The sequence below is a fragment of the Miscanthus floridulus genome, chromosome 15 (genome assembly GCF_019320115.1).
Source record: "Miscanthus floridulus cultivar M001 chromosome 15, ASM1932011v1, whole genome shotgun sequence".
NCBI lineage: Eukaryota > Viridiplantae > Streptophyta > Magnoliopsida > Poales > Poaceae > Miscanthus > Miscanthus floridulus.
In genome coordinates this window covers 64,444,321-64,505,268 of record NC_089594.1, presented here as the reverse complement: position 1 = coordinate 64,505,268, position 60,948 = coordinate 64,444,321, and the positions used below count along the sequence as shown (strand labels likewise).

The following is a 60,948-nucleotide window of genomic DNA, read 5'->3' as shown; positions in this document are numbered from 1 at the left end:
ACTGTGGATTATCGCTCGCGTGCATTTTTTCGCAATGCAACTTGAGTTGAGTGAGGACATGTGCACCCTACTTCGGCTTAATTTGGGTCCAGCATGTCGATTTAGAGCCTTTTTTGGCGGGGCTCTTGAAATAGAGAGACTCTACTCTAGCTCTAGCAGGACCTACACCAACCGCACATTCTTAAAATAGTGTTTTGTTCATTGATCAGTAACGTAAACGTAGGCGGTAAACACAGAGTGGATTGTTTATAGGGAAAATGAGGATGGCATGGTTGATTTGTCCCCAAGTTGCGTTTCCTTCACTGCCCTGCTATATATAGTAGATCCGCATTCACACTTACTGCCACAACCCACGGCCCACGGCCCACGGGCTGAAGCTCGCCGCTAGATCTGGACCAGCCGTCCTTGCTCGCGAGATTGGCTCCCTTCGCCAGCCAAATGGTCGGTTCGCAGGGCCAGGAAGCCAATTGTAGTCACCAGGTGTGTGTGTGTGATTATAAGACAATGCTTGAGGTTGACTAGACTTTGTGATTCTGCAAATAAAACCCAAGAATGTGGTGCCTCCCGCTACCGTACATCCAACTTTGTGTTAACTATCATCATCATCATTTCAATCTCAACTTCCGAATCCACTTGTTCATCTGGAGTAGGTTTCAACTTTGGCATCCATACCACGGTTACCCATACCAGAAATTACAGCTAATTTCGTAGGCAAGCAGCAGCTCAAAGTTGTTAAATACAACAAAATATATTATAAGATACTGCCATTATATATAAGCAGGCTATCTCTGCAGCAATCAATCAAATTGACACCAATTCACGGCTCTCTAATTCATATCATCTGATTCTTTACATGTATAAGGCCTATCCCGATTTGCAGAATAGTTTTATACAAAAAAAACAACAACAAAAGAATTGGCACAGCAGCAGTTAGAAGGGTGTAATTAAGAAGATGGTATAGGGCAACGACTACAGATCTCAGTTACAACAGCAAAAAAATCATATCAATCCTCTGACTCCAGATACGAGTACTTCATTAGGCAATCTAACTAATTACAGGGAGTGTGTGTCAGGCGATGGAAGCTGTATGTTGGAGCAGGAAAAAACCCTGACCTATTCAGGACCAGGAATGGCTACTTGTGAGGACATGCTGTGTGCGGTTGTGTCGGTAGTGTCTTCTTCTTTCTCGACCTGCCGCCGCCGCTTCCAAACTCGTCATTCCACTCAGAAATTTGGGCCATGGTTTCTGAATCAGATGGAAAGCTAGCACACACCTACAGTGAAAAGCTCAACTGATTATCATGTGCTTATAACATGTGCTAAGGGAAAAGGTAATCTTAACAGCAGAAGTGCCCATAGCATGCCAGAAATAGGTAGGAATTAATTATTCCTTCACCTGTCCAAGCGCAAATTTCAAGTCATCCATTCCAAGTGGGCGAATGTCCTCCCTTCCATACAACGGAGGCTCAGGCCAACCTTCAGCTATTGACAGACTCTTCTCCTGTATCAAACAAATGATATTTTAGCGCTACCAAGAGAGAGATGGTGTGAGATGCATCAAAACGGCTAAACCATAGATGGAGGTTCTGCGCACACCTTCTTTTCCTTCTCAATAATTTCACGAATGGGACGATGTGTCACAGTTACACAGAGATTCTGCAGGGAAGGGATCATTATGATAAGTTTGCAATCCCTTCTCATTTCTGAAGAGTCTTAAGGCATAGCAACATACCTTCAAGTCACTTTCCTGAATATCCATCAGCCATTTTGGCAATTGATTCAAGATCCACATCTGGTTCTAATGTTTCTTTGGATAGTATTACTTTCAAAATCTTTTCTCTATTTGACTTGTCAGGAAGGCTCACCATTAATCTGCCAATAAGACTTGGTGCAAAGAGTTAAGGAATGGATACAAAATCAGTCTAGTTCAGGGGATCATAAAAGCTTACCTGCGAGGAAACCTTCGAATAACAGCATCATCAAGGTCAAATGGCCTATTTGTGGCTCCAAGAACGATTACGCGTTCTTGCTCTTTAGTATGCAAACCATCCCACTGTATCATAAATTCATTTTTCATCTTGCGCGTTGCCTCATGCTCCCTTGGTCCTCCCCTTATTCCTAGCAAACTGTCAACCTGTTATTAAAGGAAAAGACACAGTTGTGAGTGCAAAACACAGAATAAAACAATGGACAACCCATTTGCTTGCACACCTCATCAACAAATATTACTGCAGGAGATAAGTTTACTAGCTAGAGAAAAAATGGCCTTGACGTATTTCTCTTGATCTCCAACCCACTGAACAAAAAAAAAAAAATTGTCATCAGATTTAATGGAACATCTTCTGAACAAAAAAATAGCACCAGAACCGAGTTTCTGCACCCCTCCCCCCCCCCCCCCCCCCCCCCTCCAATGCGAATACCAACTGTTTCTGTTGAATAGTACCTTTGAGGTAATGCTTGACATTGATACATTGATAAAGTTTGCACCTGCCTCAGTTGCTACTGCTTTTGCAAGCAATGTTTTACCTGTTCCAGGAGGTCCAAAGAGCAGTATTCCCTTCACAGGCTGCCAGAAAGAAATGCATTGGTAGTACTTCCAAATGTAACTGATAGTTAGTAGGCAAATATGTCGGGCCACTTTGCTCTTTTAAAATTAGGCGAGCACCTTCGTTAGCTGCCCTTTGCTGTACAATTCAGATCTTTGCAGAGGGAGCATTATCAATTCCCTCAGTGTATCTTTCAAATTGTCCAGGGCTCCAATGTTCGCAAAGGTAACTCCAGTGTCATTTGGTGAGATAATATTTGATAGAAGATTTTTCTCAAATTCATTCTCTGTGACCACATCCTGAAAAAACGACTTGCATGAATTTGAGTATCAGGGACTTGTAACCAGATATATATAGAGATGGAGGGGTCACCATTAGTGCATTCTTTGATCTCTTAGCTCCACTCTGTGCAATCTGTAACATACTGAATCCATGCTTGAGCCTGTATCCACAATGCTACTTAGCATTCCACAGAAGGATCAATTGATGTTTATATTAGCTTCGTATTTTTACCTTTCGATTGGAAGTACCCATTTGCCATCATTTGGGGGTTCACTGTCATGAAGGTGATAACTAATAGCATATCCAACAATCTTTTCCAAATCTGAAGTAAATCAAAACAATATATATTTTTTTACAATAGTGTTATTATTGAAATGAAAAGGATGAAAGAATTGGTCCATGAGAAGGTAGAAACACCTTACTTTCATTAGTTAGTAATTGATCTTTGATAGGTAATTCTTGAAGATCATTGCATTCAATTTCATTGCATTCAATTCCTCTGCTGATCAGAAACTACAATGACGAAACATTGTAAGAGACATAACATTTGTTCGGGGGGTTCACACTTCAGATCAGGGATGGAATGAACAGCTGAAGATGTGGCCATAAAAGGTATTGGCCTATCAGGGACTAGCATTCTAGCAAGTATTGCTTCAAATTTCAAGGCCATTTCCATGATGATATTATAGAAGAAAGCTAATAAGGAAATAAATTTCAAGTGCATATAACATTAAAAAAGGAATATACAACTCGAATAAAGTATGAAGTATCAATGTATCATAAAATTCTATTTCAGAATCACTTAAGTGTGATGGTACACATAGTTTACATTCCAATAAAATGTTCCAGCCAAATGTTTAAGCGTATACCTTAATTGCAGCTTACCTTACGAATATTAAGAATATTGGCTTTAGCTCTAAGGGTTTCAGTATCACAATCTAGTTGTTTCTTGAAATCAGATAGCTGTGCTTCATTCTGCCCAAAAAACGTATATAAAAATCTCCAGGTTAAACAAAGTACCATCAACATGCACAATGTGTAACATAAGTGCCTAAGGATGACAATACCTGGGGAAGTTTAATGCAAATTTTATTAGGGAAAAGATTATTTAGATGCTCCATTGACTTGGTAGGACATTTGCTTCTGTCTTTCAAGGAATCCATTGGCTTGGTAGGAAAGTTGCTTGGGAAGGTTTCCTGCATTTTTTAAACATGCATTAAAAAAAGGATCAAACATAATTGATATTGTACCACTAAATGCAGAAAAAAACTACAGCAGGCTTAAAAATATTAACTGTTGCATGTCAAGAAATTTTATAGACCCACAGAAAAATAATATGCAAACGGATGAAAATGTTACCATAATAATATCAAGCAGTGCCTGGATGTCTCTAGGAAGCCCCGGAACTCCAGGATGAGACTACAAAACAGTACAGAGCACACTGTTACTGTTAACATTTTTCATAGAAATAGGGAAAGCATGGAAATATAACTTCCCACCGACTTGTTACTTCAATGATAATTCAAGGACAAATAACCTTTCAGGGACAGCCTACATGTAAGCATTTTGTCCAACTCTAACCCAAACATGCTTCATCCTTTATGTCTTGACAACTTCTAATCCAAATTTCATTTTATTCCCTAATAGGTGCACAGGTATACCTGATCCTTGAGGTTCTCTGCATGAATCTGAGACCCAATTATCAGAACACCAGCAGGAAGTTCACTTAGTGATGCATGCGATTCTCTACATTCGGTGAATGATTTCTCTACATCCTTGAGTAACACAATCAAACTACTGCTTTTGCTTTCTTCTGAAATGACCTGAAAGGCATTGAAAACCAAAACCATGTTGTTACAGGCAGTAATATGGAAAAAAAAGTGTAGTGAGGATGATCGCCTATAACAGCCATTACCTCAATTAACTTTCCTAAAGCAATGCTATCAACTCCTCCACCAGAAGAGTCTGGCCGAAGTTCCGAAGCTGAAGAAATGTTGAAAACTTATCTCACATAAGATTACCACAATATACATTGCTTAAGAAGTTCAGAGTTCAATTAAAGAAAGAGTTAAATGTTAATATAGAAAAATAAAGAAACGGGCAACAAAAACCTTCTTCGAAAGTGTGTCTGTTGGATGTCCCCACAATATCATCTCCTGAACTAGAAGGTGCAACATCCCTCCGGACATCCTTTATGGACTCTCCAAACTTAGAAGACGTCTGCTAGAATATTATCTCTTAATCAATAATATGTATGTTTCTGCTTACATATTGAGGAGTTGAAAACTTGAAAAGTTTGGTAAAATTTTGAACTGTGTATATCAGTAAAGGGAGCTCATGTAGAACTTACACCACACAGCATAAGAGAATCAAGTATCAGAAGTCTAGCATCAAAACGCTTTGAAAGTGCCTTTATCAATCTTTCCTGGTAAATTTCAGACCCTAGAAGCAAGTTTTTGCCAAATAGTTAGAGACATACAGAAAAGCAAACACCAAGAAATTGCCAGCTAGGCATAACAATGTGTGTAACACAGCTCCGTGACATTATTTTGTCACAACAAAATAAAAAATTCATAAAAATTACCTGGTGGGCCAGATAACAGAATTCGCTGGTCTAAAGGTGAAAGTTTTGGTAAGAATTTCCTAGACTTCTTTTTCATGTGTATGAATGCAGATGATAAGAGTATCTCCTTTGTGCTCTCACTGCACGAAACGAGCACAGATTAATAAAAAAAGGTGGTATTTAGGACCAAGCCACCAAAACTATAGCAAAGGATAGATTGCTTTGGCCCAATTATTTTGGCAAAATACTGAAATCTGATGAACAAACAGAAAAAGAAAAAGTTCAGAGAAAAACTGGAAGATAACAGAGCTCTTAATGAAAATACACAAGACTGTATAATCTAGAACTAGCATATTACCTGAGATAATATGGGAAATTATCAAAGGTTACTTCAATATCCTTTGGGCTCAGAATCTCTTGTTTCAGTCCATCCTTAAAAGCTTGCCATCCGCTCGGAGGCAAAGAAGCTGATGGACTAGACCTGATGCAATCGCTCTGATTTTCAAGAGCTTCAAAATTCACCCAGTCAAGTCAACCTCAATTAAAGTTGGTCCTACAATATCCAAACTGATCATACGTAATTAATTGTAATCTTACCAGATCCGACTACCCTCTGGTTATTCTCTCCAGCCGATCCAGCAGTAACTTCATTACCCCTTAGAGGATGCTGAAAAATCTGCCAGCATGTTATGGATCACTCAAGATAGGAAGTCAAACTAACAAATCTGACTCATTGTATCATTGCTGAAGTACCTATTAGCATCCAAATCAATAGAGAATGGACAGAAGAATGAAATGGACATGTATGGTGTATGAACAAAATTTGATAATGTATGGATACATAGGCATGCTTGCCACATTGACCGAAAACAACTTCATCCCCTCCTATGAGGGGAACTTTGGAGTCTCTTCCAGTTTTTCTTTTATTTATTGCAACCTCACCATTTTTTCCCGTGACCTGTAACTCACATGAACCTCCTTGCTGGAAAATGAAAAAAAAAGACCAAGTTTATGCAAGAAGTCAACAAACATAACAAATAACTGCATTCTAACAAAGGAGAAGCATAAAGGACCTCAAGACGCCGCAATATGCATAGTTCTTGACTAACAGTTTGGTCATCCAACCATATGTCACTGTTTTTATCGTTACCAACAGAAATTTGGTTGCCAAAGATAGGAACATGGGGGGTCTGCAATCACAGATGGTTGATATTCAACATCAGTTAATATCAAATGAGCAATATGGCCTGATTAATTAAGGTAAATTAAAAAAACAAATGCACAAGTTACAAATAGACTGAGGAATGTTTTCAGCTGATTGATCACAAAATAAAAGAGGTAACTCAAAATTTATGAACCATGACGACAAAATTACAGGTTCTCACACATTTGAGATGCAGAAAGATCCCATGAAGATTAAATACAGACTTTCTTGCAGTCACCACACCGAGAAGAATATTTCAGACGTTCACCTACGTTTGACCTTCTACGAGTATGTTATAATAAAATCAGAAATGGTGGTTTAATAACTCCATTAGAACATGTCCTTGTCCTAAAAACCATTATGATCCCTACGAAAGAGAAACGACAACGGTACAACTTTCGGAATAATCCTAATACTCCAATCAAGGAATTCCTCCGGACCAAGAAACCACTGATAACTAACGGATTCCAAGAACATTCAAGAAACTGCACAGAATGTGGACACTGTTCTGCACCAGCAACCAGAAGTGCAGAACACGTGGACTTGATGCAAGGCGCTAAAAGTAAAAGCTAGAACCCAAAGACCACAAACAAACAAATTGCACAAATGCCGTACAGGTTCCCGAACCGATGCACAGAATGCATGTAGGCTCCGAAATGGCACAACGCAGACGACCAAACGGCAAGAACCGTGAAGAAGCCGCTTCAGATCAAGAATCCAGGGAAGAACCACCAGGAAGACCCGAAGAGCACAATACGGAATGTTGGCTGGCGCCCAAGTAAATGTCGAGAGTCAAACTGTCAAACCCAACACACGCACGCACCTGCGAGCACTGCGAAAGCAGCTTCGCCCACGGTTTGGGGCCCGAGCGCGTCCCCGCCGCCGGCGCCGCCCCAGCTTCGGGCGCGGAGGCCTCCGACGCCTTCTCCGCCTGCGATTCCAGTCCACGTCAGCTCCATCCAACCAATACCGTATTCCCGCTTTGCGCTTTGTGGAGGAGGAGGAGGAGCTCGAGTTCACCTTGCCGCGCTTGGTCGGCGAGAGCAGCAGGGAGGACGATGCCGCCGGGCGCTTCGCGCCGCGGCCGCGCTTCCCTCCACCTCTCCCTCCGCTGCGAGTCGTCACCATGGCGGCCGGCCGGCGACGAGGGCGGGGGGTTCGTTTCGCTTTCCGGCTTTCCGCAAAAGGCAAGGGAACGGAATGGAAGCCGAAGCCGAAGCAGAAGCCTCCGTATATGAAGCCTCCGTTCTGTTTTTTTTTTTTTATTATGGGGGGAAAATGGAAAGATGGCGGAGCCTGTGGGGTTTTAATTTTATTGAGAGGTGTTGGCCCACCTGTCAGCTTCATATACGTCGCAAGCTTTCGCTTTCTTTAGAGGGGATACCGGATACGGATTGGATTCTCTGTTCGTGTTTGTGAGTTTGTGACCCTTTTGTGGTAGTTCTTTTTTTTTGAAACTTTTGTGGTAGTCTGCTACCAGTGTACTTCCCATTATTTATCACAAGTCCGGCGTTTGACCAATTTGAATCTTTTGGTCATGTGCACACTTAACACTTTTTTTTTTGAAGGGAGATGCTTGCGCCCGGACTTGCAGCGTTTTCGGACACAGCTCCCCATCAGCCAACTGTTAAGCGATTCCACCAACTGTGCACTGGTGTCACGGCCCACCAACGGAAGTCCAATCTCAGGTTGTCCAAAGCGGTATCCCCGCCCTACCCGCGTAACAGAGAAGGGGAGAGCGTGTGCTCGCATCCGCGCAGCCATCCCCCGGCAGTAGGAGAGGAGGGAGATGCAACATTCGATTTACTTTCGAAACTTACAGATGCAACACTTGCAACATACGTATGAAAACAGATAAAACATTTAAAACATGCGTTTGAAACATTTGCAAAAACACTTAAAAACGAAACCATTGTAAACATATGCAACGTCTAGATAAAACACTTGCAACATATATGTGAAACATATGCAACATCCAGATAAAATATTGTTGCAACGTACGTCTGAAAAAAAACAGATGAAACATTGAGAACAAACATTGCATCATACGTGTACAAACATTGCAACATATGAAAATATCCCGATCTACTTTTGCAACATCCATATAAAACACTTGCAACATATCTTAAAATATCTACAACACTTGAAATAGACACTTTCAACACGCACTTTCAAGTGCAACGTCTACTTGCTGCTTATAAAATGGAGACTTGCCGGCATGTGGAGTTCATCGGTGTCAGCCGCGCCATCGCCACCATCGACTAGCACCACCATCAACTCTCTCCTTTTTCCCAAGTGAACCGTGCTCACACTTGAAACTTAACCATATGACTTTATGAGATCTAGCTAATTTTAAAGAAGTATTGGCAAGTAAACAGCATGTTAGTGCAACATCAATGTTTTTTTTCCCTATTATGTTCTTAACTCTTCTAATTATGATTTTACCCTTATTATTTAACTTTATCATTTTGTCTCTAATTTTTTTCCAAAACAAAGGCGGACTTCATCCATGTTAATGTTAGTTTAGCTAAAACGACTAGTTTTTCTATGTGAACTTTTCCGAAGTTTTTTGGTACCCTGTAGTTTTGGCATCAAATATTTGAACAACATTTCTAAAGAATTTTTGCACTAAAATTTATAAATATTCCAATTCTAAGCAAAGTTTAATAAGTTTCACATGCTTAATCAACCACCAGCAGGAGTTAGTATATGGTAGGGGTTAGTATCGTGTTTTAATTTTTTTTTTCTTTTTTTTCTTTAATTCAATTATTCGACCTTCGAGTTAACAATGTCTAGAACATGGATGAATATTGCTTTAGATTCAAAAAACAATAATAAAATCATAAAGTTAAGAAATGAACACCAATCTTTTCTTTGGTCACCCCTTACAGTCATCTGTGATTTAAACTAGTATTCACATTAATAAGCCCCATGATAAGGTTTACTCACTCCATTCTCTTTTAAATGGCACAACTTAACATGACATGTTCTCCCAAATTACACTTTTACCATCTATTTATTTTTATTATTTATACTTATAAGCTTATGATAATTGGATAGTACATTTAATTACAAATCTAACTATATCAAGTTTATGTTATAATAATTTAAAATTGTTATTCAAACTATCGGTCAAAGATCTCGAAGTTTGAATCTTTATATACGTCGTGCGTATGTACCTTATAAAAGAGAACATAGGTAGTAATAAAACACGGATCACATAGGCTAGTAATAATGTTGCAGTCAATCAACTTTTCATGTCACAAATCGGACAAAACGTTGTTTTTTTTTTAGAGAACCAGTTTCTGTTTGGTAGGGATTGTATTATCTCCGGAGATTTTTTTTTTAAAAAACTACAGGGCCTCAATGGGCTTGGATTCCTTAGAATATATTTTGAATTGAAGCAGATCCGCTGTGGTAATTTACTGCCGCTTCTGCTCCAGAGGGGTGGGCGGGGGATTGGGGTCTGTTCGGTTAGTATTAAAGCTGACTGATAAGCTGGCTGAAGTTGTTTTGTTATGAGAGAAAAATACTGTATATTCTAGCTAATAAGCCGGCTGATAAGTTCAAGCCGAACTGGTGGGATGAACAGATCAACACCCATGTTATTTATTTCTAACATGTCATCCTTGATGGGTAATTAACCGAAGCAAGAAATCCTAGCACCCAACAAAAAGCCTGGTGCCTCCAGATTCGAGGGAAAGGAGTTCTTTCTAACAAACTTAGTCCATCACGCACGTCCTTGCACGCGTAGTATATTAGGATGATTATCATATATAGATGTAGAATTTTTGTTGGCAAAAAATTTGTTTCTCTTTATGGAACATACACACATACAAAAACTACAGAAATTGGCTCGAGCTTTTCCATGTAATAGATAAACTTAGGTTAAGTTTCCCTCGTGTAGACATGAATCAATGAAGAGCCGCTTGAAGGACAACTGTAAGAACATTAACTCATCATCCATCATTAATATTGTGCTAAACTGTTGTACAACTGAAAAGGTACCTAAATGGAAAAAGGAAGTTTCAACTTTTGCCAATGCTAAACATATGAGTACATTAATGCTGGATGGCTTCGCAGATGTCTTTTAAAAATATGCAGCACCTTTGGCACGGTGTTAGTGTCGGTGCAAGATCTATAGGTGCATGGTTTGTTCCATGGTGGCCGCCGAGAGTCTCCATGAGCGTGTCGTTTTCCTTGGTTGCCAGGTAGAGGCATCCGGCTGTGCGTGCTGTGGTGGTCGCCGGCGTCGGCCGCTAGGGTTGTTGGCCGTACTGCCGTGACGATGCTCGTGACCGGCAAGGTCATTGGCGCGGATCAGCTAGTGGGTCACGTGCGGTCTCTTGCTTCTCCTCGAAGACCTCACGTGGACACATATGCTACCGTGTCTAAGGGGGTGTTTGGATCCAGCTATTAAAATTTAGGATGTGTGTCAGGAGCCTAGTTAATTGGACTGGACCAGACCGACGACTTAGGGGGAGCTTAGTTTATCTATTATATTTGGTTTTTATGTGTGATACACTATTATGCATTCGTGTGTTTACTTTTATGCATCAAACTATATTTATGTGAGCGATATCTACGTGATCGTGATATGTGACTTGTGTGCTCTCTACTTTGAATCATTTATATGTCATATCACTTGTGTTATGCTCATTTGCTTTGCTTCCGCGTTTTACTCCGATGCAAATGAGCTTTATCATTTGTACTCTTCCTTATTTCATATCTTTTGAGTACATCATGTTGGCTTGGGTCATATAAGCTTGCCTAACAATTTTGTTCTTATTGTCAAAAGCTTATATGAACCAAGCATGTTAAAAACCTCATCTCTTTAACATACTCGAGGTGGTATTGTCATCAATCACAAAAAATGGGGAGATTGAAAGTATCTAGGCCCCTAGTTGGGTTTCGGTGATTAATGACAATACGTGATTATTGTGACTAACGTGTGTTTTGCAGAGGCAATTAAGTTAGGTCACGATAATGGAGATCGATCGGGCTATCATGGTGGTCATGCCCCTACGATGGAAATCATTTTGGTTTTCAAAGGATGGACGACAAGGTTAAGGATAGACTAGTTCTAAGTGTCGTTTGGTGTTGAGGAGGCACTTAGAGTAGTTTAGGACTTTGTTTTTCCTTTGTCCGTACTATTAAGGGGGATATGGATGGGTAGCTTGACCTAGGTGAGTCTAGTGAGTTAGGTGTGGTGCACACTTGCTAAATCTAGCACTAGGTAGCTTCTAAAAAGCCCTTAGATCCATTGGAGCAAACTTTATTCATGTATGATCGAGAGTTGGAAGGGAATGGAGGGTCAAATGCTGATCGGACGCTGGTTTCGGAGTGACCGGACGCTGGCGCAAAGTCCGATCAGTTCAATTGATCAAGGTGAAATCGCCTGAACGCGACCGAACGCTGAGAGGTGAGTGATCGGACGCTGGGTGCCAGCTTTCGATCGACTCTAGTAAGGTTCCAGAGAGGGAAAATCGTGACCGGACGCGTTCGGTCAGTGCTGACCAGCGTCCGATCACATCTTAAACACTGGAGTTCGGGGAGAACTGACCGGAGCGTCCGGTCAACATGACCAGAGCGTCCGATCACCCCGCAGAGGCACATAACGGTTCGTTTTTCAACCAAGGTTATAAATATTTCCTCCATTCGTGTGAGGGGGTACTTTTGCTCATTCCAACAGCTGAGAAACACCTTTGAGAGTGCCAAGAAGAGTAAGGTCCTAGTGAGGTGATTGAGATTTGAGAATCCCAAAGAGAGCCCTCGTTAGTGAAAGCAAGAGTAGCAAAGTGTGCAACCACCCTTCTCATTAGGCTTGTCGTGATCAAGTGAGTTCTGGCTTATTACTCTTGGTGATCGCCATCACCTAGACGGCTTGGTGGTGATTGGGAGCTTGGTGATCATTCGGTGGAGCTTGTGGATGACCCAACTCAAGTTGTGAGCGGTTGTGGGTGATTCACCGCGACGGAGTGTCGAAGAATCAACCCGTAGAGTGCACTTGATCCTTGCGCGGATCAAGGGGGAGCTACACCCTTGCGCGGGTGCTCCAACGAGAACTAGTGGGGAGTGGCGACTCTCCGATACCTCGGTAAAACATCGCCGTGTGGGAATGGGGATGGGAGCGGAACGCGCCGCGGCGGCCCGTGGGATCCAGCGGGTCGCACGGGGGGTGGGGGCTATGGTTGCGACTTTCCGTTTTTAGAGCGACTTGCGCGCGGACGGGAGGCGGGGATCGCAGGGGGAGAAGCGAGGCGACCCCAAACAAACGTCGCACCAAAAAATTATCTTAGTTTTATTTTTTTTAGTCATAGGAGATTGATTGAACTGGGGATTATCGTTCGCGTGCATTTTTTTCGCAATGCAACTTGAGTTGAGTGAGGACATGTGCTCCCTACTCGGCTTAATTTGGGTCCAGCATGTCGATTTAGAGCCTTTTTTGGCAGGGCTCTTGAAATAGAGAGACTCGACTCTAGCTCTAGCAGGACCTACACCAACCGCACATTCTCAAAATAGTGTTTTGTTCATTGATTGGTAACGTAAACGTAGACGGTAAACACAGAGTGAATTTGTTTATAGGGGAAATGAAGATTTGTCGCCAAGTTGGTGTTTCCTTCGCTGCCCTGCTATATATAGTAGATCCACATTCACACTTACTGCCACGGGCTGAGCTCGCCGCTAGATCTGGACCAGCCGTCCTTGCTCGCGAGATTGGCTCCCTTCGTCAGCCGAATGGTCGGTTCGCAGGGCCAGGAAGCCAATTGTAGTCACCAGGTGTGTGTGATTATAAGACAATGCTTGAGGTTGACTAGACTTTGCGATTCTGTAAATAAAACCCAAGAATGTGGTGCCTCCTGCTACCGTACATCCAACTTTGTGTTAACTATCATCATTTCAATCTCACCTTCCGAATCCATAGCTTAGTGCCTGTTTAGTTCCCAAAATTTTGCAAAATTTTTCAAGATTCCCCGTCACATCGAATCTTTGGATGCATGCATGAAGCGTTAAATATAAATAAAAAATAAAACTAATTACACAGTTTAGACGAAATTCACGAGACGAATCTTTTAAGCCTAATTAGACTATGATTGGACACCAATTGCCAAATAACAACGAAAGTACTACAGTACCATTTCCCAAAAAAAATCACCAACTAAACAAGGCCTCAGCTACAGATGCTCTTGTTCATCTGGAGCAGGTTTCAACTTTGGCATCCATACCGCGGTTACCCATTATCAGAAATTACAGCTAATTTCGTAGGCAAGCAGCAGCTCAGAGTTGTTAAGTACAACAAAATATATTATAAGATATTGCCATTATATATAACCAGGCTATCTCTGCAGCAATCAATCAAATTGACACCAATTCACGGCTATCTCTAATTCATATTATCTTTTCTTTACATGTAAGGCCTATCCCGAATTGCAGAATAGTTTTATACAAAGAAAAAAAAAAGAATTTGCAGAATAGTTAAAAGGGTGTAAGAAGATGGTATGGGGCAACGACTACAGATCTCAGTTACAACAGCAAAAAAATCATATCAATCCTCTGACTCCAGATACGAGTACTTCATTAGGCAATCTAACTAATTACAGGGGAGTGTGTCAGGCGATGGCAGCTGTATGTTGGAGCAGGAAAAAACCCTGACCTATTCAGGATCAGGAATGGCTACTTGTGAGGACATGCCTGTTTGGCAAGTATAAAGCAACTGTACAGATGCTGCTGTTTCTCTATATTCAAGTTCAGCTACATGAAGTATGTGGACTGTTGTGTCGGTAGAGTCTTCTTCTTTCTCGACCCGCTGCCGCTTCCAAACTCATCATTCCACTCAGAAATTTGGGCCATGGTTTTTGAATCAGATGGAAAGCTAGCACACACCTACAGTGAAAAGCACAACTGATTATCATGTGCTTATAACATGTGCTAAGGGAAAAGGTAATCTTAACAGCAGAAGTGCCCATAGCATGCCAGAAATAGGTAGGAATTAACTATTCCTTCACCTGTCCAAGCGCAAATTTCAAGTCATCCATTCCAAGTGGGCGAATGTCCTTCTTTCCATACAACGGAGGCTCAGGTCTACCTTCAGCTATTGCCAGACTCTTCTCCTGTATCAAACAAATGATATTTTAGCGCTACCAAGAGACAGAGATGGTGTGAGATGCATCAAAGCGGCTAAACCATAGATGGAGGTTCTGGGCACACCTTCTTTTCCTTCTCAATAATTTCACGAATGGGACGATGTGCCGCAGTTACACAGAGATTCTGCAGGGAAGGGATCATTATGATAAGTTTGCAATCCCTTCACATTTCTGAAGAGTCTTAAGGCACAGCAACATACCTTCAAGTCACTTCCTGAATATCCATCAGCCATTTTGGCAATTGATTCAAGATCCACATCTGGTTCTAATGTTTCTTTGGATAGTATTACTTTCAAAATCTTTTCTCTATTTGACTTGTCAGGAAGGCTCACCATTAATCTGCCAGTAAGACATGGTGCAAAGAGTTAAGGAATGGATACAAAATCAGTCTAGTTCAGGGGATCATAAAAGCTTACCTGCGAGGAAACCTTCGAATAACAGCATCATCAAGGTCAAATGGCCTATTTGTGGCTCCAAGAACGATTACGCGTTCTTGCTCTTTAGTATGCAAACCATCCCAATGTATCATAAATTCATTTTTCATCTTGCGCGTTGCCTCATGCTCCCTTGGTCCTCCCCTTATTCCTAGCAAACTGTCAACCTGTTATTAAAGGAAAAGACACAGTTGTGAGTGCAAAACACAGAATAAAACAATGGACAACCCATTTGCTTGCACACCTCATCAACAAATATTACTGCAGGAGATAGTTTACTAGCTAGAGAAAAAATGGCCTTGACGTATTTCTCTTGATCTCCAACCCACTGAACAAAAAAAATAAAATTGTCATCAGATTTAACGGAACATCTTCTGACCAAAAAATAGCACCCAGAACCGAGTTTCTGCACCCCCCCCCCCCCCCCCCTCCAATGCGAATACCAACTGTTTCTGTTGAATAGTACCTTTGAGGTAATGCTTGACATTGATACATTGATAAAGTTTGCACCTGCCTCAGTTGCTACTGCTTTTGCAAGCAATGTTTTACCTGTTCCAGGAGGTCCAAAGAGCAGTATTCCCCTCACAGGCTGCCAGAAAGAAATGCATTGGTAGTACTTCCAAATGTAACTGATAGTTAGTAGGCAAATATGTCGGGCCACTTTGCTCTTTTAAAATTAGGCGAGCACCTTCGTTAGCTGCCCTTTGCTGTACAATTCAGATCTTTGCAGAGGGAGCATTATCAATTCCCTCAGTGTATCTTTCAAATTGTCCAGGGCTCCAATGTTCGCAAAGGTAACTCCAGTGTCATTAGGTGAGATAATATTTGATAGAAGATTTTTCTCAAATTTATTCTCTGTGACCACATCCTGAAAAAACGACTTGCATGAATTTGAGTATCAGGGACTTGTAACCAGATATATATAGAGATGGAGGGGTCACCATTAGTGCATTCTTTGATCTCTTAGCTCCACTCTGTGCAATCTGTAACATACTGAATCCATGCTTGAGCCTGTATCCACAATGCTACTTAGCATTCCACAGAAGGATCAATTGATGTTTATATTAGCATCGTATTTTTACCTTTCGATTGGAAGTACCCATTTGCCATCATTTGGGGGTTCACTGTCATGAAGGTGATAACTAATAGCATATCCAACAATCTTTTCCAAATCTGAAGTAAATCAAAACAATATATATTTTTTTACAATAGTGTTATTATTGAAATGAAAAGGATGAAAGAATTGGTCCATGAGAAGGTAGAAACACCTTACTTTCATTAGTTAGTAATTGATCTTTGATAGGTAATTCTTGAAGATCATTGCATTCAATTTCATTGCATTCAATTCCGCTGCTGATCAGAAACTACAATGACGAAACATTGTAAGAGACATAACATTTGTTCGGGAGGTTCACACTTCAGATCAGGGTGGAATGAACAGCTGAAGATGTGGCCATAAAAGGTATTGACCTATCAGGGACTAGCATTCTAGCAAGTATTGCTTCAAATTTCAAGGCCATTTCCATGATGATATTATAGAAGAAAGCTAATAAGGAAATAAATTTCAAGTGCATATAACATTAAAAAAGGAATATACAACTCGAATAAAGTATGAAGTATCAATGTATCATAAAATTCTATTTCAGAATCACTTAAGTGTGATGGTACACATAGTTTACATTCCAATAAAATGTTCCAGCCAAATGTTTAAGCGTATACCTTAATTGCAGCTTACCTTACGAATATTAAGAATATTGGCTTTAGCTCTAAGGGTTTCAGTATCACAATCTAGTTGTTTCTTGAAATCAGATAGCTGTGCTTCATTCTGCCCAAAAAACGTATATAAAAATCTCCAGGTTAAACAAAGTACCATCAACATGCACAATGTGTAACATAAGTGCCTAAGGATGACAATACCTGGGGAAGTTTAATGCAAATTTTATTAGGGAAAAGATTATTTAGATGCTCCATTGACTTGGTAGGACATTTGCTTCTGTCTTTCAAGGAATCCATTGGCTTGGTAGGAAATTTGCTTGGGAAGGTTTCCTGCATTTTTTAAACATGCATTAAAAAACGGATCAAACATAATTGATATTGTACCACTAAATGCAAAAAAAAACTATAGCAGGCTTAAAAATATTAACTGTTGCATGTCAAGAAATTTTATAGACCCACAGAAAAATAATATGCAAACGGATGAAAATGTTACCATAATAATATCAAGCAGTGTCTGGATGTCACTAGGAAGCCCCGGAACTCCAGGATGAGACTAGAAAACAGTACAGAGCACTCTGTTACTGTTAACATTTTTCACAGAAATAGGGAAAGCATGGAAATATAACTTCACACCGACTTGTTACTTCAATGATAATTCAAGGACAAATAACCTTTCAGGGACAGCCTACATGTAAGCATTTTGTCCAACTCTAACCCAAACATGCTTCATCCTTTATGTCTTGACAACTTCTAATCCAAATTTCATTTTGTTCCCTAATAGGTGCACAAGTATACCTGATCCTTGCGGTTCTCTGCATGAATCTGAGACCCAATTATCAGAACACCAGCAGGAAGTTCACTTAGTGATGTATGCAATTCTCTACATTCGGTGAATGATTTCTCAACATCCTTGAGTAACACAATCAAACTACTGCTTTTGCTTTCTTCTGAAATGACCTGAAAGGCATTGAAAACCAAAACCATGTTGTTACAGGCAGTTATAAGGGAAAAAAAGTGTAGTGAGGATGATCGCCTATAACAGCCATTACCTCAATTAACTTTCCTAAAGCAATGCTATCAACTCCTCCACCAGAAGAGTCTGGCCGAAGCTCCAAAGCTGAAGAAATGTTGAAAACTTATCTCACATAAGATTACCACAATATACATTGCTTAAGAAGTTCAGAGTTCAGACTAACCATGACAAAAGAAGCCATGATTTTCCTCGCATAAACCTCCAAGATCATTACCATCAGTTACAGGATTGCTAAATCTAACTCCAACTTTGGAGGACCGGTTTTTTCCAAAAGCAAGCACCACTTTGCCTCGAGAACCACAAGAAGGGCCCCTGTGAATCAACCAAACGACTCATCAGAATGTGAAAGAAATGTATCTCAGCAACAAAATAATCACATGACCACCACAACAAAAAGATTAATCAGTGTCAACAAAAAAGATTAATCAATATCTAACTACATCAAGTCCTCTCTGATTTCAATTCAAGTTCATGTAACTCAAATTCGGAAATCATACACTCAAAAAGATATTTAGTCAGAAGAAACGCCATTTTGAGTCTGTAAAATGCTATTGCTTCATAAATATGTTCCTTCCACTGATACTAGAATAAGGTTGAAAGATATCCTCATTTCAAGTCTGTCAAAGCTCAAGAACACAAGGGGTTCCAACATTCACTGTCTGGGTCATACAAATTAACTCCACTTCATAACTCCACTTCAGAACACATCTGGCAAAATGCAATCACAAAAAATCCAAAGAGATCTAAGACACACCATTGCTAAGTTAAAATGAAACATGAAAGCATAGCTCTCAACAAAAATACCTTGGTGCCAGATTTAATGAACTAGTACCAGTATACTCTACCCAATCACCTGCATAAGAAAAAAGATGTAAAGGTTCAATTAAAGAAAGAGTTAAATGTTAATATAGAAAAATAAAGAAACGGGCAACAAAAACCTTCTTCGAAAGTGTGTCTGTTGGATGTCCCCACAATATCATCTCCTGAACTAGAAGGTGCAACATCCCTCCGGACATCCTTTATGGACTCTCCAATCTTAGAAGACGTCTGCTAGAATATTATCTCTTAATCAATAATATGTATGTTTCTGCTTACATATTGAGGAGTTGAAAACTTGAAAAGTTTGGTAAAATTTTGAACTGTGTATATCAGTAAAGGGAGCTCATGTAGAACTTACACCACACAGCATAAGAGAATCAAGTATCAGAAGTCTAGCATCAAAACGCTTTGCAAGTGCCTTTATCAATCTTTCCTGGTAAATTTCAGACCCTAGAAGCAAGTTTTTGCCAAATAGTTAGAGACATACAGAAAAGCAAACACCAAGAAATTGCCAGCTAGGCATAACAATGTGTGTAACACAGCTCCGTGACATTATTTTGTCACAACAAAATAAAAAATTCATAAAAATTACCTGGTGGGCCAGATAACAGAATTCGCTGGTCTAAAGGTGAAAGTTTTGGTAAGAATTTCCTAGACTTCTTTTTCATGTGTATGAATGCAGATGATAAGAGTATCTCCTTTGTGCTCTCACTGCACGAAACGAGCACAGATTAATAAAAAAAGGTGGTATTTAGGACCAAGCCACCAAAACTATAGCAAAGGATAGATTGCTTTGGCCCAATTATTTTGGCAAAATACTGAAATCTGATGAACAAACAGAAAAAGAAAAAGTTCAGAGAAAAACTGGAAGATAACAGAGCTCTTAATGAAAATACACAAGACTGTATAATCTAGAACTAGCATATTACCTGAGATAATATGGGAAATTATCAAAGGTTACTTCAATATCCTTTGGGCTCAGAATCTCTTGTTTCAGTCCATCCTTAAAAGCTTGCCATCCGCTCGGAGGCAAAGAAGCTGATGGACTAGACCTGATGCAATCGCTCTGATTTTCAAGAGCTTCAAAATTCACCCAGTCAAGTCAACCTCAATTAAAGTTGGTCCTACAATATCCAAACTGATCATACGTAATTAATTGTAATCTTACCAGATCCGACTACCCTCTGGTTATTCTCTCCAGCCGATCCAGCAGTAACTTCATTACCCCTTAGAGGATGCTGAAAAATCTGCCAGCATGTTATGGATCACTCAAGATAGGAAGTCAAACTAACAAATCTGACTCATTGTATCATTGCTGAAGTACCTATTAGCATCCAAATCAATAGAGAATGGACAGAAGAATGAAATGGACATGTATGGTGTATGAACAAAATTTGATAATGTATGGATACATAGGCATGCTTGCCACATTGACCGAAAACAACTTCATCCCCTCCTATGAGGGGAACTTTGGAGTCTCTTCCAGTTTTTCTTTTATTTATTGCAACCTCACCATTTTTTCCCGTGACCTGTAACTCACATGAACCTCCTTGCTGGAAAATGAAAAAAAAAGACCAAGTTTATGCAAGAAGTCAACAAACATAACAAATAACTGCATTCTAACAAAGGAGAAGCATAAAGGACCTCAAGACGCCGCAATATGCATAGTTCTTGACTAACAGTTTGGTCATCCAACCATATGTCACTGTTTTTATCGTTACCAACAGAAATTTGGTTGCCAAAGATAGGAACATGGGGGGTCTGCAATCACAGATGGTTGATATTCAACATCAGTTAATATCAAATGAGCAATATGGCCTGATTAATTAAGGTAAATTAAAAAAACAAATGCACAAGTTACAAATAGACTGAGGAATGTTTTCAGCTGATTGATCACAAAATAAAAGAGGTAACTCAAAATTTATGAACCATGACGACAAAATTACAGGTTCTCACACATTTGAGATGCAGAAAGATCCCATGAAGATTAAATACAGACTTTCTTGCAGTCACCACACCGAGAAGAATATTTCAGACGTTCACCTACGTTTGACCTTCTACGAGTATGTTATAATAAAATCAGAAATGGTGGTTTAATAACTCCATTAGAACATGTCCTTGTCCTAAAAACCATTATGATCCCTACGAAAGAGAAACGACAACGGTACAACTTTCGGAATAATCCTAATACTCCAATCAAGGAATTCCTCCGGACCAAGAAACCACTGATAACTAACGGATTCCAAGAACATTCAAGAAACTGCACAGAATGTGGACACTGTTCTGCACCAGCAACCAGAAGTGCAGAACACGTGGACTTGATGCAAGGCGCTAAAAGTAAAAGCTAGAACCCAAAGACCACAAACAAACAAATTGCACAAATGCCGTACAGGTTCCCGAACCGATGCACAGAATGCATGTAGGCTCCGAAATGGCACAACGCAGACGACCAAACGGCAAGAACCGTGAAGAAGCCGCTTCAGATCAAGAATCCAGGGAAGAACCACCAGGAAGACCCGAAGAGCACAATACGGAATGTTGGCTGGCGCCCAAGTAAATGTCGAGAGTCAAACTGTCAAACCCAACACACGCACGCACCTGCGAGCACTGCGAAAGCAGCTTCGCCCACGGTTTGGGGCCCGAGCGCGTCCCCGCCGCCGGCGCCGCCCCAGCTTCGGGCGCGGAGGCCTCCGACGCCTTCTCCGCCTGCGATTCCAGTCCACGTCAGCTCCATCCAACCAATACCGTATTCCCGCTTTGCGCTTTGTGGAGGAGGAGGAGGAGCTCGAGTTCACCTTGCCGCGCTTGGTCGGCGAGAGCAGCAGGGAGGACGATGCCGCCGGGCGCTTCGCGCCGCGGCCGCGCTTCCCTCCACCTCTCCCTCCGCTGCGAGTCGTCACCATGGCGGCCGGCCGGCGACGAGGGCGGGGGGTTCGTTTCGCTTTCCGGCTTTCCGCAAAGGGAAAATTGGTTCTACAGCACTAAAAGAACTCTCCTTCTATAAAATACCATTGAAAAATATTCGTCACATAAAATATCACTGAAAGACATCACTGTTACCTCAATTTGGCATTCCGTCACAGTGGCACACTGACGTCGTGAAATCCACCTCCACAGTCTAGACGCCTGAAAGAAAAAAAAAATGCTCGGTCCTGCTCCTCCCAGCCTCCCGAGTTCGATGTGGAGTGCCAGCACCTGCTTATGCTCCTCCTCGCTGCCGGCGGCGGAAGCTAGGTGGATTTCCAAAGTTTCGTCGCTAGGTCACGGGAGATGGCCGCGACCACGAGGAGCGTGGCAAGCGACTTGTCTCGTCGTCTGGGTCGGCGTCCTCACGCTCGAAGCAGCCCGCACGGTGGCGTCAGCCTGAGCGGCGAGGCAAGGTGTGCGAAGGGAGGTAGCCTCGCTGCCGTCGGTGGAGGACAAGCTGAAGTCGTCGCCACTTGCCTGGCGCACGTGAGGTGGCCTTGAGGAGCGTGGCGAACGTGGTTGGCCTCGCGTTCGAGGCTGCCCACGCGGTGGCGTTGTCCTAGAGCTCGGAGCGCATGCAGGGAGGAAGAGCTTGCGCCCATGGCGATGAGCACCAGTGCGCTGTTGGCATGGTCCAGGCCCTGACACTCCACCTCCCCGACGCTCTCTTTTGACGCTCTCTTTTGTTCCATGGCAGTTCTCTATAGTCCGTGAGTCCATCTCGGAACTCCGCTGTCCTATCTGCTTCAACTAACTCGAGAACGAACGAGCTCGCAATAACTGAGAAGATCACAGCGTGAACAGTAGAGATTTTTGGTGTTGCTCAAGAAGCGCAATGTTTATGATGCTCTTATTTGTAGCTCGATCCTGTACAAGAGTGAAAGTTCATTATGGCTCCACTAACATGAGCACCTGACTCTAATATCCTGAAGATTTGGACTCGATCACAATACATGATTACACGACGCTTGCTAACATGCTAACTGACTAAACTAAAACACCTGCAACTAAAGACTTGCACTGACCAAACTAACACCACAGCTAGGATTACATCATTTACTGTCCGTTGGCAGACTGGCAGGGCTTTGCGCCCGGTGGCTTCGTTGTGCACTCGTGCGCCCCCACGCAGCCGTGCTGTGGAGCTCGCGCCGGGCGGCTGCATCGCCCGCACATGGCCGGTGCTCGCTCCCAGAAAAGCCTGCGCGCTGCAGACGGCTGGCGCTTACACTCGGCGGAGCACGTGTGCTGCAGAGCTCGTGCCCCGTGGTCTGAGGGCTAAAGGCCCACGCACATAGAAGCTCGTCCATGTCCATGGCCGCGGTAGCAGCAGCCCACAGGCACCTCAAAGCACCACTGCCCCACCCCCGTCCACGATTCACACCTAGCTCTTAGAGCCTCGCGCCGTCGATTTCCTCTTAGAGCTTCGCGGCGTCGCCACTCGTGGCAAGCTTCAGGACCCTGACGCTAGCGCCACTTGCAGCAAGAATGAGAGGGAGTTGTATAACAGAGCTCAGTATGGGATGAAAGGAGGATGGAGCAATCACGGTGTGATCTCCAAATGTGACGGAATGCTAGATCTAGTTAACGGGATATCCTTTCAATGGTATTTTAAGTGACGGATATCTTTCGATGGCATTTTATGGAAGCGGAGTTCTTTCGGTGCTATAGAACCAATTTTCCCTTCCGCAAAAGGCAAGGGAACGGAATGGAAGCCGAAGCCGAAGCAGAAGCCTCCGTATATGAAGCCTCCGTTCTGTTTTTTTTTATTATGGGGGGGAAAATGGAAAGATGGCGGAGCCTGTGGGGTTTTAATTTTATTGAGAGGTGTTGGCCCACCTGTCAGCTTCATATACGTCGCAAGCTTTCGCTTTCTTTAGAGGGGATACCGGATACGGATTGGATTCTCTGTTCGTGTTTGTGAGTTTGTGACCCTTTTGTGGTAGTTCTTTTTTTTTTTGAAACTTTTTGTGGTAGTCTGCTACTAGTGTACTTCCCATTATTTATCACAAGCCTGGTGTTTGACCAATTTGAATCTTTTGGTCATGTGCACACTTAACACTTTTTTTTTTGAAGGGAGATGCTTGCGCCCGGACTTGCAGTGCCCAGGACATTTTTGGACGCAGCTCCCCACCAGCCAACAGTTAAGCGATTTCACCAAACGTGCACCGGTGTCGCAGCCCACCAACGGAAGTCCAATCTTAGGTTGCTCGAAGCGGTATCCCCGCCTAGCTCGTGTAACAGAGAAGGGGAGAGCGTGTGCTCGCATCCGCGTAGCCATCCCCCGGCAGTAGGAGAGGAGGAAGATGCAATATCTGATCGACTTTTGAAACTTCCAGATGCAACACTTACAACATACGTATGAAAACAGATGAAACACTTAAAACATGCGTTTGAAACATTTGCAAAGCACACTTAAAAAACATTCGAAACCATTGTAAACATACACAACATCTAGATAAAATACTTGCAACATATATGTGAAGCATATGTAACATTCAGATAAAACATTGTTGCCACGTACGTCTGAAAAAACAGATAAAACATTGAGAACAGACATTTGCATCATACGTGTACAAACATTGCAATATATGAAATATCCCGATCTACTTTTGCAACATCCATACGAAATACTTACAACATATCTTTAAAACATCTACAACACTTGAAATAGACACTTCCAACACGCACTTTCAAGTGCAATATCTACTTGCTGCTTACGAAATAGAGGCTCGCCGGTGTGTGGAGTTCACCGGTGGCTGATGCGCCATCGCCACCATCGACTAGCACCACCATCGACTAGATCGGTGCTGCAGTCCCCACGACCACCGGATTTCTCGCCGTGCAACGGATCTGGTGGAAGGAGCAGTGAGGCAGAGTGGGCGGAGGCGCGCGACGCGCGATGTGGGCGAGTGGCCACCCCGCCGTGGGCTGCGCCGCACGTCTGGGCCACCGCCGGGGCGGTCGTGCGCAGCGCGTGGAGGTGGTTGCGCTTTGGGCCTCCCGCTGTGCCGCCATGTCGGGAGAGAGGTAGAGAGAGATGAAGGAGAGGCTAGGGCGGGGACGTAGGTAGTGCGGAGCCAGTGGCGTCGACCAGCGAGGGTGGGGCGGCGGCGCTGCCTGCAGCGGCCGCGGATACGAAGCAGAGTGCGTGTAGATGGTTTCTTTTCCTTTTTTGGGGGGATGCAAGCGAGCAGCGCAAGCGGTGCCTTGCGATGTGGGTGAGCGGCATGAGCGGGTTGGTCCGGACGGACGGACAGATGCCCGGGTCTAATCATTATCGTTTTTGGAAACGTTCTCCTTTTTGCCATGTGAACCTTGCTCACACTTGAAACTTAACCATATGAGTTTATGAGATCTAGCTAATTTTAAAGAAGTATTGGCAAGTAAACAGCATTTTGGTGCAACATCATTGTTTTTTTCCCTGTTATGTTCTTAACTCTTCCAATTATGATTTTATCCTTATTATTTAACTTTATCATTTTGTCTCTATTTTTTCCAAAACAAAGGCGGACTTCATCCATGTTAATGTTAGTTTAGCTAAAAAGACTAGTTTTTCTATGTGAACTTTTCCGAAGTTTTTTGGTACCCTGTAGTTTTGGCATCAAATATTTGAACAACATTTCTAAAGAATTTTTTATAGTAAAATTTATAAATTCCAATTCTAAGCAAAGTTTAATAAGTTTCACATGCTTAATCAACCACCAGCAGGAGTTAATATAAGGTAGGTGTTGACAACCAAAAAAGTCCATTTTATGAAGTTGTCAAAATGTGAAATGGACTTCACCATTGCGTTCCTCTCGTCGAGACGGTCAAAAAAACATATATGAAACGTCTAATTCGAAATCCAGATGAAGAAGTTATGCCCTCGAAAAGATGCCACGTTATCGGGAGTTCCGACCCAAATCGGGACTTTCGACTGTCGAAAGTTCTGACGGGTGTCAAAACTTCTGGGAAGCCTGAAGAAATCTTCTCAAGTGTCTGGGGTTATCCCTACGTCAAGAGTTCCGACAACAGTCGGAAGTTCCGACTGTCGGGAGTTCCGACCCAAGTCGGGACTTCCGACATACCTAACAGAAAATCCTATTTGGATCTGGCCTTTTGGATTCCGATCCGAACTGTTCCAAACTCGTAGGAAACTTGGAAAATAAGGTTTGGAGAGGTTTCCTATTGGGATAAGACCAGCCCCCTCTATATATATAAAAGGATCATGGCCGATTGAGTTCCCATCTATCCAATCGACAAACAAATCAATCTATTAACTCTACCCCCATCCCTTTTACCCTCTTCTCCAACCTCATGTTGTTCATCCTTTGATCCGACGACCAAGGATGGTGCCCTAGGCTTGCCGGCCGACCTAGGGCAACCCGACGACATCCTTGCCCTGACAGGGTCCCTCCTGGGCGAGAGCTTCGACGGTTTCTTTGCTAGTTTGCCTGAAAACTAGTCGGTTCTTTGTCACGTAAGCACATTAGTTATCCTTTGGTGGTTTGCTTGTAAACCTCTCCATTCTTCACCATGAAAGAGTGACATCCTCGCCACATTCTTTGGTCCATAGCGGCCCAGGCATCCAAGGCCCTATTGGTGTTTGATTCGGATCACTTCCGACATCAACACACTTTTTGGCGACTCCGCTGGGGACGATTGGTTCGGCTATCTCTTATAGCCGATCTCTCTAACCTAGCCTTACTCCTCGTTGATCTATCTTCTTGAGCTCACCATTACCGTTGCATCTGGCCCAAAAGGCCAATCACATCTGGTTTTGACCTCTTGTGATCTTGTTTGCTATTTTGCAACAAGTTGCGCTACTTATCAGAAAATTCAGCAAGGCGGTCAAGTTATAAATCATGAAGTACCAAGGTGTTGCATCACAATATTACTACAATCACCCTGAGGTACAACTTGCAAATGCATCTTATGATCCTAATAGTTATTTTGCAAGTTCTATGCGCTCTCATGTTGGTGTTGCTAGCTGTTATGATACTAGATATGTTACATCGGCTAATACTTTTGTTAATGCTCCTCATCATACACATCATAATTATGAATATTGTGGTCAAGAGCTGATGCATGTTGTAAATTCTTCGAGTTTTGATGCTACTAGCAACATACAACACGTAAATTGTTATTCATCGGCTATAAGTTCACAATATGTGGTTCCACCACAAGACATGCCAATGAATGAGAGAATTGACTATAATAATGCTAATTATTTAGCCAATTGCTCTAAAAATTCAGCACCATATGCCAATGCTCCTATTCAAAATTCAGCTCCATATGTTACTCCCAACTCAAGCCAAATTAATAAAAATTCAGCAAGGTGTTTAAGTGCTAATACTTATGATTCGGATTCACATGTTACTAGTAACCATAGCCGAATCAACAAAAATTCAGCACCTTATGCAAAGATCAATGCTCACAATTCGGCTTTGTATTTCGTTCATGACCATAGGTGAATTAGTGAAATTTTAGCATGGCATTCGAGTGCTAAAACTCGTGATTCGGCTCCACATATTGCTAATAATTGTAGCCGAATCAATAAAAATTCAGCAATGTGTGTACTTGCAAACAATCATGATTCGACTTTATTTGTTGCTCTCAAATCAAGCCGAATCGATGAAGATTTAGCCCATGCTAGGAATTCATATGGTTCATCTAAATGGAAGGTGCCCACTTATCATAGACCATACCCATTATGCTATGATTACTTGAAAACTCCTAATGGTTGGTGGGTACGTGATTTTTATGAATTTAATGGTGAAGATGATAAAACCACTATGGAACATATTAGTATATATCTCTCACAGCTGGATTTTGCCGGTAAAGAAGACTATATGAGAGTGCAAAATTTTCCTTTATCTCTCACCGGTATTGCCTTTGCATGGTTTACTTCTTTGCTGCAATGTACTATTGGTTCATGGTCTCAATTAGAGGAGCAATTCTATGAATATTTTGGAAAGACTAAAGAGAAAAGGCCGACCACAGTTGAGTCATCGGCTAAAAGAGGATTGCTAGTGGGCATGAAAGAAAGAATTGATTTGGATGTAAGCAAAGATTTGGCTACAAAAGCCGAACAATACAATATCCTTTCTAAATCAATCACATCTTAAAAAACAAGTCTTGCTACAGAAAAACATGGAAAATGCCATAAACCAGCTAGGCTTGATTTTTCATGAGCTAAAGGGGTTGTACACTTATCTAGTAATTACCACATCATTGATGGAGATCAAGCCCCTACAAGCAACAAAGGAGGGCTGCTTGCCTGCTCAGAATTGGCTGAGCCGACTTCAAAGTCAGCTGAGCTGATTACTGCCTGCCTTGAGTTGGCTAGGCTGATTACCTCCATTGTCTTCCCTGAGTCAGCTAGGCCGACTTCCCAGTCAGCCAAGCCGACTGCCCCTGCTAGTGCCCAAGTCGGCCTAGCCGACTTCCAGTCGGCTAAGCCAACTTTCTCAGTCTTGACAGCTGCCGATGCATCTTCGGATGATTTAGCATCTATTGTTGATCATTCTCTAGAGATGAAGAGCAACATCATGCAAATCAAGGACGTGCACTTTTCCAACATGATCAACAAGGTAGAAAACACAAATATTTTGCTCAAATTCCAATCTAGTCATACTATTTCAATTTATGCATCTATTAGAGATATCCTTGCTAATTATTATAATAGACCGATTGAGAATGTTAATTTATTTGTTGATGACAAAATAAATTCAGATTCTATCGGCCAAGACATTGTTCCATATGGCAAAGCCGATAGTGGTAATTTGTCAAAGCTAAAGCTTCCTGTAAGCAATTGCAAAGGTGTGGCCGAATGGATTGATAATAAATCCGATCCATTCGTTTGCCTAGCTTTAAAGCCGACTCCACAAAAGAATCGGCTAAAGAAATCAAAGTACACCTTTAACTTTACTTTTTGTGATCATATCTTTGACGTCTTGCTCAAGAATAATTTTATTAGAATCATTGATCACAATGCTTTGCCATATGTTAAAAATTTAGAAGAGCTTACATATTACAAATGGCACAATTCTTCTAATCATAATACCTCTAGTTGCAATATGTTTCATCGAGTGATCCAATTGGCCATTGATAAAGGACGATTGAGATTTTCTGAAGCTCAACACATAGACCAATTAGATTCAATTGGTCTTGATGGCAAATAGGTTTTGAATCGACTTGTATTAGCCGATTCACTTAAAGCTCAAAGCTTGAACGCCCAAGAGAGAGATGTGGAGCCCTCAAGTGAAGGCAAGGTTGTTGTTGATGAATTGCAAATAGAAGATATTCTAGAGGACAACAAAGTTATCACAGTTCCATAAGACACTGGGGGGCAGCTGAAATCTCTCCAACCAAAGCAAAAGCTGATTGATCTCATTGAGTAAGGGGAATCGACTAAGGATCCTCCTTTGGAGCATGTCTGTCAAGATGGGGAGAAAGAGGATGCTCATAAAGCTAATGGAGGTAAAGGTCATGACAAACAAAGAAGTAAAAGGCCAAAACTCAGCTTCAAGGAACTTCTAGCTAAATATGAGAAGATAGGAGAAGCAAATGTCACCAAGCGGTCAAAGAAAGTTCATTCATCAAAATTGCCTCCAAAGCGTAAGTCTCAAGAGTGGAATCGGCAAGGAGATAAACCTCACGCAGCAGTAACATATTCTCCTTTTATGCAGCCAATTCCCATGTCGTATGGACCACAACCCTCATATTTTTATCCTTATTCATCTTGGGGCTGGTTTGATGAAGAGGCACATGTTCCACCATATTTGAGGCTAGAATATGTAGAGTATGTAGCTCCTAGACATTTAGAGAGATCATCATCTTGTAAAGACCGTTTTGATCAAAATCGGTCTAGAGCTCAACCAAAGAAGAAAGTGGTAAAGTAAGTTTACCGCGTGAAGTATGATGGCCGAAAGAAGAAGAGTTCAGATCTGAATTCAACTATTGAAAAGCCAATTACATTGCTGAAAAATTCAGCTATTGACGGCAAAGAAGTGAGGAAATCATCTATTGATATTATAGGTGCCAAATCTAAACAAAAGAAGGTGGGAGTGCCCAAAATTAAGAAACATTTGCCACTGTCCAAAACAGAAATAAAACCAATATGCTCAATCGGTTTACCAAAGTGGCAAGAGAAGAAGTTATAGAAGCTTAGTGCAGAGAAGCAAAAAGGAAAAGGCTTGGCATGGGTTCCTAAGGGAAGTATTCAAGCTCAGAAGGATGATGTTCAAGCAAGTGGTGCAACAAAAGCAAAGGAGAGAAAGAGATTCAAGAAACAATTGCCAAGTTGGAGGTTTGCACCAAATCATCAAAATTATTGGTCATGGCATCATCCATATTCTTTGCCTATTCCTATGTGGAATTCATCCCCTGGTATGCATGGTAATCCCTTAACTTCTTATTTTGATCCTTGGTGTGGATCTTTATGTTATGGAGGGTTGCCAAATTATTTTACTTACCAATGATCAAGAGCCAAAATATTTTGTTTTGGCTATGCATATTTATGTGGATGAATTCATATGGCCGATATTTTGATATCGTCCTTAGTATAAAATATAGTCGATGAATGCTTGCAACCATCATGCTATTAGAAAGCCCCCATGGAATTTACTTTGATGGCCTTAAGGCCCGGGGGGCATGATATATGCATTTTGATTTACTTCATGGATGTGACAATGTGATTAGTCGGCTTGCAAATAAGGCCAAGGTGTTGGCATAATCATTATTTCTCACAGTGGTGCTATTGGAGACATCAAGCTGATTAAAATTATATTTGCACCAACGTTTGAGCCAAATGTGAAGTTTTCTTATTTGGCTTGGCCATATTGCAATCCATGGGGTATAACATGTTAAAACCTATGGTGATTCCTTGCTGGTGGTACAGCAAGTTGCTAGTGAATTTCAATGTTTAGAAGGGTCGCTAAGAACTTGTCTTGATGCTTGCCTTGATATTATTGACTATTTTGCCGAATTCCAAATTCGGCATATTCTGAGGCATGAAAATCAAAAGGCCAACATGTTAGCTCAACAAGCATCTGGCTATGATGTCAGTGGACATAATTTCCATATTCAGGAACAGCCGATGCATGAAGATTTCAATTTTTCCTGTGCAGGTACAGACCAGTCGGCTAAGCCGACTGACCAAGTTGGCTCAGCCGACTACTCTTTTGCTGTGGCCAAGTAGGCTAAGCTGACTGCCCTAGTCGGCCAAGCTAACACCTCCAAATTAGCTAAGCCTACCGGCCCTGTTGGCTTAGCCGACTCTCCTATGACCAGCCCGGTCAATTCGCCTGAGAAGCTATCAAATCGGCCCAATATAACTTCTAGTGATGTTGGGGCCAATTTAGAAGATTGGAGGACTCCCTTGTTAAGATATCTATGTGATCCAAGTGCCAAAATTGATAAAAGTGTTCGGTGGAGCGTTTTCAAATATGTATTGCATAATGATGAGCTCTATCAAAGAACCGCCAAAGATTTGCTGCTTAAGTGCTTGGGATCAGATCAGGCAAGGTGGCTATGGGAGAAGTCTATGAAGGCATCTGTGGTATGCATCAATCGGCTCTGAAGACAAAGTGGTTATTGTGTAGAGCCGGTTTCTATTGGCCTACTATGATGGCCGATTGTTTTTGCTACTACAAAAGTTGCGAAGAGTGCCAAAAGTTTGAAAATATTCAGCTTGTGCCTGCTGTTGTGCTTCATCCTATCATCAAACCATGACCTTTTCGTGGTTGGGGGCTAGACTTCATGGGCCAAATATATCCCCCATCTTTGAAGGAACACCGATTTGTGTTAGTTGCTACGGATTACTTTACTAAGTGGATCGAGGGAGTTCCTTTGAAGAATATGACACACAAGGAAGTAATTGAGTTCATCACTGAGCATATTATTCATAGATTTTGTAACAGAACCGACCAATTTATAAGAGCACAAGTATAAAAACAATCACCGAAATGATCAAATTCTCGCACTTGACCCCATATAAACCCGGTAGTCAACTGAAACCATGAAGGATTTCAAACCAACTTGCATACAACCAAGATCACAGTAATTCAACATAACACATCACATGTTACAATATTTCAAAAATAGTTTGCAGATAGATTACAACACCTCAGAGTCATAGTTATTACAAACCAAGTCTTGTAAAATAGCGGATGCAAATAGTTTAACTCACACACACGAGTTTAAATACAAGTACCGGCTTGCCGATCACATCCTACAAAAGCATTTAGATAAGATAAACAAAGATCATGCCCATGATCTAGTCTTCGTCACCCGCCGGGTGGAGACAGTACTTACAGAAGCCCTGATAAAGAAGGTCATCTGCAACAAGAGGGAATAAACCCTGAGTACAAGAATGTACTAAGCTAGACTTACCCGTTAGAAACCAAAATAAATGACACCAAGGATAATGCATAGCTTAATTTAGTGGATCTGGCTGGCACTTTCTTTCTGCAGAAAATCATAAGTAATAATGATCAACTCTTAACCTGAGCTAGTAGTGACTTTTAGCCATTAACCTATCATCAATATTAGCACCTGTACTAAGCAATCACTTAAGTAAGATGCAAACATTATTAACCATAGTAGGTATAAATTGTGGCAACATTATCATCATCATCCATTTAACCATATCGTTATATTAATTGAATCTACGTTGCCACTGCTCAGTCAAGTTCTCACTATCCGGGAGACACGGTGATTCAAATTGATTCCTATCTAGCTAGAGGGGTATTCTTAAACATAGACCATGCTTCCCCCATCAGGGTCACAATCAAGTCACCTTTGGCATAATTCAGGAGTCATGAGTCCAAATAGATCGGCATTCTCAGAGAACCACTCTGCCAAGGGTGATCGGGACTCTAACCCGCCTTGGGCTTATGCTAATGGCTCTCCGCACATCCTTACTACCTCCAGAATGTGTGCCACTTCTCGCATTCCCGGCCTGAGTCGAGGTACTAGGCTTCATGGTTGAAATGACTTATCCAGCCAGCTAAGTGTTAGGTTGCGTTCAACATGACATGAGGACGTACAGTGTATCGGTCCTTAAATGACACAGACAGAGTCACTATGTTCAACCCTACACAAGACTCCCCCCCGACCTTCATTCATTATTAATATGGTTCTTTTTCACGATAGCAAATATAGCCAACCATGATCCACATCATCCTAAAGCTCGTAGGTGATAGGAAATCACCCGACTTCTACCGCACTAAGCATGGCTAAGCATTTAACCCGTTCTTAAACTTAAATAGGATTCAAGTGCGATATCTAGACAAGGATAGATATATAATGCAACAATTGGTTCTAACCAATTCCTATACTTAATGCATCATCAATAATAAAAGATACTCAAGATATTTGTAAAAACATGGGAGACTTAGAATGCTCCGGGGCTTGCCTTTCAGGAAAGAGGATGGGCGGTGGTCAGGGCACTCGGGCAACTCCTCCTCGGTGGCTGCTTCGTCGATCGCCTGAACCTCGAGCTCCTCCTCCTAGCTCGCTCCCTCGAACTCTAGAAGCATCACTCCCTCCGGCACACCTATTGCATATATGCGCAAGATAAATATCATGGATGCACATGAACAAAGTTAGGAATGCTCAGGGAATGCACATGCTTACTGCAGTCCGCATTTTCTGACTTAAGCCCTATTCAAATCACTTTAACTTAACAAGTTTATACAACCTAATGTACAATTGCTCATCTTCAGTTAAGAACCTAGCACCTGCACCTAAGCATATTCTCAAGTTAGGCTAGCACCTAAACAATCAACAAGAATATTGCAACAAAGCATACACACAAATAAACTATATAGTGGTACAATAAACTGATCATAACCTGGGATCCACAAATCAAAATGACAGGAAACAAGATAATTTCAAAAGCTTATGAAATTGCCTATAATTTATTTTCAGACCTCAAGACATGATTCCAACCTTTACCAGGTCGAATTTACAGAACCACATAATCAGGTCCAAACAAGACAGAGAGCAAGCAAGACTGTGATTCAACTTTAAACGACTGTAACTCCTAAACTACTAGGCCAAATGCGACCAAATTTTAATAGGAGCTATATACATAAGTTATCTACAACTTTTGTATTCACCACTTTCCCAGCAAACCAAATTATCATGGTGAACTTTATAAAGTTCCGAGAACTGTCCAGAAAGACAGAATGCAAGAAAATATTTATTAACTTATGTTGTAAACATATAAATAGACAAAACCAACTTTACTCACTTACCACACATATCACAAGAACACCAGAAAGTAAAGTGTTCACCACCAATTCATTTCTTTTAATGCCTTTCTTAATTTATTTAATTATTTAAGAGGAATGATAAACATATATGAAAACCAAACCATTTAATCTACAAAAATTATAGTAGGTACTACATGCTCCAAGTAGGCGACTGTTAAAAGTTCACAACATTTGAACAAGTACAACATCCTACACAAATATGACAAGGCATAAAGGCTTAAAATAACATAAATAGGAAACCCTAGTGAAATGTGTCAAGCAATAGATTTTATATTTTTCTTAGCATCCTTAAGGTACTAGGACAACCTCCAATAAATTTCATGAGCATTGGATTCATAGATAATTTATAAAAATTCACACAAGGATCATCTAATGATAAAAAGGAAAATCTATAACTCAAAAACTATTCATGCACTGACTCTAAAATTTTTACAAGAGCTTCTACTCATCCAGAAGAGCTCACCATCCAAACTTCATAATTTTTGGAGCATAGGAACTCTAGATATGAATTAAACAAATTTGCATCCATTTAAAAACACATTTCAAGTTTCAATTTAATTCTTCTAGAAACTCTACTATTACTGCTCATATTATATTTTTCCTAAATACTACACTTCACCAAGATCCTAATAAAATTGGAACCACCCAATTTGGATCTACAAAACTAGAGATATAAATTTTACAAAACAACATTCAAATCTGAAATATTTGAACTAGCTTTCAATCCTCAAGTCACTGACAACCGGGGTCCACCGATCAGCCGGGTCCACGCGTCAGTGACTGAAAAACAGAGCCACGGCGCGGGACGGTGCGGGAGCGGCGCTAGCTCACCGGCGGTGACTTCTCTGGCAAAACCGAGGGCACCAGCGTGCTCCTCACGACGAGCCGCACCTAAAGGTGCCTAGGGTTCAACCCCTACCAAAGCCTAACTAGGGCGACGACGGGCATGGCGGACGGCGGCGAGGCTCCGATAGTGCTCCGGTGAAAACCAGCCATGTAGGGCATGGCTAAGCTCAGTACGAGCTTCTAGGGCTCATGGGGAAGCTTAGGGAAGGAAGAAAAGGGAGTGAGAGGCGGCCACAGAGAGCACAACTCCGACGAGGTCCGGACGGCACCAGAAACAAAAATGCGGCCACTACCTTGATTCCTTGGCTCAACGGTGAGGTGGATGAGCTAAAGGAGACTATGGTGGAGTTATGGTTGGAGTGGGGTTGGCTGTTGTGCTGCAGCGAGCTCACGCGAGCTCGGCGGAGCAATGGCGATGGCGGTGGCTGTTGCGGGTGCTGCGCTGAGGCGAAGGAGAAGCGGAGTGAACTGGGGCGCTGGGAGTCTCATGGGCGCATGCTGGGGCTTGATGTGGCATGCAATAGCCCATTGTGGCCTAGCTAGTCAGGCTGACGGCGACGCGTGGCGCCACACGGTGTTCAAATGCTACCGCGGTCGGCACTGTAGCTGTCTGAAGTTTTCGATTCAGGTTCGTCGGTGCCGAGTGACAGCGCAACTTCCTTGCTCCATAACTCCTAAACCGTGATGATCTAGCTCATGGTGTAGTTGACAAAGTTGGAGATCTAGGTGAGGACTATAACTTTTCCAATTGGAGCTAGAGCTAGTTCGGCCTGGTTAGTGAGATACAAGGCTCCAAACATCAACACATGAAACTAAAATTCAGTTCCAAGACTTAGAATTTTTCTGAGTTTCCAAATAGACCTCAAAACTGACTTGTGGACCCTTTTTGAGCATGTTTTGCACATTTTCATGAGATGGTCATAAAATAACTTTTGTTCCTTATAAATTTTGCTACAACTTTGCTTTAGGTTACTTAGACATGCAAACACTCTAAGCTATACTTTTTAAATAGTCAAACAAGAGAGCTCTAGGGGTCAACACTAGTCAAACCATTACTTGGAAACATAATTAGGCAATATGGTCAACATGAACATTGTTCCTAATGACATTCTAAGTGTAGCTAAGTTGTTTAAGAGGATAATTAGCCATACCACACATTGATCACACAAAAATCAAACATCACATGTATTAAAACAAGGAAGAACAAGTGAAATGTTACTTTTGTTTCAAAGCCATGTTTCATATGTTTCATGAGTTTGTGGCATAGTACTAACTAACCATGTTTCACTAAAGTATGTGACATGTTTCAAAAGTGAATTGCACATGTTGCACACTATTCATTTCATAAAACAAACACTCATGGAATATAAACATATGTTGCAATGTTTCAAAAGCATGTTCCAAACAATCAAAGCTCATGAATGGATGAATGATGCTCATGTTTATGAAATACAAGTGCAAATGTGGAAGCCAAACACCTGGGGTGTTACAACCCTCCCCCCTTATAAAAATCTCATCCTGAGATTTGACAAGCGTACCATCGTTGATAGAATTCCTTATAACCTTCCTTCAAATAATCTTCTCTTTCCCAAGTTGCATCGCGTTCACTACCCTAATTACTCCACATGACCTTGTAAAACTTGACCACCCGACTCTGAGTCACTCGCTCATGAGTGTCAATTACTCAAACTAGTTTTTCTTCAAAAGTCAAATCAGATTCTAACTCGATATCCCCTAGTGGAACTCTCTCTTTAGGGACGCGAAGATATTTCTTCAACTGAGATACGTGAAAGACATTGAAGATAGCACTCATCTCAGGAGGTAATTGGATCTTGTATGCTACCTTACCGCTCTATCCTATGATTTGAAACGGACCGACATATCTTGGCACAAGCTTTTGCTTTATACCAAAGTGTTGGACACTCTTCATGGGTGAGACTTTCAGATAAATGAAGTCTCCAAATTCAAACTCGATAGGTTTTCTACGACGATCGACATAACTTTTCTTCCTAGCTTGAGCTACGGCCATATGGGTTTGGATAGTACAGACTTGTTCTTTGGCTTCTTGAATAAAATCAATTCCATAATATCTCCTTTCACCGGCTTCAACCCAATTCAACGGAGTTCTACACTTTCAGCCATACAAAGCTTCAAACGGTGCCATCTTGATACTCTCTTGATAACTATTATTATAAGATAATTCAGTTAGGGGCAACCACTTTTCCCATGAACCCTTAGATGAGATGACACACACTCTCAACATATCTTCTAAGATTGGATCCACTCATTCAGTTTGCCCATTGGTTTGCGGATGATAGGCAGAGCTTCTTACTAACTTAGTTCCCAATAATCCATGTAAGTGCTCCCAAAAGCGAGCAGTGAACTATGGTCCTCTATCAGAGACAATAGTGCAAGGTATCCCATGAAGCCAGACTATCTAATTAAAGTACAACTCCGCATAGTCAGTGGGATGAAAATCTATGTGAATAGGAATGAAGTGTGCAGACTTGGTCAGACGGTCTACAATCACCCAAATAGAGTTAAAATTTCTCTGAGTAGTAGGGAGTCCAACAATAAAATCCATACTTATCTCCTCCCATTTCTAACCTAGAATAGAGAGTGACTGAAGCAATCCAGCTTTTATGTGCACAGCTTTGACTCGACAATAAGTGTCACACCTAGCCACATAAGTGGCTATCTCTTTCTTCATCTTGGTCCACCATAAACGAGGCTTCAAATCATGATACATTTTGCTACTACCAGGATGAATAGATAATTTAGAGGAATGTACTTCAGATATGATTTGATTTCTAAGCTCTCTATCCTTTGGAACCACTAACCTATCCTTGAACCATAACACATCATCCTCATCTACCCAAAAATGCTTGGTTTCTTGCTCTTTCATCTTGCACTTGATGTGGAACACACCTGGATCTATCTTCTATAGCTCCATAATTCGACTCTATAGAGTACTACTGACAGTGATGTTGTGAAGGATTATAGGATGTAGGAGCTATGACAAATGGACGTCACTTTCAATCAAAGAGTGGCAATAAGATTTCCTGCTTAAGGCATCCGCAATGATGTTTGCCTTGCTAGGGTGATAGTGCACTTGGAGGTTATAAACCTTGATCAACTCGAGCCATCTTCTCTGACACATATTCAACTCAGGTTGAGTGAAGATGTACTTAATACTTTTATGATCAGTGTATATGTTGCACACATTGCCAAGCAAATAACGTCTCTAGGCCTTCAAAGTATGAACAACTGCAGTGAGTTCTAAGTCATGCCTAGGATAATTCACCACATGCTTCCAAAGTTGGCGAGAGGTATAAGCAATGACTCATCCTTCCTGCATAAGAACACCTCCTAAACCTGTGTCGGATGCATCACAAAACACATCAAAAGGTTTCTCAATGTCCAGTTGCACCAAAACCAGAGCCAAAGTTAGAAGGGTTCACAGGGTGTGAAAAGCCGCATCACACTCGAAAGTCTAGACAAACCTCATGTCTTTTTGCAACAACCGAGTCATAGGCTTGGCTATTTTAGAGAAATCTGAGATGAAGCGACGATAATAGCCAGCTAATCCTAGAAACTCTAAACCTCGTGCACCGAGATTGGAGCCTTCCAGTCCAACACTTCTTGCACCTTGGTGGGATCCACCATCATTCCACCATCAGACAACACATGCCCGAGAAAAGGTACCTCATGAAGCCAGAATTCACACTTGCTGAACTTTGCATAAAGCTTGTGTTCATGCAATCTAGTGAGAACCACTCGCAAATGTTTAACATGATCTTCTTCATTCTCAGAATAGACCAAGATATCATCTATAAATACCACCACAAATTTGTCCAACTTAGGCATAAACATCGAATTCATCAGATACATAAAATGTGCGGGGGCATTGGTCAATCCAAAAGACATAACAAGATACTCATACAGACCGTATCTTGTAGAGAATGTAGTTTTTGGAACATCCTCAGGCCAAATTTTGATTTGATGATAATCAGATCTCAAATCAATCTTAGAAAAGACTTTTGCTTTAGACAACTGATCGAATAAGATATCTATACATGGCAGAGGGTACTTATTCTTGATGGTGACTGCATTCAAAGGCCTATAATCTACATACATGCATAGTGATTGATCCTTCTTCTTCACAAAGATAGCTGGACACCCCCACAAAGATGAACTAGGATGGATAAGGCCTTTTTTAGAAGTTCATTCAACTAGGTCTTAAGTTTGGCTAGTTCGCTAGGAGGCATTCTATAAGGTCTTCTAGATATGGGCGCTGTACTAGGAAGCAACTCTATCTTGAACTCCACATCTCAATCCAGGGGCAATCCAGGCAAATCATCAAGAAAAACATCAGGAAAATCACACACTACAGGGATATCTGCCATAACCTTTGCTTGCACCGCATTTGTCGCACAAGAAAGATTGATGTCCCTGGGTAGCTGCACTAGAAAACCTTCCTGATTACAAAGATCTCTGAGCATGACTACTCTAGTCGATGTATCAATAAGCACCCATGACTGCTCATCCAGTTCATTCCCAATATCACATCGATACTCAGCCCCGGTAAAACTACCAGATCAACCTGATAACTTCATCCCTCTATCTCAAGTTGCACGTCCTCGACTATGAGCTTGGTTGGGATAGTACCACTGGTAGCCCTAATACAATAACCCTCACCCTCAACAGTGTATGTTTTCTGCATAAACTTGGATGCAAATGTGGGACTAATAAAAGAATGCGAAGCACCCAAAACAAATAGTACAACTACAGGGTGTTGATCAACTAGAAACTTACCAGCAATTACTACCTCTCCTGAAGGAATATCAGCAATATTAGTGTGGTTCACCTACCCCTGACAGCCATCTTGGTAGTTATTCTTCTTAGGGTAAGGACACTCCCTTGCCTAGTGACCCATCTTGTTGCAGTTCCAGCATGGCATGTTGCTTGGAGGAACCTTGGAGCTGCCTTGACTAGTAGTGCCCTTTAGAAGAGCAACTGTAAAAGCCTTGCGAAATCCAGTCTTGCCTGGATTCTTCTTCTATAGTGGGTGGAACTTAGTAGCTGATGCCAGAGGATGAAATGGAGCCTTATGTGTGACTGGAGCCTTAGATTGTGAGGCACCCGCCTCATAGGCTCTCTTGCGATTCTTTGAAGCAGCATATATAGCATTGTTGTTCTCTTGAGATAAAGCATCACTAACAAACTCATTAAAATGAGCACACTTACAATTTTCCATAGTCTTCATCAATTTGGGGCTAAGTCCCTATTTGAAACTAGAGATCGTCTTGGCATCAGTGTCAACAAACTCAGTAGCATACCTTGCAAGGTTATTGAAAGCCTGCAGGCATTCATTCAAGCTCTTGTTCCCCTATGTTAGCTTCATGGACTCCATATGCTTGATTGTCATGAGACCAGGAGGAATATAATTTCCCCTAAAAGTAGACCTAAACTGATCCCAAGTGATTTGGGCGTTAGCAGGCATAGTGGACCGATGATGACTCCACCAAATACCAGCTGGCCCATGTAGTTGGTGCGATGCATACTCAGTCTTTAGCACCTCAGTCAAGCAAAGCAGACTAAATTTCTGCTCGAGGGTGTTTAGCCACTCATCAGCTTGGAGGGGCTCTTCAGCCTCCTTGAAGATCGGTGGTTTAGTGTCAAGGAAATCTTTGAAGTCGCTAAACTAATTTGGTTTAGGTCCTTAGCATGCACCTTGGCCATCATGATTTGCAATCGTGCAGAGAGCCTCAGCCATAGTGCGATGTCCTTCATCAAGAATTGCCATCAATTTCGCTGGTGTGGGCGGTGGTGGTAGTGGGAGATCATCATCATCACCAGCCGCACCAGTGGAACAAGTGTGAGGCATCTGCAACAATGCACAACCAGTAATTATTGGTGATGTTAGCACATTGGAGAGGAACAATGTAATTACATCAAGCTGAATTTACTGGAGAGAATGTAAAATTCATGCAATAAAACAGAGGCAATAATTCACTCTCTAATCACCACATCATCAATTGATTACTAGCGCCATTCGCAGTGCATTCCAACATGACAAGTTTTAAAATTCACCAACTTAGATAAGCATCCCAAAGGGAGCGGATTAAGGTACATTACATGCCAAGTTTGAATTTTAAAAGATACATCCAACACAGTACTTGGTCCATTACACAAATGGTTGCAAAAGCTTAAACTAGTGAGACTTGCTAGCTAACTACTCATCGAAGTGGTCACTGTCCACATTAGAAACGCCCTAGACTTCTTCAGGGTCATCATCTTCCTCTTCATTTGCAGGTTCAGCTGCATTGATATCTATCTGCATGTCCTCTTCTTCTTCTTCATCGGCCTCAATCACTTGAGGTCCAAGATTTGGGTAAACTGGTGGAGGGTAAGGAATAGGAAACAGGTGGTTGTTCAGGTGATGGTATTCAACCTAAAGCTCCTCTAGCTACTCTTGTAGCTCACTCTCCCTTTGAAAAGCATTGTGGTTAGCCATGATCCATCCCTAACGCCTTTCTTCTACTAACTCTAGAGCTACATCTCTATGATAGGTCACACGGTCCAACTCCTGTACTGCCTCATCTCTCTCTATGGTGAGGTTCATAAGCTAGTTATGAAGCTCATTTCTCTCGCGTGCTGCTTGCCCCCACTGCTGTAGGCGATAATTTGCAATGCCCCAAATCTCATCTACTTCTAGCTGAGCTTGCCCACATGCCTCTGCCCTACAGCGATACTTGCGGGCACGTAACCTGAACTTGTGCTGGGCTGCCATTGCCTTGTCAGCTTCTTCTAACACACTAGAGAGGGTGTCTTGTCTGACTCGACAAAGCTTCAAGATGGCCATCATAGCACTCATTCCTACATTGTCGCTCTGAACACGTTCACCACGGCCTCGAACCAAGGCCTGGCCAGCTTCTTGAATCCACTTAGCATCTATAGGAGCCACTTGGGGAATAGATGCAGCTGGTCCACCCACTAATTCATCTCCAAAACTCTGTGCTATGTCCATAAGCACATCAAGGGCAGCAACTTGCATGGCTTCCCATGGGCTTTGCCCATCAGACTCGGTGCTCCACCCATGCCACAACGGTCTTATGGGGTTCTACGGCACCACCAAGGTCACATTGTACCATGGCACATCTCCAAATGGCACTGTCTGCACCCACGTGTAGCGGGGCGCCTCCGGGTACCCAACTGTGCTTACCACCCTCCAGAGCAAGGTAGGCGTACCAAACTGGTCCAAAAAGGTGCTGCTACAAGGAGGAAACATGGGCACGACCATCTGTATCAAAAAGGGATGCAACTCTTGTGAGAGGATTATTTTGTTGAGAGATGGAACTTAATATTTGGGATAAGCAATTATAAGGGAGGGAGTAATGCAATATGAATGACATGAGTGAATATGATGCATGCACGTTCCGTACATCTTCACAAACCTAAAAAAAGTTAAGTTCTAGCAGAATATACAGTGGCATACACACGTTCTCTCGAATAGCGGTAACTAGTCGATCTACATGGTGCGTTGTTAGCGTACCCGCAGAAAATTTCATTACAGCCCAACCCAACAAGATATAATGCTAACAATAAAAGTAGTAAACTAAGATATTCTCTAGATATACATCCCCGGATATATATACTTTGGTATCCAAAAATACCCGACAGATATACCCACAATTAAGTACCTTCATATGTACATGTATGCAACATGTAAATATTTCAGCAACCACAACTAACTCTCCCCTAGACCGACAGTTGGACGGTCATGCTCTCACAACTCACACTTACCTTGGCGTAGAGGTAATTGATCCATACATTACCATTCAAGTGAATGGCACCCATGCAATAGCATGTCGTATGGACGACGAAATAGAAACAATTGCTTTCTCCCAAATTAGTAATTATATAAGCCACCTAAAAGTCCTTATGTGGGCTACAAGGGATGTGATCACCAGCACACTACAAAATTTTAGATTTTGAAACACTTATATACAACTATAAGTTGGAAAACTATTTTCGCAACAAAAGCTTTTGTTTTTAAATACCCGTATGACATGTTTAGTGTTGAATCTAGCTCTGATACCAGCTATAACAGAACCGACCAATTTATAAGAGCACAAGTACAAAAACAATCGCCAAAATGATCAAATTCTCGCACTTGAGCCTATATAAACCCAGTAGTCAACTGAAACCACGAAGGATTTCAAACCAACTTGCATACAACTAAGATCACAGTAATTCAACATAACACATCACATGTTATAACATTTCAAAAATAGTTTGCAGATAGATTACAACACCTCAGAGTCATAGTTATTACAAACCAAGTCTTATAAAGTAGCAGAAGTAAATAGTTTAACTCACACACACGAGTTTAAATACAAGTACCGGCTTGCTGATCACATCCCACAAAAGCATTTGGATAAGATAAATAGAGATCATGCCCGTGATCTAGTCTTCGTCACCCGCCGGGTGGAGATAGTACTTACAGAAGCCCTGATAAAGAAGGTCATCTGCAACAAGAGGGAATAAACCCTGAGTACAACAATGTACTCAACTAGACTTACCCGTCAGAAACCAAAACAAATGACACTAAGGATAATGCATAGCTTAATTTAGTGGATCTGGCTGACACTTTCTTTTCATGGAAAAGCATAAGTTATAATGATCAACTCTTAACCTAAGCTAGCAGTGACTTTTAGCCATTAACTTGTCATCTATATTAGCACCTGTACTAAGCAATCACTTTAGTAAGATGCAAACATTATTAACCATAGCAAGTATAAATCGTGGCAACATCATCATCATCCATTTAACCATATCGTTAAATTAATTGAATCTATGTTGCCGCTGCTCAGTCAAGTTCTCACTATCCGGGAGAGACGGCGATTCAAATTGATTCATATATAGCTAGAGTGGTATTCCTAAACACAAACCCTGCTTCCCCTGTCAGGGTCACAATCAAGTCACCTTTGGCATAATTAAGGAGTCATGAGACAGATTAGCATTCTCAAAGAACCACTCTACCAAGGGTGATCGGGACTCTAACCTGCCTTGGGCTTATGCCAATGGCTCTCCGCACATCCTTACTACCTCCAGAATGTGCGCCACTACTCGTGTTCCTGGCCTGAGTTGAGCTACTAGGCTTCACGGCTGGAATGACTTATCTGGCTAGCTCAGTGTTAGGCTGCGTTCAACATGACATGAAGACGTACAACGTATCGGTCCTTAAACGACACAGACGGAGTCACTATGTCCAACCCTACACAAGACTCCACCTAGCCTTCATTCATTATTAACATGGTTCTTTTCCACGATAGCAAATATAGCCAACCGTGATCCACCTCATCCTAAAGCTCGCAGGTGATAGGAAATCACCCGACTTCTACTGTACTGAGCATGGCTAAGCATTTAACCCATTTCTGAACTTAAATAGGATTCAAGTGCGATATCTGGACAAGGATAGATATATAATGCACAATTGGTTCCAACCAATTCCTATACTTAATGCATCATCAACAATAAAAGATACTCAAGATATTTGTAAAAATATGGGAGACTTAGAATGTTTCGGGGCTTACCTTTTAGGAAAGAGGATGGGTGGTGGTTAGGGCACTCGGGCAACTTCTCCTCAGTGGCTCCTTCGTCGATTGCCTGAACCTCAGGCTCCTCCTCCTGGCTCGCTCCCTCAAACTCTAGAAGCGTCACTCCCTCCGACACACCTATTGCATGTATGAGCAGATAAATATCATGGATGCATATAAACGAAGTTAGGAATGCTCGGGGAATGCACATGCTTACTGCAGTCCGCATTTTCTGACTTAAGCCCTATTCAAATCACTTTAACTTACCAAGTTTATACAACCTAATGTACAATTGCTAATCTTCCATTAAGGACCTAGCACCTGCGCCTAAGCATGTTCTCAAGTTAGGCTAGCACCTAAATAATCAACAAGAACATTGCAACAAAGCATACACACAAACATTCGTATTTCAGCAAAACAGGAACTATACAGCAGTACAGTAAACTGATCATAACCGGGGATCCACAAATCAAAATGATAGACAACAAGATAATTTGGAAACCTTATGAAATTGTCTACAATTCATTTTCAGACCTGAAGACATGATTCCAACCTTTACCAGGTCGAATTTATAGAACCACATAATCAGACCCAAACAAGATAGAGAGCAAGCAAAATTGTGATTCAAATTTGAATGACTATAACTCCTAAACTACTGGGCTCAATACCACCAAATTTTAACAGGAGCTAGATACATAAGTTATCTACAACTTTTGTATTTACCACTTTCCCAGCAAACCAAATTATCATGGTGAACTTTGTAAAGTTTCGAGAACTGTCCAGAAAGACATAATGCAAGAAAATATTTATTAACTTATGTTGTAAATATATAAATGGACAAAACTAACTTTACTCACTTATCACACATATCACAAGAACACCAGAAAGTAACCACCAATTCATTTCTTTTAATGCCTTTCTTAATTTATTTAATTATTTAAGAGGAATGATAAACATATATGAAAACTGCACCATTTAATCTACAAACCTTACAGTAGGTACTACAAGCTCCAAAGAGGCTACTGTAAAAATTTCACATCATTTGAACAAGTATAACATCCTACACAAAAATGACAAGGCATAAAGGCTTAAAATAACATAAATAGGAAACCCTAGTGAAAAGTGTCAAGCAACAAATTGTATATTTTTCTTAGCATCCTTAAGGTACTAGGACAACCTCCAATAAATTTCATGGGCATTGGATTCATAGATAATTTATAAAAATTCACACAAGGATCATCTAATGATAAAAGGAAAATCTATAACTCAAAAATGATTCATGCATGGACTCTAAAATTTTTACCAGAGCTTCTACTCATCAAGAAGAGCTCACCATCCAAATTTCATAATTTTTGGAGTACAGGAACTCTAGATATGAATTAAACAAATTTGCATCCATTTAAAAACACATTTCAAGTTTCAATTTAATTCTTCCAGAAAACTCTACTATAAGTGCTCATATTATATTTTTTCTAAATACTATACTTCACCAAGATCCTAACAAAATTGGAACCACCCAATTTGGATCTAGAAAACTAGAGATATAAATTTTACAAAACAGCACTCAAATCTAAAATATTTGAACTAGCTTTCAATCCTCAAGTCACTGACAACCGGGGTCCACCGGTCAGCTGGGTCCACGCGTCAGTGACTGAAAAGCAGAGCCACGGCATGGGATGACGTAGGAGCGATGCTAGCTCATTGGCGGTGACTTCTCTAGCGAAACCAAGGGCACCGACGTGCTCCTCATGACGAGCCACACCTAAAGGTGCCTAGGGTTCAACCCCTACCGAAGCCTAACTTGGGTGGCCACGGGCATGGCAGACGACGGTGAGGCTCCGATGGCGCTCCGGCGAAAACTAGCCATGTAGGGCACGGCTAAGCTCGGTATGAGCTTCTAGGGCTCACGGGGAAGCTTAGGGAAGGAAGAAAAGGGAGTGAGAGGGCTCCGGTGGTGATCGGCCACGGAGAGCACAACTCCAACGAGGTTTGGACGGCGGCGGAAATGAAAATGCGACCACTACCTTGATTCCTCGGCTCAACGGCTAGGTGGATGAGCAAAAGGAGACTATGGTGGAGTTATGGTTGGAGTGGGGTTGGCTGTGGTGCCACGGCGAGCTCACGCGAGCTCAGCGGAGCAATGGCGACGACGGTGGCTGTTGCTGGTGCTACGCTGAGGCAAAGGAGAAGCAGAGTGAACTAGGGTGCTAGGAGGCTCATGGGCACGTGCTGGGGCTTGATGTGGCGCATGATAGCCCATCATGGCCTAGCCGGTCAGGTCAACGGTGCCACGCAGAGTTCAAATGCTGCCACGGTCGGCCACTATAGTTGTCTGAAGTTTTTGATTCAGGTTCATCGGTGCCAACTGATAGCGCAACTTCCTCACTCCATAACTCCTAAACCATGATGATCTAGCTTATGGTGTAGTTGACAAAGTTGGAGATCTAGGTGAGGACTACAACTTTTCTAATTGGAGCTAGAGCTGGTTCGGCCTAGTTCGTGAGATACAAGGCTCCAAACATCGACACATGAAACTGAAAATCAGTTCCAAGACTTAGAATTTTTCTGAGTTTCCAAATAGACCTCAAAACTGACTTGTGGGCCCTTTTTGAGCATGTTCTGCACATTTTCATGAGATGGTCATAAAATAACTTTTGTTCCTTATAAAAGTTTCTACAACTTTGCTTTAGGTTACTTAGACATGTAAATATTCTAAGCTATACTTTTTAAACAGTCAAACAAGAGAGCTCTAGGGGTCAACACTAGTCAAACCATTACTTGGAAACATAATTAGGCAATATGGTCAACATGAACATTGTTCCTAATGACATTCTAAGTGTAGCTAAGTTGTTTAAGAGGATAATTAGCCACACCACACATTGATCACACAAAAATCAAGCATCACATGTATTGAAACAAGGAAGAACAAGTGAAATATTACTTTTGTTTCAAAGCCATGTTTCATATATTTCATGAGTTTGTGGCATAGTACTTACTAACCATGTTTCACTAAAGTATGTGACATGTTTCAAAAGTGAATTGCACATGTTTTGCTTGAGTGTTGCACACTATTCATTTCATAAAACAAACACTCATGGAATATAAACATATGTTGTAATGTTTCAAAAGCATGTTCCAAACAATCAAAGCTCATGAATGGATGAATGATGCTCATGTTTATGAAATGCAAGTGCAAATGTGGAAGCCAAACACCTAGGGTGTTACAGATTTGGCATCCCTCAAACGTTAACTATAGATCAAGGGACATTTTTTGTGTCCAAAGAGGTGAGGGAATTTGCTGAATTATATAAGATCAAGTTGCTCAATTCATCTCCATACTATGCTCAAGCCAATGGCCAAGCTGAGTCTAGTAATAAGACTTTGATCAAGCTCATCAAAAAGAAAATTGAGGATAATCCAAGGAGATGGCATGAAGTTTTGTCTGAGGCTCTATGGGCACATCACATTTCAAGGCATGATACTACAAAGGTTACTCCTTTTCAGTTAGTATATGGTCAAGAGGCCATGTTGCCTATCGAAGTGAATTTGGATGCATATAGGCTTGCTAAACAAAATGATTTATCAGTTGTTGTGTATCATGATTTGATGATGGATAACATTGATGAGGTGACTGATGTGAGATTAAAAGCACTCAAGGAAATAGAGAAGGATAAAGCTCGAGTTGCCAAAGCATACAACAAGAAAGTCAGGAGCAAATCCTTCCGAGTGGGAGAATTGGTGTGAAAAACCATACTACTAATTGGATCGAAGAGCAATCAGTTTGGCAAGTGGTCATCAAATTGGGAAGGTCCTTACAAAGTGGTTAAACTTATATTTGGAAATTCATGTGCTAGAGACATTGCAAGGTGAACGTCTCATGAGAGCATTCAACGGGAGGTACTTGAAAGGGTACTTTCCAAGTGTTTGGCAAGAAGCCTAAGTGCTCTCCAAACAATGGCTGATACATGTATCACCCTTAGAAAAAATGGCCAATGTATACATCGTCCTTAGCTAGTGAGCAGCCGATGAGATGGGCATCGTCGTTGTTTGGTTTTAATTTATTTGATTAAGTGTTTTCAGGTTTATGCATCATTCACTTGAAAACAGGGGGCATATGTTGACAACCAAAAATGTCCATTTTGTGAAGTTGTCAAAATGTGAAACGAACTTCACCATTGCGTTCCTCTCGTCGAGACGGTCAAAAAACATATATGGAACGTCTAATTCGAAGTCCAGATGAAGAAGTTATGCCCTCGGAAAGATGCCACGTTGTCGGGAGTTCCGACCCAAGTCGGGACTTTCGACTGTCGAAAGTTTCGACGGGTGTTAGGACTTCTGGGAAGCCTGAAGAAATCTGCTTGGGTGTTTGGGGTTATCCCTACGTCGGGAGTTCTGACAAAAGTCAGAAGTTCTGACTGTTGGGAGTTCCGATCCAAGTCGGGACTTCCGACATACCTGACAGAAAATCCTGTTCGGATCTAGCCTTTTGGATTCTAATCCAAACTGTTCCAAAATCATGGAAAATTTGGAAAATAAGGTTTGGAGAGGTTTCCTACTAGGATAAGACCACCCCTTCTATATATATGAGCGGATCATGGCCGATTGAGTTCCCATCTATCCAATCGACAAACAAATCAATCTATTAACTCTACCCCAACCCTTTTACCCTCTTCTCCAACCCCCCATGTTGTTCATCCTTTGATCCGATGACTAAGGATGGTGCCCTAGGCTTGCCAGCCAACCTAGGGCAACCCGGTGATGTCCTTGCCATGACAGGGTCCCTCCCGGGCGAGAGCTTCGACGGTTTCTTTGCTAGTTTGCCTGAAAACTAGTTGGTTCTTCGTCACGTAAGCATGTTGGTTATCCTTTGGTGGTTTGCTTATAAACCTCTCCATTCTTCACCACAAAAGAGTGACATCCTCGCTGCGTTCTTCGGTCCATAGCGGCCTGGGCGTCCAAGGCTCTATTGGTGTTTGATTCGGATCACTTCCGACATCAACAGTAGGGGTTAGTATCGTGTTTTTTTTATTTTTTCTTTTCTTTAATTCATTTATTCGACCTTCGAGTTAACAGTGTCTAGAACATGGATGAATAGTGGATTTAGATTCAAAAAAGAATAATAAAATCATAAAGTTAAAAAATGAACACCAATATTTTCTTTGGTCACTCCATACAGTCATCAGTGATTTAAACTAGTATTCACATTAATAAGCCCCATGATAAGGTTTACTCACTCCATTCTCTTTTAAATGGCACAACGTAACATGACATGTTCTCATGACACATTCTCCCAAATTACACTTTTAGAGGGGATACCAGATACGGATTGCATTCTCTGTTCGTGTTTGTGAGCTTGTGACCCTTTTGTGATAGTTCTTTTTTGAAACTTTTGTGGCAGTTTGCTACTAGTGTACTTCCCACTATTTATCACAAGCCCGGCGTTTGACCAATTTGAACCTTTTGTCCGTGTGCACACTTAACACTTTTTTGGAAGGGAGATGCTAGCATCTGAACTTGCGGCGCCCAGGATGGGCCTGTTCGCTTAAACTTATCAGCCGGCTTATTAGTTAGAATCTACAGTATTTTTCTCTTACAACAAATCAGCTGGAGCTGGCTTATTAGCCGGCTTTAATACCAGCCGAACAGGCCGATGTTTCCGAACATAGCCAACTGTTAAACGATTCCACCAACCATGGGCTGGTGTCGCGGCCCACTAATAGAAGTCTGATTTTAGGCTGCTCGAAGCGGTATCCCTACCTTGCCACGTAACAGAGAAGGGGAGAGCGTGCGCTCGCATCCATGTAGCCATCTCCCGGCACGTCACTGGCCCCCGTCGTGCCCCCTCCGTAGTCTGAGAAGGATACAAAGGCAGTAGAAGGCGATGAGGAGACACCAAGACGAGGCAGTAGGAGGGAGATGCAACACCCGATCTACTTTTGAAACTTTCACATACAACACTTGCAACATACATATGTAGATAAAATGTTTAAAACATGTGTTTGAAACATTTGCAAAAACACTTAAAAAACACTCGAAACCATTGTAAACATACGCAACATCTAGATAAAACACTTGCAACATATATGTGAAACATATGCAACATCCAGATAAAATGCTCTTGCAACATACGTCTGAAAAAAACAAATGAAACATTGAGAATAGACATTTGCATCATACATGTACAAACATTGCAACATATGCAGCATCACGATCTACTTTTGTAATATCCATATGAAACACTTACAACATATCTCTAAAACATCTGCAACACTCTAAATAGATGCTTCCAACATACGCTTTCAAGTGCAACATCTACTTGTTGCCTATGAAATGGAGGCTCGCCGATGTGTGGAGTTCACCGGAGGCGGCCGCGCCGTCGCCACCATCGACTAGCACCACCATCGACCAAATTGGTGCCATAGTCCCCACGACCACCTGATCTCTCCTCGCGTAGTGGATTTGTTGGAAGGAGCAGCGAGGCAGAGTGGGGTGGAGGCACGCGGTGCGCGATGTGGGCGAGTGGGCACCCCACGGTGGGGCTACACTGCATGGCTAGGGCACCACTAGGCCGGCCGTGCGCAGCGTGCGGAGGTGGACACGCTTTTGGGCTTCCCGCTGCACCACCACATCGGGAGAGAGGGAGAGAGAGAGAGAGGAAGGAGAGGCTAGGGCAGGGTCGCAGGTGGTGCGGAGCCAGTGGCGTCGACCAGCGGGGGTGGGACAGCGGCGTCGCTTGCGGCGGCCGTGGGTACAAAGCAGAGTGCATGTCGATGGTTTCTTTTCCTTTGTTTGGGATGCGAGTGAGCAGTGTGAGCGGTGCTGTGCGATGTGGGCAAGTGGCGTGAGCGGGTTGGTCCGGATGGACGGATAGACGTCCGGGTCTAATCATTATTGTTTTCGGAAACATTCTCCTTTTCCCAAGTGAACCTTGTTCACACTTGAAATTTAACCATATGACTTCATGAGATCTAGCTAATTCTAAAGAAGTATTGGCAAGTAAACAACATTTTAGTGCAACATCATTGTTTTTTTCCTATTATGTTCTTAATTCATCTAATTATGATTTTACCCTTACTATTTGACTTGTTTTCCAAAACAAAGGCAGACTTCATCCATGTTAATGTTAGTTTAGCTAAAAAAGACTTGTTTTTCTATGTGAACTTTTCTGAAGTTTTTTGGTACCCTGTAGTTTTGGCATCAAATATTTGAACAACATTTCTAAAGAATTTTTACACTAAAACTTAAAAATATTCCAATTCTAAGCAAAGTTTAATAAGTTTCACATGCTTAGTCAACCACCAGCAGGAGTTAGTATAAGGTAGGGGTTAGTATCGTGTTTTATTTTTTTCTTTTCTTTAATTCATTTATTCAACCTTCGAGTTAACAGTGTCTAGAACATGGATGAATAGTGCTATGGGGGTATTAACCCCTATACCCTTACGGCTAAGCTTGGGCCGGCCCGGATCGATGGGTCCGATCCACCCGAAAGACGACATGCGGCCTAGCCAACCTGATCGGAGTCCCGCATAAGGAGTCAAGGCGGATTTAGCGATCAAGCAGGATCCTGGTCGGTTAGAATAGGAATGCTTATCCGGCCACATATGACAATTGTAACTGACTAGGATTGGTTTCTAGATCTGTAACCCTGCCCCCCGGACTATATAAGGTGGGCAGGGGATCCCTCTAAAAACATCTCTCATTGACATACAGCAATACAAATCAGACGCAGGACGTAGGTATTACGCCTTCTTGTCGGTTGAACCTGGATAAAACCTTGTGTCTGTCTTGCATCACCATCTTGTTTGTGGCTTGCACATCTGTCTGCCGACAATCTACTACCTTGGGCATACCCCAAGGTTGACTGCCAACCATATTTCATCGACAGTGGTGCGCCAGGTAGGGGGTGTGCGTACTGCTCTCCAAGCAAACATGATGGTCATCATCTCCAGCTCCATGGCTACGCCGAACGGCCTCACGTTCACCGTCGGCCAGATCACCTAGACCACCGCTCCGATGACTTCATCACCATGACCACAGAGGAGGCGTGGATTCAGTCCACACCGACCACTACTTCACCTGCATCGGCTACGGCTCCGACCACGACAGATACGGCTCCGACCACTACGGATACGGCTCCGACCATGATGGATCTGGCTCCAACCACGGTACATCTGGCTCCAACCACGCCTATGTCACCTTTAGCCACGCCAACAACCCGTCATCCGCTTCCCTGCTACAAAGGGAAGCAGATCGACAACACCGACCTGCTCGACTCCATCGATCGGGTCGGCACCAAACTCGCTGAAACCCTAGCTCTGGTAAGTACGATTCAAAGTCAACCTAATGAGTAGGTAACTGCTCCCCACAATAGATCTACCCGACCAGCTCAGACCAGTCATCCTACGCGACTTGGAATAGATCTCGTGGTCATATCTACTCCTGAGGGGCGCTCCGTTCGTCGCCAGCCGACCTCCGCAACAGGCCTCCGACTCTCCGAGTACGAAGCCTCGACGGAGAACCACCAGGTCTAGCCCTATGGCCTACGAAACGCTGCCTCTAGCTATGCGTACAACTTACAACGCCGCTCGGATCTGTGTTTTATGCACCGACCTCGGCCGAAGCCACGCGACTTCGTCAACATGATTCGGATTGAAGATTATCGTGAAGGATCCGTCCACACGGTCCAAGAGGGTGACTCTAGCTCCTCGTCTGGCACTGCATCTGATGCCTCCGTCCACACCAAGCTCCAGCATCACGAAGATGAAGGTGTCGAATATGATCTGGATATCCCGGATCACACCCTAGGGTTCTCGCAATTCCCGTCTTTCCTGCCAAGGCAAGGGGGTTTGATCAACGTTGTCAGCAATGACGAACCACCGGCAGTTGGCGAAACAAAACAAGAAAGGACTGCACGCGAGACACGCAACATTGACCGGTTTAATCGCCGGCAAATCGAAGCCAAAGCAGACCAGGAGGCACGGTGCATAAGGGTCCAGCCACGTGACCTCAACGATGCTTTCAACAGGGTGGGAGACAAACAAGTCTTTAGGACTCCAAGTGCTAACGTAGCCATCGCCATGGCGACAATGCAACGGCTACCGAACACCCCGGAAACCCAAGCAGTTCATGATGAAATACAAGCCTATCTAATAGCCGCTATGGCCTAGACCGTGGAGATCACAAACCAAGCTTGGGCTCCATCCATATCTGTCGAGTCAAGCCATAGCTGCCAGCACCCAAGTCATTCATAGCCACTCAACCAACGTGGCTCGCGCAACAACGATGGCCATGACGGTGGTCGAGATGACAACCGCCGTCGGGAGGACAACCGTCGCGACGTCTGGGACGATAATCACTAAGACAACCATGACAACCGCTGCGATAACTGCGGTCGCAGGGCTAATACAGATGGCAATCGAGATCACCACGATGGCAATAATGATCTCTGCCATTACCTCGGTGAACGCGACCTTCGCGCTCGCATCAACCAGAGAGCCGATGATCGAGCATCCCATGAAAGCTATCGACGTATGGAGTATGACACTGCCCATGGTCTGCCGGGTTTGAAGCAGTTTACTCCACACCTTCACCAAGTCATATGGCCCAAGAATTTCAAGCTTGAGAAACTTCAGAAGTACAACAGCAAAGAAAACCCCGAATTATGGGTCATGCTCTATGAAACCACATGCAGATCAGCCATGGCTGATGAGCATGTCATGTCTAACTACTTCCTAGTCACTGTTGGCCATACAGGTCACCAATGGCTGGTTAGCTTGCCGGTGAACTACTTTGATTCTTGGCAGGAGCTTAAGCAAGCCTTCATCGACAATTTCATCACTACTTGTAAACAACCGGGCAACAAGTATGATTTGCAACGGATCCAAGATCGGAAAGATGAGCCACTGCGTGAGTACGTTCGGCGTTTCTCGAAGATGCGCATCAAGGTCCCGTCAATCTCCGACAACGAGGCAATTGAGGCTTTCATCACTGGCCTCCGCTTCCACGACGCTCTAAGAGACAAGCTCCTCCGGAAGAGACCTGAATCAGTCACAGCACTCTTGGCCACCGCTAAGAAATATGCGGACACCGACGATGCTAAAAAGATAATTGTTGAAGAAGCAGCAAGGGTTCCACGCTCCGACCACCCTCCATACCAGGACGATTACCGCGGCAATCATGGTCGGAACGACAATTTTGACCGCCGCAACCAGCGCAATGACTCCCGCGACCACCATGACCAACATAATCAGCGGCGCAACCACCGTGACAATTACAGGAGCAAGCGTGCCCGGGAAGACGACGGCGAGGTCAATACCGTGAAAAAGGGCGGCGGACGTCGTAACTACAAAGACGACAACGCCAAAGCATTGAAGGGACCCTGCCAGCTCCATCCTAAGTCAAACCATACCATGGAGAATTGTCGTGTCCTCAAGTCTATCTATACATGTCAACAGGCTCCGGATACATCCGACAAGCCTAACGATGCAGCGGAACAGCGCAACGAGGATAACAACGACGACGATGTAGACCCTGATCACAAGTACGTCAAGCCAACTGATTGTGTACACACCATCATCGGAGGCAAAGTGTCCATCGAGACCAAGAGGGAATGCAAGCTGCTTGCCCATGCTTGCTTGAACGTGGCCAACGCTGATAACCTCCTCACCGATCCCCGACTCCCTCCGTGGTCTCACCGCGAAATCTCTTTCAGCAGGAAGGACCAATGGGCCACAATACTGGAGCCAGGACATTTTCCCCTGGTCCTCAATCCTTGTATCAACAAGGTCCAGTTCGATAGAGTACTGATCGACGGTGGCAGCTCCATCGATATACTGTTCAAGAATAGTCTGCCCGCGTTGAAGATAGCTCAGGCGGATCTTAAGCCATACGAGGCACAGTTCTGGGGTGTTCTCCCCGGACAGAGCTCTACACCTCTCGGGCAGATCATGCTACCTGTCTAGTTTGGGACCCCGGACCACTTCTGCACCGACTATGTTAACTTTGTGGTCGCTGACTTCGATGGCACCTACCATGCTATTCTTGGTCGACCGTCGCTCACCAAGTTCATGGCCATACCTCATTATAGGTATCTAGTGCTTAAGATGCCTACCGAGAAAGGAGTCCTAACCCTCCGAGGTAATGTGTACGCCACTTACACCTATGAAGACGACAGTTTCAAAATAGCAGAGGCCCACGGTCTCTCTATTCACATGGCCGAGACCATGCTCGACGCTAAGAAGACCTCGGCCAACCACCTGGAGATCCTAGAGCTCAAGGCTCCACGCAAGAACATAAGGTCTAAGGAGCACAAGGCGATCCAGCTGGTCGATGGCGATCCTAGCAAAACAGCCCTTATCGGGGCCAACTTGGATCCCAAATAGGAAGATGCGTTCGTTAGGTTCTTGAGGAGCAACATGGATGTGTTTGCATGGAAACCTTCTGACATGCCCAGTGTACCTTGGAACTTGATCGAGCACTCCTTAAATGTCAACAGCAAGGCCAAACCAATCAAGCAGAAGCTACGACGGTTTACTCACGACAAAAAGAAGGCGATTAGGGTAGAAGTTACACAACTTTTGGTAGCCGGATTTATCAAAGAAGTGTATCATCCGGAGTGGTTAGCCAACCTAGTTTTTGTACGCAAAAAGAATAATGAATGGAGAATGTGCGTTGATTACACTGATCTCAACAAACACTGCCCTAAGGACCCCTTCGGCTTACCTCGCATAGACAAGGTCGTAGATTCAACTGCCGGTTGTGCGCTGCTTTCCTTTCTCGATTGCTACTTTGGTTATCACCAGATCGCTCTCAAAAAGGATGACCAGATCAAGACGTCTTTCATCATGCCTTTTAGTGCCTACTGCTACACGACTATGTCGTTCGGCCTCAAGAACGCTGGGGCTCCATACCAACACGCCATTCAGGCCTGCCTCACAGACGAGATAAAAGATGACCTTGTAGAGGCCTATGTGGATGATGTAGTTGTCAAAACCAAGGAAGCACATACCCTTGTTGACAACCTAAGATGCACCTTTGCAGCCCTTAATACATTCCAATGGAAGTTAAACCCAAAGAAGTGCGTCTTTGGTGTTCCTTCTGGTATATTGCTAGGCAACGTCGTCAGCTACGATGGCATATGCCCTAATCCAGAGAAAGTCAAAGCTATCTTAGACATGAAGCCCCCCAAAAAGGTAAAGGATGTCCAGAAGCTTACTAGATGCATGGCTGCTCTCAGCCGTTTCATATCAAGATTAGGAGAAAAAGGGCTACCGTTCTTCAAACTGCTCAAAGCATCCGAGAAGTTCGATTGGTCGGAGGAAGTAGACGTTGCCTTCATGCAGCTAAAACAATACCTCACATCACCTATGGTCCTTACTGCTCCTAGAGAAGATGAAACTCTCCTACTTTACATTGCGGCAACCAATTGGGTGGTCTCCACTACCATGGTGGTCGAGCGCGATGAGCTGGGCCACGCCTACAAGGTACAATGGCCAATTTATTTCATCAGTGAGGTCCTCAATGAATCCAAGACCAGGTACCCACAGATTCAGAAACTGCTCTATGCTATACTGATAACATCCTGAAAGTTGAGACATTACTTCGACGGATATCGTGTGGTGGTCATGACCGAGTATCCTTTGGGGGACATCATTCGCAATAAGGATGCGAATGGGTGCATCATCAAATGGGCAATGGAGCTATGCCCCTTCTCCTTGGAATTTGCAAGCCGTACTACAATCAAGTCCTAGGCACTCGTCGATTTCATCGTTGAGTGGACAGACTTAAGCATGCCTGCCTCTCCGGGATCCGACGAATATTGGACGATGTACTTCGACGGCTCTCTCAACATTGACGGTGCGGGAGCAGGAGTTCTTTTCATGTCACCATCCAAGGAGTAGCTCCGGTACGTTCTCAGGATTTATTTCCCAGCATCTAATAACGCCGCCGAGTATGAAGCATGCCTACATGGTTTACACATTGTGGTTGAGCTTGGTGTTAAACATCTCTATGTCTATGGAGACTCGGCTCTGGTCATCAACCAACTCAACAAGGACTGGGACACGACCAGCGAAAAGATGGACGCATACTGCAGATCGATAAGAAAGCTGGAAGGCAGGTTCTATGGCATCGAGTACATACACATGGTCCGGGACAAGAACCAAGCAGCGGATGCGCTGTCAAAGTTAGGATCATCCCGAGTCAAAATCCCACATGGCATATTCGTCCAAGACCTGCTCACACCTTCCATCGTAGAGGAAGATTCCACGGTCGACAAGGCTCTAGACCAGCAATTGGTGGCTACGGTTCCGGCGCCGAGCACAACCGAGCCGCCTCCGACCACTCATGAGCCTAACTGGAGAGTACCTTTCATCAAGTACTTAACAGATGGCAGCGGTTATACTGATCGGACAGAAAACAAGCGCCTGATGCGTTGTAGTAAGCAGTACCTGCTCGTCGATGGCAAGTTATGGCGCAAAAATGCAAAGGAGGAAATCTAGATGAAGTGTATAACCCAGGAAGAAGGCGAACATCTCCTGGACCAAATCCACTCTGGCTCCTACGGCAACCACGTGGCCTCAAGAACACTGGTCGGTAAGGCTTTCCGAGCAGGGTTCTATTGGCCGTCAGCAGTAGCCGACGTAGAGAAGCTAGTCCGCCACTGTGAGGGTTGTCAGTTCTTCACCAAGAGAATCCACGTACCAGCACATGAGATACAGACGATACCAGCCTCTTGGCCCTTCGCATGCTGGGGACTGGATATGATCAGACCCTTCAAACTGGCTCCTGGGAAATTTACATGCATTTTTGTGCTGATTGACAAATTTTCTAAGTGGATAGAATACATGCCTTTGGTACAGGCATCTTCAGAAAAGGCTGTCATGTTCCTCGACCAGGTCATCCACCATTTTGGCATACCCAACAGCATCATCACTGATCTAGGTACTCAGTTCACCGGGAATGCTTTTTGGGACTTCTACGATGAAAGGAGCATAGTAGTAAAATACATCTCGGTGGCGCACCCTAGAGCTAATGGACAAGTCGAGCGGGCAAATGGAATGATCTTGGACGCATTGAAGAAGAGGATGTACAGAGAAAATGACAAAGCTCCCAGAAGATGACTCAAGGAGTTACCAGCCGTGGTCTAGGGCCTTCGAACTCAGCCTAGTCGTAACACAGGCGTCTCACCATACTTTATGGTTTACGACGCTGAGGCAGTCCTCCCACCAGATATAGCTTTCAGATCAGCATGGGTAGAGAACTTTGATGAGGGCAAGGTCAATGAAGTACGGGAGATAGAAGTTAACAGCGTAGAAGAAAAAAGGCTCGATTCTTGTGTACGTACGACCAAGTACCTTGCTATTTTGTGTAGGTATTACAACAAGAACGTTAAAGAGTGTTTCTTCGTGGTCGGGGACCTGGTCCTGAAGTGGAAAACGAACCAGGCTGGCATCCATAAACTCGCAACCCCATGGGAGGGACCCTTCATGATCAAGGAAGTCACACGGCCAACATCTTACAGGTTAGCTCACCTGGACGGTACAGATGTACCAAACTCGTGGCACATCGATAAGCTTAGATGTTTCTATGCTTAACTACTGAGATTGTACTCCTCTTGTACTTTCAATTTACTTCAATAAAGCAATTATGATTTCTCCGACCACTCTAATGTGTCACTTTGAATTTTATGATTATTCTAACTTAGCCAGTAAAAGCCGACCACCACACCTTCTACGGTTTTCGAAGCAGGCCTTGTCTCTGGTTCCTCCCAACACGTGCATGGGATCCACTCTCTACGTTATGGGTGATCGACAGGTCCCCCTTGGTTTGACTTGTCCGTGTCTACGTGTGCACATGTCACCGTACATCACACTCCGACCACATGACAAACTAAGGCCACACAAACTATCTAGGATGATGTGTCGAGCAAAATGGTACAACTAAACAGAACATTAACATGTTCTCACTTAGTTACACCAACATAAAGTTTCAAGCTTAAATACATTTTATACAAAGCAAACAAGCTTATAAGGATATACAGTTACGTTATTACAAGCTTGCCTGAAGAGGCTAAAGTTTACAATAACACAACTATGTCCTCCTTCTATAGCTCTAAGCCTATTACATTGGCAAGTCGGGGCGCGTGGCACTTACTGCTCACCGATTCCGACATCCTACTCGAGTCTTGGGGACTCTTGTGCTAGTCGAGCTAAAGGGGATGGCCCCACTGATGCCTGGCTAGTCGAGACCGCAGGCTTCATTGGTTGGCTTGCAACTGATGGCATTTCCAGCTGACTCGTCAATGGCGTACCCTGTACAGGTGTTGCCCCACCTCCACACAGGTTAATGTCGCCAATTATCTTCGATGACAAGTCTAGCTGGGCCGTCTGAAGCTCCTCCGCCTTGTCTGGGTCTACCTCCTTCGGGTACCTAGCCTCCAGGCGCTTGAGATCGATCAGGGGGTAGTGAGCACGTACCATGCTTAGTACATGGGCACCCGTGTACTCACCCGCCTCCTTCACAAACTCTTGGAACCATCCCCACGCTTGACTGCATCTCTCGACCAGTCAGAGCTGGGGTGTCTTTGTCTCTTCCTCTGTGAACGCCAGGTCGATAAGGTCGAGGACGGGGACAATGCTAGTTGCCACTTCTTGGCACCAGTTCTTCCACATGTCCCGCTCCTCAGTGACCTCGAGGCATCGTGCTTTCCAGCCGTCATGCTCTTTGATCATGGCCTCCAGATGTCTCTTGGCATTGACTTTTAAAACTGAACACCGTACAAGACATCAAATGTTATGTCACGACAAGACAAGGCGGGCAACAGAATGAGAAAGGTGGTCTGGAATACTTACTTTTCAGTTCCTCCTTCATTTTGGTGGTGTGGTCCTAGAGTTGGGACTAGCTACGTGCTAGTTTCTTATTGTCTTCCTTCAGACGACCACACTCTGCGGTCACGTGGCTATTCCCCTCTTGGAGGTGGGTTACTTCAGCTTCTAAGCCTACATTACAGCTGTCACTACCAACAACACAACAATACATGTTACACACTTGCTGTGATAAAGTGACAACTTACTTATTCTTTCCTGCTCTTTGTTATTAAGCTGGCCGACCAGGTCCTGGTTTTGTGCCTCTAGCTCTACACTCTTCTGGTCGGTGGCTTCAAGTTGGCGGCGCAAGTATTCCACCTCGGCCACCAGTTCTTTATTATTCACGGTGATCCCCTCAATCTGGTCGAAGCACCTCTTTCAGTACTTCGCGGTCTTCATCAAGTCCTGCACATAAACAAGCTAAGTCAGATAGATCGACTACATAATAGGGTCAAGTGGTCAAGCCAAACATACCTGGACTTCTGTCACCAGACGCTTTACCGCCCGTTCGACTCTTAGGGTCTTTTCGACCTCTGGGATTTCTTCATGCATAACCCATTCGTCGTTCCGCCAACGTGACACATATACATGTTGTTGCTTATCTTGGGGACGGCCCAGGACCTCTTCTATTTTGTCCTCTTTGGCCTCCTGTTCGGGGGGGGGGGG

At 43.0% G+C, this 60,948-nt stretch overlaps 3 protein-coding genes across 4 annotated transcripts; all 3 read right to left on the bottom strand.

Moving 5' to 3' along the window:
- Window positions 1-1,133: 1,133 nt before the first annotated feature.
- On the bottom strand, window positions 1,134-2,653 carry LOC136507563 (uncharacterized). Its single transcript, XM_066502246.1, has 6 exons — window positions 2,527-2,653; window positions 1,950-2,134; window positions 1,744-1,884; window positions 1,597-1,693; window positions 1,397-1,501; window positions 1,134-1,274 (listed from the first exon to the last, which is right to left on the bottom strand). Exons 2-6 carry the CDS (start codon window positions 2,075-2,077, stop codon window positions 1,134-1,136), a joined length of 612 nt encoding a protein of 203 aa, XP_066358343.1. The 5' UTR covers window positions 2,078-2,134; window positions 2,527-2,653.
- On the bottom strand, window positions 2,272-7,821 carry LOC136508555 (uncharacterized). Its single transcript, XM_066503253.1, has 19 exons — window positions 7,616-7,821; window positions 7,419-7,526; window positions 6,465-6,581; window positions 6,233-6,373; window positions 5,989-6,067; window positions 5,750-5,900; window positions 5,413-5,531; window positions 5,179-5,270; window positions 4,940-5,051; window positions 4,744-4,811; window positions 4,490-4,651; window positions 4,188-4,247; window positions 3,896-4,024; window positions 3,714-3,803; window positions 3,251-3,341; window positions 3,060-3,150; window positions 2,919-2,988; window positions 2,444-2,845; window positions 2,272-2,296 (listed from the first exon to the last, which is right to left on the bottom strand). Exons 1-18 carry the CDS (start codon window positions 7,721-7,723, stop codon window positions 2,654-2,656), a joined length of 1,980 nt encoding a protein of 659 aa, XP_066359350.1. The 5' UTR covers window positions 7,724-7,821; the 3' UTR covers window positions 2,272-2,296; window positions 2,444-2,653.
- Window positions 7,822-13,956: 6,135 nt separating this feature from the next.
- On the bottom strand, window positions 13,957-21,726 carry LOC136506707 (uncharacterized). 2 transcript variants are annotated; one of them, XM_066501601.1, is made up of 27 exons: window positions 21,537-21,726; window positions 21,340-21,447; window positions 20,386-20,502; window positions 20,154-20,294; window positions 19,910-19,988; window positions 19,671-19,821; window positions 19,334-19,452; window positions 19,100-19,191; window positions 18,861-18,972; window positions 18,727-18,775; window positions 18,086-18,234; window positions 17,939-18,006; window positions 17,685-17,846; window positions 17,383-17,442; window positions 17,091-17,219; window positions 16,909-16,998; window positions 16,447-16,537; window positions 16,256-16,346; window positions 16,115-16,184; window positions 15,862-16,041; window positions 15,640-15,762; window positions 15,418-15,501; window positions 15,156-15,340; window positions 14,940-15,078; window positions 14,804-14,863; window positions 14,602-14,706; window positions 13,957-14,479 (listed from the first exon to the last, which is right to left on the bottom strand). In XM_066501601.1, exons 1-27 carry the CDS (start codon window positions 21,642-21,644, stop codon window positions 14,348-14,350), a joined length of 2,994 nt encoding a protein of 997 aa, XP_066357698.1. In that variant the 5' UTR covers window positions 21,645-21,726; the 3' UTR covers window positions 13,957-14,347. The 2 variants fall into 2 exon arrangements, with proteins under 2 accessions (XP_066357698.1, XP_066357699.1); XM_066501602.1 differs by having other exon boundaries at window positions 18,861-18,969.
- Between the last annotated feature and the right edge of the window lie 39,222 nt (window positions 21,727-60,948).

Excerpts from the sequence above, each read along its gene's own strand:
- LOC136507563 (XM_066502246.1), bottom strand. The coding sequence starts at position 2,077 with ATGAAAAATGAATTTATGATACAGTGGGATGGTTTGCATACTAAAGAG. Across the intron at positions 1,694-1,743 it reads GCTGATGGATATTCAGGAAA|GGATTGCAAACTTATCATAA; the intron begins GTGACTTGAAGG and ends AGAAATGAGAAG. Across the intron at positions 1,275-1,396 it reads TGAAATTTGCGCTTGGACAG|GTGTGTGCTAGCTTTCCATC; the intron begins GTGAAGGAATAA and ends TTTTCACTGTAG.
- LOC136508555 (XM_066503253.1), bottom strand. The coding sequence starts at position 7,723 with ATGGTGACGACTCGCAGCGGAGGGAGAGGTGGAGGGAAGCGCGGCCGC. Across the intron at positions 5,052-5,178 it reads ATTCTCTTATGCTGTGTGGT|CAGACGTCTTCTAAGTTTGG; the intron begins GTAAGTTCTACA and ends ATAATATTCTAG. Across the intron at positions 3,342-3,713 it reads ATATTCTTAATATTCGTAAG|TTTCTGATCAGCAGAGGAAT; the intron begins GTAAGCTGCAAT and ends TCGTCATTGTAG.
- LOC136506707 (XM_066501601.1), bottom strand. The coding sequence starts at position 21,644 with ATGGTGACGACTCGCAGCGGAGGGAGAGGTGGAGGGAAGCGCGGCCGC. Across the intron at positions 16,347-16,446 it reads TCAATTACTAACTAATGAAA|ATTTGGAAAAGATTGTTGGA; the intron begins GTAAGGTGTTTC and ends GATTTACTTCAG. Across the intron at positions 15,502-15,639 it reads TGTCAAGCATTACCTCAAAG|TGGGTTGGAGATCAAGAGAA; the intron begins GTACTATTCAAC and ends TTTTTTGTTCAG.